At 39.2% G+C, this 72,089-nt stretch overlaps 2 protein-coding genes across 10 annotated transcripts in view; one reads left to right on the top strand and one right to left on the bottom strand.

Moving 5' to 3' along the window:
* Positions 1 to 18,377, bottom strand: part of LOC128613119 (gephyrin) — a 133,311-nt gene extending 114,934 nt beyond the window's left edge. For 5 of the 7 annotated variants that reach the window (XR_008386828.1, XR_008386829.1, XM_053633694.1 and 2 more), the window contains exon 1: positions 17,809 to 18,377. Coding sequence is in view for 5 of the 7 variants with exons in the window: in XM_053633694.1 (XP_053489669.1) it covers positions 17,809 to 17,872 (64 nt within the window). In the remaining 2 variants the exon portion in view is untranslated. The remainder of the gene's footprint in view (positions 1 to 17,808) is intronic. The other 2 variants (XM_053633696.1, XM_053633697.1) reach the window with 1 other exon arrangement.
* Positions 18,378 to 30,628: 12,251 nt separating this feature from the next.
* pals1a (protein associated with LIN7 1, MAGUK p55 family member a) lies at positions 30,629 to 65,408 on the top strand. Of its 3 annotated transcripts, XM_053633634.1 has the most exons (15): positions 30,629 to 30,816; positions 38,601 to 38,785; positions 46,469 to 46,964; positions 55,557 to 55,765; positions 57,028 to 57,105; positions 57,330 to 57,479; positions 57,561 to 57,722; positions 57,861 to 57,938; positions 58,036 to 58,219; positions 60,908 to 60,979; positions 61,103 to 61,174; positions 62,803 to 62,970; positions 63,100 to 63,302; positions 63,398 to 63,508; positions 63,778 to 65,408. In XM_053633634.1, exons 3-15 carry the CDS (start codon positions 46,517 to 46,519, stop codon positions 63,952 to 63,954), a joined length of 2,112 nt encoding a protein of 703 aa, XP_053489609.1. In that variant the 5' UTR covers positions 30,629 to 30,816; positions 38,601 to 38,785; positions 46,469 to 46,516; the 3' UTR covers positions 63,955 to 65,408. The 3 variants fall into 3 exon arrangements, with proteins under 3 accessions (XP_053489609.1, XP_053489608.1, XP_053489610.1); XM_053633633.1 differs by lacking the exon at positions 38,601 to 38,785; XM_053633635.1 differs by lacking the exons at positions 30,629 to 30,816; positions 38,601 to 38,785 and adding an exon at positions 30,830 to 31,036.
* The last annotated feature ends 6,681 nt before the right edge of the window (positions 65,409 to 72,089 follow it).

The raw sequence follows: 72,089 nt of genomic DNA, 5'->3' as shown, positions 1-72,089 counted from the left end.
TGATGTAACTTATTTTTAAGTTTCAAAACTTGATTTAGTCCATTTCAACATTCATGTTTCTTTAAAAGTTGATCATGTATGATGTAACAGCTTTGTGTTTTGTAATCTCATTCTCTGATGATAATGTTACATGACAGTCGATCAATTCTGTATTAAAAAAAAAAGTTTTAAATAACATTTTTGCAATTCATGTATTGTGAAATTGCTGTTAAATGTCCATGAGTTGTTATCTAGCTAACTAGTTTGGGGTGTTTTAGCTACGCTCTGAGATTTCAGATTCCAGATGAGATACCTGCGCTCAGTGTTACGCTAAACGTTTTTAACACTACCATTTTCTGACCATTCTCTTTTTCTCTTCCACACATTTAGGTGCACACAAGTCTACAAGTGTGTGTTTTTATACAGTTATTGGTCTATAACGGTGTTGTAATTTTGCATGTGTTGAATCTCAGAAAATGACGTGGATGGAAACTGTGAAATTTTGGACTCACTGAAGCTATGGTTGGATACCTGTTTGATGGTTCCTTCAAAAAGCAAATTAAATTTCAACAGTTTGTATGCCAAAACAAGGAGGGTGAGACTATTGGGGGTTAATCTGTATAATCTGTAAATCTGATGTGGTTAATGTGTTTAAGAACATAAAAATTAATTAACATTTTTATAATAGTGTTTGTCTGCTCATTTGCATGGCATGTGGTTCATGAGACATTGTGAAATGAGACTAGATATTGTCTGGGATTATTTTATTAATTATTTTTAGCTTAAATCTTTGCATATATTACATATATAAATGCATACATTGTGACTGTCCTCTGTTCAATAGCCCATAATTGGGAAACACTGATGTAATCTTGTTGTACTGCAGTGGTGAACCAGTTCACAGGAGACTACCCATTGTGACCATCAGTACAACCTTTCCCAAAGATTTCCAGATGAGGCTTGATGCGTGAGGCTTGACTTTTAGTATATGTCTGACTCTGTTACTGTCTAAGCGTTATCTGTCTCTGTTCTGACACAGGGAATTTGTGTGGAGGAGGATTCATCATCTGTTGAGGCCCAGGTGAACATGCTACAAAGTGAGTATCAGAAGACATGTATATTCATGTATATTCTACAGTTTTTTGACAAGGTTGACCAAATCCTTCCTTCAATTAAAGCTGCAAGCAGCGATGAACGGGCCCTTGCACCCGGGTGCACGTTGGGGCTGCTCTGCCAGGGGCATGCCATTAAATTTTTTTAGCACTTTTTCCACATTTATATGTTGTTAGGAGTGTATCATGATGTAAAACATGTAATTTCCTGTTGCCAGCAGGTGGCACTATGACTTTAACAGAATATTGGCATGTAGATGTCTTCAGGCCAGAATTAGTATAAAACTTACATTTTGTTAGACGTGTGTCACAATGTAAAATGTATCGTTTCCTGTTGCCAGCAGGTGGCACTATGACTATAACTGAATATTGGCATTTAGATGACTTCAGGTTGGCAGATGGGACGTTCTGTGTTTGAGTTATAACAACTTCCTTTTTCATGGCGAAACATCGAAATTTGTGAGACCGCCACGCCCACGTCATGCAGCGAAAACTCAAAAGCTTTGCAATTTAGCATCGGCAATGGCTTTAGAGGAGATTGGCCAAATATGATGCCGATCTGATGAAAGCTCTAGGAGGATACGTTAAAGTACAAGGACTGGAAATGTCCTCTGGAATGACTGGAAAAAAACGGAGCAAAAATTTAAGAGAAAAATCAAAGTGGCTGACTTCCTGTTGAGTTTAGGGCATGGGTTTAAGAGACCTTTTTGTACGTATTGGCATCTTACACGTTTACCGAATTTCGTACATGTAGGTGAAACGTATCACGAGGTGCACATCGGTGAAATTTTGTAGGTGGCGCTATCGAGCCATTTTGCCACACCTAAGTTAAATGACCAAATAAACCTATCATGTTGCCATACTTTAATAAGTGTGCCAAATATCCTGAGTTTTCGAGCATTCCAAAGGTGTCAAATGTGCATTTAAACCGTAGGGGGCGCTATGGAGCCGATGAGGCACAACTATGAAAAAATGCAACATCCCATGAATTAATGTTGTAAGACAATGTAATGCATATGTAAAGTTTCATGGATTTTCAGCCATCTTAAGTCTCTCAAAACACCATGGGAAACTTTGAAAATCCAACATGGCCGACTTCCTGTTGGGCAGAGTCAGATACACCTAAGTGAACTTGGTCACACTTGATGAAAGCAATGACTATGGTAAATCTCATGCACATCGGAGCAACTTCATCCCGACCAGTGAGTGCATTCGGGGGTGCTACGGAGCTCCTCGACCATGCCCATTCCCTATGTAACTATTAAATTTTCACCGGTTCTGACATATCTGCCAAGTTTCGTGAGTTTTCAATAATAATATTATTATTATTATTATTATTATTATTATTATTAACAACAACAACAATAATAATAAACACCAGGAAAACAATTGGGCCCTGCCCCTCACCGGAGGTGAGCTGAAAATGATGGCTGAAAATGGCATGCGCCCTCCATTTATGCTCCAAGAGAACAAAGTCTAAGTTCAACCCATTCACTTAGCTCTGCTGGTGAATATTCACATTTGAAACAATTTGGTATGGATGTCATTAAAACGATTGATCGTCATCTACTTATGACCTCCCTGTAACTAATCCATTTAGTTATTTTCTAATTCAAAAAATTTTTCTAGATGTTTTCCTAATTTCCCCTCTGCACCTCCAGAACAGCCTTGGGAAAGCTTGTTTTCAAACAATCCACATCAGAGAGGACTGACTTCTAAGTAGACAAACTAATAAGTAGACAGTTGAGTATCAACATTAAGAATGCATGGGAAATGGAGTTAGGAGTACAAATAAATGAAGAGTTTTGGGAACGTCCTATAGCTAGGATACAGTCTACCACTTCTTGTGCTCATCCAAGTTTTACATAGGGTCCCATTTGTCCAAGTTGAGACTTTCTGTAATGCATCAAAAAGTAGAGGACAAGTGTGATAAATGCCATGGCTCTCCCGGTCATCTTGGCCATATGTTTTTCTTTTGCCCTGATCTCTACTGTTTTGGGACTGGTTTCTTTACTATCATGTCCACTATTCTCAGAGTAGATTTAAAACCTTGCCCATTGATTGCTATATTTGGGATTCCTGATGCCTCAGTTCCATTAAGCTCTGTACAAGAAGATATTATATATCTTATATATAGATATATATCCCTTTCACACCCTTAATAGCAAGACATTCTCTACTGATGCATTGGAAGTCTGCTAAATATCCATCCATCTCTCAGTGGTTTAAGGACATGATGTTTTGTTTTTTTAAACTCGAGAAAATAAAATATGAGGGGATGTACTGACATGTTTTTCTACAAAATGGCAACCCTTTATTTCATATCTTATGGAGTTTCAGGCACTTTCCACTTTTTTGGCTGTTGTTGGATTTTACATCATATAAACAACCAGATACAGATATTGGTTAGCCATGATGAGCCTTGGGGGGGTTTAGTTGATTGTACTCTTTAATTTTGTTTATCTTTTTTACACTCTGTATATATGCATGCATTTTGCATGGGGGGGGGGATTGATGGACGGTTTTTCTACTGACAATCTCTCAACTCATATGATTGGTGGCTTCCGCATGCGTTTTAACTCGGGTTGAATTTGTCATTACTGTTATGGCGACCCATTCAGAAATGAATCCCAGGAAGTTAGTTTTGTTCTGAGAACAACAAATATCACAAAAAGTCCACAAATATCATCTCCAGTGTGTCCAGCATAAGGAAAATGCTGCTTTGTATGGTGGTGTGCATGGCACTAGTCCATTTGCACCAAGTTATTTTGATGTGACCAAGTCGTTGCTCCCAGACATCATGCATGATATGTTGAAGGGAGTTTTCCCACTGACAATGAAGCATGTTATTTGCAAAGCTCAAACAAAAGCATATAACTATAACTGAGTTAAATTAAGAGCTTCAAATATTCTGTATTGGTCAGAATTACAATAAGGCGAATAAGCCTGTGTTGTTATCTGAATGACTTCAAGCTTCAGGGATCATAGGCACAGCTACTCAAAAATGGTGTATTTTTAGTTACCATTGTTACCATTTATATTGGGCCATTGTATTCCTCCTGGCAGCAGATACTGGCATGTGTTCTAATAATAAGAATAATTCTAAAGAAACAATAGGGCCTTCGTTTAAACTTAACAAAATTGTGTGTATAAAATATAGAATGTTAACAACTCAATTTTATAACTTTCATACTTGATATTCTGTATAAAACCCAACAATAACAAAATTCAAATGAGCATGAGGATGTTTCAATTACTTCACAGTTTAAATACAAAACTGAAAGCATCAGGCCCAATGAGCAGTTCATTAATCAGTTTTAAATGCAAAACTTTCAAGCAGTTTAACACATCCAGCCATCCTCACACTTTCCGAAGACTTGTTTTTATTTGATACGAATCTTGCCCTGAAGACAACTACATACCAATATTCATTTATCATTATACCACCACCTGCTGGCAACAGGAAGTGACATGTTTTACACTAATGTATTCCTAACAACATATAAAAATATGACAGTTAGAACATGCTAGCAACACTTAGCTAAGTGCTAAAGTGTGCTATTAAACAGGAATTTGTTATAACTAAAGCATACAATGTTCAAGCTGCTTGAAACTTCATATTTGATATGAATCCTGGCCCGAGGACATCTACATGCCGATGTTCAGTTCTAGTCCTAGAACTGCTGGCAACAGGAAGTGACATGTTTTACACTAACTCAGACATACAATGTTCAATCTGCACCAATATTCACATGTTTATATGAATCCTGGCTTGAAGACATCTACATGCCAATATTCAGTTATAGTCATAGCACCACCTGCTGCCAACAGCAAATTACATGTTTTACATCGTGATACACTCCAAACATCATAAGTGCTAAAAAAAAATTTTTTAAAATGGAATGGCGTTCCCCTGGCAGAGCAGCCCCAACGTGCACCTAGGTGCGAGGGCCCATTTATCACTGCTTGCAGCTTTAATGTTATTGATGGGTTTTATACAGAAGAGAGAGTATGCATTGATGTCATTTTCCCACCAGAACACCCCTCCCCAGCCAGAATGAGTGGCAAAACATCCAGCAAAATGTGGATAAAAAATTAATGTTTTAATAGGGGAAGCTGCGAAAACGCTAGTATAACTAACGATTATCAGCTTAAATTAAAGGCAGCTGGACTCGACAGTGACCCTTACAACTTGCCCAAGAACCTGTGGTTTCCCAACATTAACATGTACCGGATTTTAAGCAAAGCCTGAAGGCATATAAAAGCCCTGACGTTTGGTCCTACTTCAAGGAGGGATTTGTTGGGAGAAAGTAAAGTTACAAGAACACCAATAAACATTCTGGTTGTATGTAGACAGCTATGTACAAATATTTTTATTTGATTCTATAATTTTATCTGGTAAACTGTAAGCTAGCTAGTCTGTTTGTTTGTAGCAAACACTGCTTCCATTTACTAACATTATATATTAGTGAAGGTGAAACACAGTCAGAGAATGAATGAGCCCCCGTTATTCATCAATGGAAATAGGCAGCGTTTAAAAAGAAATATGTAGCAAATTATTCATCATTGTACAACATGAATACCCCAGGCCAATAGAACTTACAGTGCTCGACTTAGTGTAAAAAAAAATATATATATAAAAGGAGTGAATGTTTTTTTTCGGCACTCTAAGTAGATGGCTCCAAATTCTTGTTGAATCTGTTAGCACAGTCGATCGAACAACAGCTTTTTCCCCATTTTAGATGCGTTTCTGTTTTCGTACAGTTCACACTGTACACTAATGCTGCCACTCAATCACTTTGTCACTAAGTGGGCGTGGTCACAGCGAGTTCCGGCAACTGTGACGTTACGGGTTACAAAATTTAATTTTGGGAATATTCTGTATATACTCAATTTTGTTACGTTTCATATTTAAAAACTTGCAAAACATACATTGCCTGTGTGTTTTGTATTAGAGAGTAATGAATGGCTCATAAAGCCTGATGCTTTCAGTTTAAGTGGCAAAACACTGACTGCATTTTGTGTACTAGAGTCCACAAATTCTTTTCTTTTCTTTTTTTTTAACACAAGTGTACTTTTTACTCCTTTATTAAGTTTTTTTGTGTGTGTGTGAAATAAAGTTTTGTTGCACTGTGGTTAGTGAAAGGCTACTTAGGCCATGTGCTTCAGCTTCTGAAAGGTGCTGCTTTTTGTCATGTGCTGGAACTTGAGGACAAATCAGTTCTAGCAGAGCATCAGTGTTGAAAAAGGGATCGTCTACATTTAAAACACTGATTTTGTAAAGATGTAAACTAATTCTCCTAAATTTAAATACATTTTGGTGAATAATTGTAAATGGTTCATCTCTGAATTTTGGTTTGACTTTGTATGCTTTTGCTTCATAAAATGTTGCTCCAGCTGTACCTCATTGGGTACCATTTTTTTTCCCTTCCTGTGGGTACATTTCTATCACTAAGGGTGCATAAATGTTCTTTTACAGGTACAGACAAGAAGGTACAAAAAAAAAAAAAAAAAAAAAGGTACCATTGTTTAAAGGTACAGTGTACCTAAAAGGTACGACTGGAGCGACAGAGTATTTGTTCTCCTTTAGGTTCATTCCTGTACCTTGAGTTCTTTGTGTGCATCTATCCTGTACAATAGTCCTGCTGGAAATGTGCGTTTTAAATAAACCTGCAAAACATCATTCCTGGAGGATATAATTTTGCATATAATTTTTCCTTCATAGGTATTTCTACAGGAAAATGAGCTGAAAATCCTGTAGAATACCTGCACAAATGTTTGTTTGTTTTTTTTGTAAGGGGGCAAAAAAGACCAAGGTCTATCGTATGGGACCATTCTGAAAACCTCCAAAACAACCTTGTGAGGTGTACGATTTATAATCAGCAACTGACTTACCACAACAACACATCAATATTGCAACACCTGCTCTAAAAACGCCTTTATTTCGGTCTTACTTTATTCTTGTCACATGATCATTTCCCCTTCACACAGTCCTATATGGTTTAAAACAAAATGTGCAAAAATCTTGAGATTCACATCATATTGAGACACAAATCATATCTGGTCAAAAAACAGAACTAAATGAAAAGATTAAACCACTATTCCAACATCCTCCTTCTCTTAACTCCGAACACCTTTACTTTGACTGCTAGTTTTTATAGACAGCTTTAATGACAAACCCATGTGTGCATAATTAAAAAAGGGAGAGTGAGTGACTAAATGGCCTGATTAGCCAAACCTGTAACTAAAAACATACAATACACGGACTAACATTTAATGGTATTCATTTGTTTGTGAATTGTATTTAAAACATTACACTTTTATGAAAACATTCGCAATTGTTTTGTAAAGGGTGCATTATGTTTGGACCAAGTTCTCGTTGCTTTTACAAGCTGTTCACCAGCAGGTGGCGACATCGTGTGGTGTTTCGAGTGCTTCGAAACAGTTAAGCATTTTTTGAAGCAATTGGTTCAATAAATTGATTGAGTTTCGAGAAACTTCGTTTCTCCCATCACAATCCATCCTAAGACCCCTTGCTGGGCGATGTAGGCCATTTTCTTTATTTGCAGATGACGAAATTTTACACTCAAAGGCGATGTGCAAAGTTTTCAATGCACCTGGGGGGTCTTTTCTGCAAATTTCCTTGATATTCCCGACAGCTAACATTCTCTGTTATTCTTCCCAGTTATTCGTTTTTACTTTCTTGTAGATTCTTCCTTGTTTATTTTACTTTACTTTTAATTTGACTGTTTATGTATTTTTGTTGTTTTATTTTATTGATTTATTTTTCAGCATTTATTTAACTTTTCCCCTCTCCTTGATTGTGTTTCTGTACATATGTGCATATATTTATGTGCATACACTAGGGCTGCAACTAACGATTATTTTCAATAATCGATTAGTTGGCCGATTTTTTTTTTTGATTAATCAGATGGGGGCAAACTTCCAGTACCTTTTTAAATAAATAAATAAATAAAGTGTAAACTTATGAAATATAAAGAACCCAATACACACACCAGAATGTATATTATTAAAGACCAAAGTTTAATACGTTAATAAGTTTTTGTGCATCCATAAAACATAATGCATAAATACTTATATAATAAGCTAAAATAAATAAATAAATAGTATACATTATACAATGTAATAGTATTTATGCATTATTTTTTATGGATGCACAAAAAGCACTGAATTAAACTACAGTCCTAAATGAATAATTAAAACTCACTTTCACTGCAACTTGTGGTTTCTGTTACTCACTGTCTTTAGGAATATTATTTTAATTGTGTTTACTTTTGATCATAGTGTTTTAATTAGACATTACTGTAAGAAATTACAGACTGCCTCTCAGCAGATTCCACCCCAAACTGTGTTAGGATAAGCTTGTTCCCCAAAAAGGCTGAATTATCAATGGGACAATTTATCTGAGTCTCAGCAATATGTGGATAATACCACCTAAAGTGACATTCACACAGTTATATCATGGGAGCGGCAATGGGACGTTGACATGAACATGAACTAGTAAACATGAACTAAATGAACTGATCTATAGTTTAAACTAACTAAATCTATCAAGGAACATAACATTAACAACGTATCTAACTATACTATGTCTACTATAATACTCTGTGAGGTGTACAGGGACGCGAGCGGTATATATCCCCAATATAATCAGCCATATAGAACCGAATAGAACCATTTTTTGCACTCTTGTCAATGCACTTTTTTGTTGTAGGCTACAGAATGTTACATTGTTTCAGTCAGTTAGTTATAGGCCTAACATAGGTTATTCAAGATGGGCTCAAAGATGACCACATAAAAATATTTTTATTTTACTCATTTATTTATTTATTTAAAGTTATATTGTGCCTTGTTGGTAGCCTATGCCTGCTGGAATGAAAAAAAATGTTCAGTGTTAAATAAATATTTTGACATTGTAGTTTTTGTAATTGTTTTTTTTTCTTTGAAAAGCAAGACAAAATAGTGAAAAGCAAATTTTGACTATTCAATTTATGCAATGGTGAAAAAAATGGAAAAAACGTGTTCGGTATTCAGCCTTTGGCTTTCGGCCAAGTTTTTCATTATATTCGGTTTCAGCTTCGGCCAAGAATTTTCATTTCGGTGCATCCATAAAATATACAACAAATTATGTCCTCCAGTTAAGATGTCCTATTTAAAACATACTTCCTGCAGGACTACTGTGCAGGATAGACCTAAAATTTTGCAGGACATCGCGAATGTTTCTATCCTGCAGGATAAGACAGGGGAAATAATATCACAACAAAAGCCTTCTCACAAAAGAAATATTTTATTTGTTGAAATTATGTTGCATAATGATTGATGCAATCTGTAAAGTTTCCAAGCCAAGATTGAATTTCCAAGATTCACACTTAAAAAGAAAAAAAAAAAACTATTTAAACAAAATAGGGTAAGAAAATTTTTTGCAAATAATAAAATTAGCCAGATTTGCTAGCAAGCATGCTAACATTATGCTAACTGCAGTGTATGAATAATAAAATTAGCTATGTTTGCTAGGAAGAGAGCTATAATAAGAATTAAAGATGCTTGCAGATTCCTCCTCAAGATTACGGACCATTTCAAAATTGACATGGTAGAGAAATGTATCCCACAGACAACAGACAACATCTCAACGCATTTGGATCAATGGCAGATTTTAAGTTCATTTTTGTATTTCGGCCTCGCCACCTATACTCTGTTTAGGTCCATGCTTTCTGAGAAGTGCAAGTCTAGTCTCTAGTTTCAGTGTGCCACAGTAGAAACAAAATTTACCAAATTAACCAAGCTTCCTGGTTCTGGTGAAGAAGACTTACTGTTTCTGTTAGCATTAGCTGTGGCCAAATCAGCCACAGAATGTCTGCACTAGCATTTAGTAGAGCATGCACATTTCAGATATTCATAATAAATCTATTTTTCATCTTACATTCGCCCATTTCTCAGATTTGTTACTCAACATTTTCAAGACTCTTCATATGAACTGGTGATTGAATCAGAGTATCAATTTTATAACTAGGGGATGTGTAAAGCATTATTTTAGCATTTGCGATAAATTATTATTCCTTTTAAAAGGTCATATGATATGAGGTACGAGGTTGCCATTGCACATGGTAACATACTGTAGTGTACTCTTTGTGTGTGCCACAGATCAAGCCCATAGGTTAATGTTCCACTGATTTATGGACACAAGAGATATGCGCAACAGATATCAATTCACCAATATGTAAATAGTTCGGCTAATTTTTATTTGATTCCTTATTGCTTATCACCCTAAAGAAAGACATGTATCCCACATATATGTACCACAGTTCAAGTCAATCGAACCTACGGCTCATTAGGAGATTTTTGTAGTTTTAGACAAATTTTCAATGTACTGGAAAATTCATGGCAGACTTTATGGGTCCCAATGGCTTTTTCGTTCCCCATGAGAAATAAAGCATGTATACCAATGTTCACACATTTTGGACTTTTGGGCATGGCCTGTAGCGCCACCTATGGGCTCATGTGTGCTATTAGTGGTGAGAGAGTTACTCATGGACTGTAGTATCAATGTGCCAAATTTCAAAACCTTTTACCATTCAGAGTTAATGGGCATTTTACGGAGAATAACAACAGGTTTCCTCCTGACAGAGGAATCCTATTTAGACTCATTTGATAGTAAGCGAGCTAATTTACACTAACCTCTGTGTCACAAATACATGGAACAGTAGTTTAGTACACCTTATACCACAGCACTGTTGAATTCTCGATTCTGATTGGCTGACAGACGTTCTGAGGTGTGCAATTATTTTTCGGTAAAGCACAGATGAAGTTCCAGTCAGGTCTTGACCACATTACTGTTCCATATCACTTTGCCGAGTTAACTGAACTAATGTAAAAGTTAGCCTACTGTCCAGCACACACCTCTAACAACAAACAAAATTGAGATTTTTCCAGAAATAAGTTAGTAATAATTGATGCGCCATTGAATTATTAGAAAAATAATGTGTACCCGAGGTGGTAATGTGGCCACAAGGTGAAGCGGAGGCTTGATCCATTGATATGCGTTTACCTGAGTGCACGCGAGAGCGAGAGAAACAGAGAGTGCAAGGAAAGGGGGAGAAAAAAAGAAAGAGCCCGAGAGAGCATGTGTGATAAGCCAGTGAACAAGTATCAATATTTATTCGTTGTAGTTTCTGCAGTAATAAAAAACGAAAAACCCTGTGAACAAGTAAGCTTATCGATATTTGTTCTATTTTTATATTATCAGCATGAAACGGAAAAAACTGAACTTTCTCTTCCTCCAATAACTGCATATCAATGTCTCAAGCCTTCGTTACTAGCTCTAAAACGAAGTTTTGGAATTAGCAACAGAGGCTTGAGATGGGACACGTAATAAATTAGTCCCACTCACACGAGCATTTTAAGGACAAAAACCTGACAAATGTCTCAAAATTAAACATCTGAACAATGTCTTGAGGTGTGGTAACTGTGGTATAAGTGCAATAATTGACTCTGGGCCGCTCCGCTTGATGCGTTACACCTCGGGTGTGCATTTGTTTCTAATAATTCAACGACCCGGAGTCAATTAAATAAATGATTTAATAAAAGTGGGACTATACCTCTACAGACACAACGGTTGGGGACAGCTGAATTTGTGCATTCGAATACCTGTGTGACTAAGGTGCCAAAGAGTGACCTCATCTCAATGAATTGAATCTTTTCTCGAAAAACATCCATTTGTGGCCCTTTCTGTAATTTACATCATTTAGCCAGCGCGTGCGAAAAGTGAGTGCCTTTTTGTGCGTCGTGTATGACTTATTGAATCATTTACATAACCTGCAATTTTTCTCTCATTTACAGGAAATAAGAAGTTGTCCTGCAGGATAGATTAAGTACTTGGGAACTTTATTTTATTTCTGCAGGAGGCAGGGGCGTCGTTAGACCCTTGCTGTGCCCCAGTAAAATTTTCCTGATAAATCATTGTCTGATGAAGTGGATTACAGTAGATGTATCTGAAAATAATCTTTCCTATCCATTGAACATTATCATTTACATCATTTGAATTATTGAAAACAAGCCTGATTGAAGAGGATGCACAGGATATTTTCGCTTCAGTTACAATCGTATGCTCTACCCCCATCGATGTGCTCCTTCTCCCTTCACTTTTCCCCATGGAAACTTCAAATTGCTGTCAGACAAGAATTCATAATATGACATAATATGGAAAGGTAACTACCAGGCCAACATTGATCACTGTGTTAATGAGTAGCATGTGAATTTGTATTTATTTGAATGACGACGTCCCGTTTTCCAGAATTTATTTACGTGGAACTAGGGCTGTGACGGTGGCCATGACAACTGTACCACCATGGTTGTAGTTTGCCACCGCGGTGGTGAAGTGCCACCTGTGGTAGTGTCGCATCACACACCACATTAATGTTTCTGCTTGAGTGGGCACTATGACAAGTACAAAGTACAACGTTTTGTATAATAATAATAACAATAACAACAGCAACAACAACTACTGTAATAGTAATTTGTATTCATAGCCTACCATACAGCAGGGGATTTTATATTAATATACAAATTACGTAATCATAAACGCCTTATCTGTCTGTTAGTTTGACGCAGGTTTGTCTGAGTGCAGCAAAATACAGTCAGGCGAATTCTGCAATTTCACTTCGGGTTCTGCTGCTGCGATGGATCTTGTTGGGAAACCAAATGTTACATCGGCGATCTGGGAACATTTTGGATTCGTGCCTAACGAGAGAGGTGAACCAATGAATTTGGATGAAGCCATATGTCGGCTTTGAGGAAATGTGTTCAATGGGCAAACACTACAAACCTCAGGCGCCATCTCCAGACAAGTGACCCAGGTGCATTTTTTTACTTAATATTGAAATTTTTAACATTATTTAGGTTACTGTCCTACTGTTATTTCTTTCAAAAGTTTTATAGGCTTTAAGTAGTATACTACACATAAAGTAAATAAAGCATTCGTCAGGGAAACGTGCAACCGTGTTTCACTCAATCTCTTTATTATCCAGTTGTTCTCCTCTCCCCTTGCTTGCAATCACATGACAGTATCCCATAGCTCCCTCAGGCTCATTGTAACAACAAGACAAAAAGGCTGTATTGAGTTGTTTCACTGACAGAAGTGAAAAAATAAAGCCTCATTTATTTTTTTTTATATTTAGGTTTTAATTTAAGCCTATAAAATTATACTATAATTGTATAGTCATAAAAATTATTATTATTATTATTAATACTTTATATCGCTATATAATAATAATAATAATATTATTAACAATAACAATATTATATAGTGATAAATTCCCCGCCACGCCACCCCAGTACTGATGACACTCTACTGTGCCCAAGTAATGATTAAACTTGCAGGAGGTGTGCAGGATTTTTCCCTTGTCTAGCAAGTGTGCTGGACATTCCTGCATGTTTCTGTTGTACTGAAGCCTCCATTCTAAAACCTATAGGAATATACAGCACAGTTTGTCAATGATTTTATTATTCCTGCAGGACACTAGCAAACATCCTGCAGGATTCCTGTAGGGTTTGTTTTTTTTTGTAAGGGACATTTTCTTATGTTGTAAACTGGTTAATTATTATCTTACTTACCTCACTGGGTTGGGTGGGGGTTAAGTTGGGGTATAGGATTAGTGCGAGTTGAGAGGGTCTAACGGGTTTTTAATTGTACTTGAATTGAATCTTCCATCTGTATGGTAATTTTTAATTTTTTAAATAGAAAAAGAAATATAATATAATATATATAAAAATTATCCTATAATATATACCTATATTTTTTTCCAGGTATATTCATTTTACCATTGTCAGAAAAAGATGAGTTATCAACTGACTAAGCTACCATTTCCTAGCTAACTGACAATCCATCATTTAATTAAAAGTAGCTAATGTAAAGTACCAACTGAAAATATATAAGCAGCAGTCAACATTTACACACAATCCAATCTATTTTTGAGAGGGAGAAAAAACATAAATAAGTAAAAATTCACTGCTATCCATGATTTTCATCTAGCTCTGATACCAGCTACAAGTTACCCATCTGAACAAAGAAAGTGCTCTCTTTTATGCATCAATCATTCTTTCAGTGGAATATGTTTAAACAGGAGAGAATATCCAACTTTAACAAACTACTTCAAGTGTTCACTACAGTCAAACAGTCAGTGCTTTCGAAACCAGTCAAAACTTTCTGGCTAACATGAGACTAGGCTAGTTTGGTGTTGCTAGCCAAGGAGAGACAACTAAGATATCACTGTATGGGTATTAGCTGCTACCAGGGGCGTCAAATTTAGTAGGGACCCTAAGGACAGGTCCTTACCAATATCCAGTGACTACTCAATTGTCCCTAGCAATAGTTTTGATCAAACAATTAAAATATATTTATATATAACCATTGTTGTCCATCAGTGTCTTGTGGGTATTTTTTTTATTTTATTTAACCTTTAACACAAATGGTTATCAGATCTCTTTCTCTACTACAAGTACTGACTCCCTAAGCCACATCGCTAATAGGTTTGGCTTTGGTGTTTCTTGCTAACACGTGAGAGGCTGTAGCTACATCCGGTTGTACAAAGCTCCAAAGCTCTGTCAACTAGGTGCACATCATGCAGGCTACTGGTAAGTGAGGAAGACACCATCCTTATACCAACAGTTCTGTTCTGTGCATGAAAATACGGAACAAATTGCATCTCTTACTGATTCAGGGACAGTGTATTTTTTCCCAATACGTGACAATCCCTACACGATACCAAAAATCTAGTAGTCGGTACCGACTACCAAAAGTACACGATAAAGTACACCACAAAAGTACACGATACTCGATACCAAAGTCGATACCACACCGTGGTACCGGTGGTATGGGCCAGTTTATAACATTGCAATGTATTGCATTGTTAACAAATAACTGGCTATCGCAAACATTATATGGAGCATAACGTTAGCTGGTTTCACGGCCACAATGCCAGCTGCCTCAAACAAACATAATATAGGACCGGCTTTCAGGTGCTTCGCCCAATTTCCGGGGTTTCCTCACTTTGTTTGAAATGAACGATAGCATCGGTTGCACACCGGCTTCAGAGCATCAATTATATGTTTGTTGTCATCCGCCTCGAATGCGAAGTATTTCCATATTCCATACCACATTTCCTCTCAACGAGTCGGGGTGGAGCTGCACTTCTGTAGTTTTTCCCCCGTGTGCTTGTAGTAGTAGTAGTTGTCCTTCACCACTTGTGAACCAACTAAAAACACTTGCACGTATTTGCTGCCCCCATCAGGTCCGGAAGAATTGCAACCTCAGATATATTCATTACCAACGGTACCTATGCTACTGCAGAAAAACAAGTACAGTCACGTTTTAAGAATGTTGCTACCGACTTGGTACTGAAGTATCGGTTATCGTGACATCCCTAACAATCCCATATTTCTGGAATGAGTGGCTAGCCTAAACTTTAGTTTGTTTGTGGGTGTACTATGACTTGTTGTAGAGTAGCTCCTAATGTCCACCTTTCTGTTTTTCGCTGCCATCCTGACTCAGCACATCACCAAATTAGCCTAACTGCCAAACACACACACACACACGAGTTGACATTAGGAGCTACAACAAGTCAAAGTGTAAATCAATTAAAATTATTTCTCAATAGCTAATGTGTAGAGTCAAAAATAATGATAATACTTAAGTAAGCCATAAATGTTTTTCCTCAGTGTTCATGTGGCATGCATCAATGTGTTATTTTATCAGCCCAGGTGACAGAAGCAGTCCGGACAGGTAGTAGCTCAGTCAGAGCAGGAAGAGACGCAGGCAGAGAGACAGGATCACAGGTGAGGCCTAGGCTTGTAACATGATTATAAGAGTAAATGTAGATATTTGTTTTGTATTACACCGAGGTTGCACTGATATACTAAGAGAGCAATTAAGCACTCAATACATATTTACAGATCACTGGTTTCAAAATCCTCAGCTTCCAGGGGGGTGGATCTGTGGACTGCATTTATGTCCACACCAATGTCAAAATCAAACCTACGCCCTTGCCAGTGCTGTGCAAATACATTAGCTGTCCTTATGCTCTGCTCATATCATGTTCACATAACTTGGAACTCAGACATTTACACACCTTGTTTTCCTGGCTCAGTCTGAGAGGATGTTATGTTTCAGTTACAGTCTTCTTTTATTGACGTTCAGTTATGTAGTGACAAACCGCTCCAAGTGGAGAATTATTCAGGGATAAATAAAAAATCTTCAGGGCTACAGCCCTGAATGCCCAGGCCAGTTTATGCCACAGATTTATGCAATCACATCATTCACTCACGTTGGTTTGCCAGTTATAATATCAGTACAATGAGCTAGCTTAGACATCAAAATGAGCAACATACAAAAAAAAAACTGAAAAGAACTCCCAGTGAGGGTTTACATCAGAAAAAAGGTTTTGCTACAGAGCTGCAAGAGCTTTAGGTGAGGATTGAAAAGCATGTGCATGTTCAAGAAAAAAAACTGTCATGTCCAAAACATCACCTCATCAACCACACCCTTATATTTATCACCAAATAACTTATAAAACGTGTTTATCATAAGGAAAACATTGGAAGATATCAAGGTCAACTGAACTCGTAAAGTTGACAAAACACTATTGCAGAAAAATTATGTGTCGATTTAACTTAATATGGAAGCTTGCCATCTGTCCCACTGACTAACCTAGGAATAGGCGGGATTAGAAGTTGTACTGCTGCCAGCCACTAGAGGACCTCAGACATTTTGGCTTTACTTTTGAATCCTGTTCAGACGTCCACCCACATATACACACACACACACAAACAATATATATAACCACCATTGGGCATTCGTTCATGACGCGTTAAAAAAAAGCCTTCTGAAACACAATTTACGCATTATGCCAATATATCGTATTGTACTTCACGCATTAATGCCTATTTTGGCATGCCACAGATTCCTATAAACAGGTACATAACAGTAGTGGACTCCCGTTCAGCGGTTCATGCGCAGTGAAGCCAAAGCATCACGAACACGTGACCTCCCTGCATTTACATTCCGTGTGTGTATGCGAGCGTGCTCTCCTTTACCATCGGGTGCAGTAGCAGCCATATTTATTCACAAGGAGAATATAGCCTGCTTTATCCACGTTTGGAAAACCAGGGCTCATGCGTGTCAAAAAAAAAAAAAAAAAGACTTTACATCTTAATTACTTTGTATAGGCTTACTACGGGTAATTCAAACGCGCGCGCTCAAGTCCTAAACTGCTGTGCTGCCCAGCGCACACACACATTATATATATGAGAGAGAGAGAGAGATGTGTATGGCTCGGCTTGTTCCATGTAGGACAGCGAAATCCCCAAGCCCTATATAACGGCTGCGTACAAGAAATGAATAATTCATCACACTGAACAGCACAAACTGATTATTTTTTAGATCGGGTTTCGCTGCATGCATAACAGATTTAGAAGCGATCACCTCCAGCCTGATATTTTGGCATCAGATGGAAGGAAGGAGACGCAAATCTCTGAGCCAGCAGGTTGCACAGAAGTCGAGACAAGCGACTGACCGGCGAAAAGAACAGAAGCGAAGCCAGCTCACGTTACTGCAATTAAACAGACAACCTTACGGAAAGCTGCCGAAAAACAAGCGTGACCAATGGACGTGAAATGCAAGAATTAAGTGCCATTTTGCGCCTACCTGTCAATATCCCAACTCGAATTTGGTGGTCGTGGTTAGTTAAACTCATTCCGTCTGACGCCATGTTCCCAAGCGTTCTCAGGCGCAGGGAGACGATCACCGAGCGCCTCGAACCGAGGGGACGGGTATGGACTCGCGAACCGAGTCAGGCCTGAAAAGACGAACGATAAGTGACTCGAACGAAGGCGACAAGAGAAAATAATCCGGAAATCGCACAAATACGAGTACCATAAAGCATAAATTCCCTAGCCTGGTACTGGAGTCTCACAGAGTTGAGTGTTTAACTGCACCCAACACACCTGACTGAACTGATCAGCTAGTTAACAGGTGTTCCTGAGTTGAAGTGTGTGTGTTAGAGCAGGGAAACCATTCAAATGTACAGGATAGGGGTACTCCAGAGCCAGGGTTCTTCTGTTCAATAAATATAAAGCACCACAAACATAGGGTGAACTAAGATCAATTGTAAGATTGGACAGGTTGGAGCATTCTATTACTTTGTATTGATTGCAGAGCTTGTAATAACAGTTCTTAATATTACAATCAATTTAACTGTAACTTGTAGATAAAATTGGCCATGCAAACACGCACAAAAAATGAGAGGTACACGTGCAGCAGAATTGTCCATTCTGAGTGGTTTGTAACAATTGCATTGCTGTGCAAAATGTCTAAGCACGGGAAAGTGTTCAGTACAGTGCAGTTTGCACTTTCTGGCTTCACAATAAAATGACCTTGCTTTTTTTGATAGAGGGACAGAAGGAGGTGCTGGTGAGGGAATGAGTGTTGATATAGCATAATTGATAACAGGAGCTAGGTCTCCAGTATGGGTAGATGAGTAGATTTGGTTTGAATATTGCGGAAGTTGAAGTGTGAATGGGTATGCTTCCCGATATTTTTAATAAAATTTATAAAAATAAATAAACTGGAAAAAAGGCTGTTATATCTTCATTGTAATTACATTATTATCGTCTGCTTATCTATCTTTCTGTCTCTCTGTGTAATCTATCTATCTGTGACGGATGTAAATATTCATGAAGTGAATGTTCATACTGTTTTAATTCATTCCACTAAAAATAATTTTCCCTTTATTTTGTAATTTATTTTGTACTCTTTTGTGTATAAAAATGTTCTCTTTTTTTAATGATTTCTGAATTGTTTTGGATACATTCTTATATTTTATGTGTATCAGCTTCACGCTGCGTCCTCAGTGTGCTTTGAGCCATGTAAGCAGCACCTGGTGCTCTTTGAGCATGATGTGTTTAAATGTTTATAAAGTTTGATTAAAGCTTATAATGTGCAAGAGTATTATTGTTAAACTTCCCTGGAATGTATTAGAAAGTGTTTCATGTATGAATGGGTTGGATTTTATAGTTTATTGCCGAGTGAGGCTGTGAGTGACCATGTGCATGCTTAACATGAATCATTTATTCAGGCCCGATAATTAACCATTCTTTTATTCATGTAGGTGAGATTAACACGGAAGATTGAATATAAAGTGCGTCAATGCTGTGCGCTGTTTATTTAATCTAGAATAAAATCTCTAGCAGCAGCAGTCTCAGCAGTTGTCCTGTCTTTTCCTTCGATTACACAACACAACACAGATCGTGACAGTGGTCACAGATCAGACCGGTTACAGTGGTGCCGTGACCCGGATGAAGATCAGCACTTTGGATCTTTGTCCAAGAATCAATGTTGTTTGGTCACTGGGAGTTCCTGCAGTTCACTCAAGGTTTTATTAAAGAGTGATATAAATTGATTTAATTTCATTTAACTGGACAGTTTTACCATTTAATTTATACTATTAATTTTACTTTATTTTTCTTTTGTGTTAAGTCATTTTGTTGCACAAACATTTTAAGAGTATTTTGTTATTCTAAAAAAAAAATTTATCTTATAAATTGGTAGATGAGAATGAGTGAGTGAATGAGACATTATGGCACATGGGTTTAGAAGAGGTGAATCTGGCACAGAAAGGGACATGTTGGAGTCAGGCATTGGGAGAGGGAGATTTGTCTGTGATGATCCATACACACCTGTTGCAGGGAAGGATAGCGCTAACCGAACTTCACCTGAAGTTTGTTCCACGCAGGTAGCGGAGCTGATTCCTAGTCAAATCAAGAGAAATTCATCATCAGACACTCCAGATTTCAGTAATACAGAGTGGTGTAATCTCATAACACACATAGTTCAGGAAATGGGATATACTATGATGTCTGCTCAGAATAGGGTGGGGTGTGGAGAAAGAGAAAACAGTGACACACGAACCAGAAGTTTAGGTGCAGGTCAGTCGTTTTCAGACACACCCTCAATCAATTTGACTGGTGTTAAATTAGTCATCTGAATCAAAAGAGCTCCTATTTTCCGAGGAGATGGACCAGACAAGCTCAGTGTGCACGAATGGGAACAACTAATGGGCACTTACCTACAAAAAGAAGTATACCAATAGCTGGGCACCACCAAGAAATCCTTTCAAAAATGGGTAGAGCTAAAGATATTGTTAGGATTACTCTCCGCAGAAATACTTCTCTAACACCTTCTGGGAACCATAAAGTGATATTTGACATTCTGAAACATCACTTCAGTGAGGTCACATATTCATACATGCCATTGGCCGACTTCTATAGCACCATACCTGTAGTGGGAGAAAATCCAATTGAGTATTGGGTCCATTTAAATAAGGCTGTAGATGTTGCAGAGGAAGCTTTAGAAAGGCTTGGCTGACATATGGAAGATCAATGTTGGGAGGCAGCTATGATGTTTGTCAAATACTGCCCAGATCCAGCCTTATCAGTTGTATTTCGATTTACAGCTCCAGATAAGTGGACTGCGAGCGAGATACAAGAACATCTATTCAGGTCTCAGACTGAACAAAAAGAACAGTTGGCAGTCAGTTCCAAGCGAACTGAAAAGTGAAAAATTCTATGGCTGATGCCCAGTCATCCATGGAGAGTGAAATTGCAACGAGTATGTGTGGCAACCATGCTAACACAACACCTCTCTCTCAAAATGATGACAACTGTATGAGAACCCTTGTTAGTCTCCTTGACCATGCTGTCTCACAAAATAATCAAACTGGTCCTGACCAGAACACCACTTTGCGAGGGCATGTAAGGTATGTCGTTCTCATGAGCATTCCACCTTAGCACATTGTCGATGACAACAACTGTGTCTTGCCTGTTTTCAACCTAGTCATATCAAGAGAAATTGTGCAAATGCCCAATCCAATCATAACCAGCAGTCACTTCAGAGTTCACAAACTTTAAATTAGTCAACCCACATCTGGAGAGGGAATGTGTGGGTAACTCAGAACAAACCCTCGACAGTGCAGACTTTAAACAGCTTTATGAAAACGCATGTACACATGCTCCAGCTAAAGTTAAAGTGATTGCACAGAATATGCAAACTCTTGAAATATTTGACGAGTTGTTTTATGCCCCAGTCAGTGTGAATGGCACAGTTCATATGAAGGGAATACTAGATTCAGGATCAATGGCATGCACTTTTAGTGAGGAAGTGGAAAGAAAAATGCTGAGTGAAAATGTGCTGCCGAAGCCCACTTCGTTGTCTCGGGAAATAATACTAATTGGATGTGGAGATAAAACAACAAGGCTAAAGTATATATGCGAGGTGGAGTTAATAGTGTATGGCGAGAGGAGTCTAATACCCATCCTTGTTGTGCCTCAACAAAGAGATGACTTACTCATTGGCAAAAATGTGATTAAATTCCTCAATGACATTGACGTAGATTTATGTGCTGTGAACTTCGCTGCAAAGGAGAAACCGGTTCAGTTGCTTGAGAAGTACAATGACGTGTTCTCCAAGCATGCTTTGGCGTGCGTGGAGGTTAAACCTTTCGTCCATTGCATCCGTTTAATAGATGAGAGCCTTTTCCAACTTCCATAACGCCGAGTGCTGCCCATTCACCAAGAAAAATTGTGCCAAGTTATATCAGAAATGGAAGAACAAGAAACTATTAGAAAGTCTGTGAGTGAGTATGCTTCGCCCTTGGTTCTAGTATGGAAGAAGGATGGCAGCTTAAGGATTTGCACCGATTTCAGATGGCTGAATGCCAGGACAATCAAAGATACACACCTACTATCACACTAATCCGATTGTCTGGCCGCTCTTGGAGGAAACACTCTCTTCGGTACCATGGACCTGACATCAGGTTTTTATAACATCCCCATGACTGAAGAAGATAAAAATACACAGCTTTCACAACACCTATATGGTTACATGAGTATAATAGGATGCCTCAAGGACTGTGCAATAGTCCAGCTTCTTTTATGCATATGATGCTGAGCATATTTGGGGACCTAACTTTAGTAGTTTGCTGTGTTACCTTGATGACCTACTTGTGTTTGCCCCAGATGAGCGGAGCTTTATAATGATTGGAGGTGGTGTTTCAGTGACTGAGGTTTCACAATCACAATTAAGCCAGAAAAAGTTCCATCTGATGCGGGCGTCTGTTAAATTCTTGGACCACAACATAGATGGAGAAGGAGTGTCTGTTGATCCCTCAAAGGTTGAGGCCATAGCCAAACTATCAAACGCTGACCTCATGGTAGAAGATGGGTGTACCCCTTCTGTATGGAGAAATAGGTCTGTTCTAGGAATGATTTTGTATTATGATTCCGAATTGTTCTTCTGTAGCCAAACTACTCTTTGCTCTGACAGCTGGACAGAAAAGGATAGCAAAGGCCAGAACGGAAGTTAAGGCAGGCATGTACAGGAAATTAAAACCCACTGACTGGACAATGGAGTGTGCGACTGCCCTTTAAAATCTGAAGGAGTGTCTACTGCACAGTGTAATCCTAGCACATCCTGATGTTTCTCGTCCATTAATCTTGTTGAATGATGCTTCTTTGGATGGGCTAGGGACTGTATTATCAAGTGTATTATTATTAGCAAGTGTCACTAGGTGAAGAGAAGGCCCATCCTATTACTTTCATAACCAAAGCACTAAGTAACTCTCAAAAGAAATACCTTGCACACAGGCTTGAGTTTTTAGCTCTAAAGTGGAGTGTGTGTGAGAAATTCATTCACTGGACTGATAATAAACCACTCACTTATATATGGACAAAAGCTAAGCTTCATGCATGTGAACAGCGTTGGGTGGCCAGGTTAGCTGCATACACCTTTGATTTAAAGCACATTGCAGGCAGAAAGAACACTGTCGCTGATGCTTTGAGTCGAGACCCGTTCACAAAAACAGTCAGTCACAGGCTTATCACAGAGCGGTACAGTAATCTACTAACTGAGACTGAAGGTGTTAATGAAGAGGGAATCCAAGACACTTTCCGCCTTAAAGTTAGCACTCTTCTTGAGTCACCTCAGTTGAATTCTGCAGTCACTTGCGACCATACAGCAGTCAGAACTCAACTGAATCTCCATAACAAGTGGCAGACTATAGCTGAGTTGAGGGCAGTGCAGGCAATTCAGGCCATCCAAAATTCAGTAACACCTGACCATGATGCAATTTCAAAAATCTCTTTGGAGGAAATTCAACAGAGTGAAGAGGCAGATCCCGCAATCTCAAAAATAATGCCTTTCCTGAACCTAAGGAAACTACCATCAAGGTTAGAGAAAGCTAAGACTGGTGCAAGGGATAGACTGAAAGTTCAAGATGGAATAACTTATTGCATTTCCAAGAATCCTTTTAACAACCATAAGAGATTTCAACTTGTATTGTCTTCAAGCCTAAAGATGAAAGCCTTTAATGGTGTCAATGATCACGCCGGTCATCAAGGACAGTCGAGAACCCTCCAGCTAACTCTGCAACGCTTTTTCTGGCCTAAAATGGAGCGTGATGTACGGGAGTATGTTAAGTGCCGCCAGAAATGTATATTGGCCAAAACTCCAGCGTTTTGCCCACATGCTCTACTTGAAAGCATCAGAATTTCTGCACCTATGGAGTTAGTTTGTTTGAACTTTTGGAGTGCTGAGGATAGTAAACAGCATTCTGTTGATGTGTTAGTTGTAACAGACCATTTCACAAAGTTAGCTTGCGCTTTCCCATGTGTAAATCAGACAGCCAAACAAGCTGGCAAAAAGCTGTGGGATCACGTCTTCTGTGTTTATGGTTTTCCAACTCGCATTCATACAGACCAAGGGGCTAACCTTGAAAGTGTTCTCATTGCATAACTGCTTAGATTGACTGGCATTGCTAAGTCCCACACAACAGCACAACTGACAAATGGGACTCCCACAGTTTACACTGTACAGGACAGAAATCTTCAGACAAACATATACAAGTAGATCAGGGATGAGGGAAAGTCAAAGGGATTGAACCGAAACTTGATTCTGGATATCAGCTCCTTACCTGTCGAGTATTCCCAGGATGGTGAAAGATGACAATGTTGACAAGGATGTGGAAAAACAATCCTTTGAATCTGTGCTATCTGATCCATTGGAAGAGGAAAAATCTCAGGATAGAATAAGGGCAGAGGTGCTTGAAGAGATTGAGAGTAGGGAGGATGGAAGTGATGGTGTCCTAGAGGCTGATCATTCCATACAAGTCCGTGATACCAGTAGCCAAAGTTGAAGTGAAGATCATGATAGTGGGAGTGAGACTGATTTGGTTGGTCGTGATGTCAGCCTCAGGTGTGAGGTGAACTTGGTTGGCCGTCACATCACCCTCAGACAGGAACATGGCGTGAGAGGCCGTCTCGTTGCCCTCTGGTAGGAAAGTGAATTGAGAAGCCGTCTCGTCCACCTCGAACAGGAATGGGGCCTGGGAGGCCGTCTCGTCCACCTCGGACAGGAACGTGGCTTGGGAGGCCGTCTCGTCCACCTCGGACAGGAACGTGGCTTGGGAGGCCGTCTTGTTGACCTCATACTGGAACTCTGGAGAGGAGCTTGCCACGTTGACCTCCGACTGGGGCTCAGCAGAGAAGACCCCTTCTTGGGTCTTGGGCTGGAGCTCTGGAGCCGAGGTCGCCACATTGACCTCCAGCTGGAGCTCTGCGGTGGAGACCACCTCGTGGGTCTCAGGCTGGAGCTCTGGAGCCGAGGTCGCCTCGTTGACCTCTGGCTGGAGCTCTGCAGGGGAGACCACCTTGTGGGTCTCAGGCTGGAGCTCTGGGGCCGAGGTCGCCACATAACTAATATATAGGTTGGAGCTCTGCAGGTGAGACCACCTCGTGGGTCTTAAGCTGAAGCTCTGCTCTTGCTCTCTTGTGGAACTGTTTGTAGTTATACCAGCTGACTTTGAAACAATCTTGAGAGCAGAAATATGATCCATGTATTTTTTACATGCTGTGTAGTTTAATACATGTTGGACACTGTAGTTGGGCTTCTTTGTGGCAAAACCTTTGGTCTGGTATGCCTGTTTTACTCCCATTGCCTGCCTGTCGGCCTGTGGCTGGACCTGACCTGTGGAGGCCACCCGGTCGGCCTGCTCCCTCTCGTAATACGTTGTGAACGTCCCCGAGGTTTGTGCCATCAGGCTGGTTTTCCCCAAAAATCCCTCTAAATCCAAGTGAGGGTCTACTATAATAACCACCCTCATGAGACCCACAAACTCGGCCACACTTGCTAAGCCGAGGTTGCCTGTGACGATCAGGAGCTCCAACCACCGGCGGGCTGGGCCAGTGAACCGGGACAGCATGAACTGTCCTAGACATTGCTTCTCTAGGGTCCACTAAGCTTGTGAAATATAGTTGGCATTGTAGAAAATATCCTTTCAATGGGCTTTCAAAGCCTTGAAATGGTGCCGGGGTGTCCATGGGAATCCATTGAGGAAAGTGCACAGAATAAAACTCTGGCAAAACATTCAGGCATGATGTTCCTCTCACTCTCCTGCTGCATCCATAGTAGGCAAAGTATTCTGCAACGGCTGGCCAAAGAGATGCAAGGTGCGTGTACAGTTAAGAGCTTTATTGAGGAAACCAGTCAGATAAACCCAGAACGTGAATCAATAGTGTGGTCAGAAACCAGCAGAAGGTCAGGCAAGGGGACAACGGGCAATAACTAGGCAAAACAGAGTCGAATAACGAGGACGTTATTCAATACAGTATTCAATATTTTGAATATTTAAATGTAACTTTGCCAACACAGTATCTCAGCGTGAATATTTAACTACCGATTACTTGGTAATCAGCTGGGGAAAAAGATCATTTTAAAAGCTCATAAAGGATACAAAGAATGTGTGTCTGAAACAGTGAATAATATACGATCATTTACACACCATTTACACAGCCATTTTCAAGATTTTTTTTTACTATTATAGTGCCACCAAGTGGCCAAACGCCTCCATTTTTGACAAGTCCCCTCAGATGGAGACCTTACATAAGTATACCAAGTTTGGTGAAAATTTCTCATTCCATTCAAGAGTTATAGCCTTTTAAGTAAAAGTGGCCACACCCACTTCAAACTTTTTGATGTGCCCTTGCCCTATTTCACTTGAGCAATAAACCTATGAGTAGTTTGCAAAAGTAGGTTTTTAACATTATCTGAAATATTTACTGAAGGGTTTGACAGACACCAATGGTTCTTGAGGTAAATATGTTTAGAATGAGAAGGCCTATCATTTGATATATATATTAGTTATGTTTGTTCAAAACACTGCATTATAATCGTTAACACAGACAAAAATCGTGATAGCGCCACCTATTGGCCAATTATTTTTAAAACTTTGCACAAACTGTGCGAAAACCAAGCGTCAAATAGGTCCAGCGAGTTTCGTTCCAATCGGCCATTGGTAACCTTGCCTAATAGCTACTGAAATTGACTGGCTGATGGCGGCCATGTTTTTTAACATACGTGAATGTGCTTATAGACAGTGATGGCAACTGAGACAAAGACACTGTATGCAAATTTTGAAGTGAGTCGGATCAACGGTTCCATAGTTACAGTCAATTTAATGTTTTTTCAATATTATAGTACCACCATGTGGCAAATCTGCGCCAAATTTACTGGCCGACCAAAGATTGTCCTGAAACATAAGTAAGCCAAATTTGAAGCTATCTCATTTCATTCAAGAGTAATAGCCATTTACATAAAAGTGGCCACACCTACTTTCTGTGTTTTCGCATACCGTAGCTACCTCAAGTCAAAAGTTCAAACTTTTTTTTGATAACTTTTTATTGTGAGACTCCATAGATTTGTTTGGCCCTGGTTTGGTCTCGATTGGACAAAAAACCTAGGACTAGTTCACAAAAGTAGGTTTTACAAAAAATCCAAGATGGTGGAAAATGCTTATGGGTGCAAATGAAATCGGAGATATCTGTTTTGTTCATTTGGTCCCAATGATTCCATAGATATAAGACACTTGAGTCTGTGACAAACGGTTTAAAAGTTATAGCCATTTTTATAAACATGCTCACTATAGAGCCACCATCTGGCCGATCGGGCCGAAGCTTTGTGACGCTGTAGTACTACCTTCCATCAAGGTTTCAGCTCTCTAGGCCCTACCGTTTGACCTTTCCCTTAAGGCTTGAACCCCTAATAAAAATCCTTACAATTACAATAGGGCTTCCACCCTCTGGGCTTGAACCCCTAATAAAAATCCTTATAATTACAATAGGGTTTCAGCCCTTCGGGCTTGACTCCCTAATAAAAATCCTTATAATTACAATAGGGTTTCAGCCCTTCCTGCTTGAACCCCTAAAAATCCTTACAATTACAATAGGGTTTCAGTCCATCAGGCTTGAACCCCTAATAATAAAAATCCTTACAATTACAATAGGGTTTCAGCCCTTTGGGCTTGAACCCCTAATAAGAAAACTAACGAAAACAATAAGGTCTTCACCCCTTCAGGGCCTGACCTCTGAATATAGCTACAAGCAGCAATAGAGCCAATTATCTATCTTTAGAGTCCGATGAACAGTGTATGAGGAGTTTAAAAAAGTAAACTTTCAATCATAAAAAAAATATTTTAAAAATAACTAAAAATAGCTGCTACTTAGAAATTTTGTCCAGTATGTGGTGCTGTTCTGAAACTGCTCAGATAGTATCTGGTCATGATGGTTATCATGCAAGAAAGGAGTCAAGACTTATAAGCCTGACCAGTAGGGGCAGTGTGCTGAAACTCTGCAGGTCACCTCAGGGCCTAATGGTGATGACACATACCAAGTTTTGTCACAATCCCTCAAAGAATTGCAGAGATACAGCATCAAATTAAATTTTGTGTGTTCTACAATTTCATTGAAGCGCCATTTGAAAACGATATGGTTTATCAAAATTCTGTGAATCGCTTTTTGTCATGAGTGCATCTAGATGATTTTCGGGCAAATCGGACCAACAGTCTAGGAGGAGTTCAAAAAAGAATGTTTTCAAAACATTTAAAAATAGCGGACAGGAAGTTTGCTCGACCATGACATAATTAGTATCGTTGTTCTCGGCATGAACCATGGAATATATCAAGACCAGTCGCATGACAAAAGGAGTCAATAGCTATTAGCATTTTTGGAAATAACATAATAATTTTTGAGCATCGTCCCAAAGACACATACCGAGTTTTCTAATGATATGCCAAGTCGTTCGTAAAATACAGCATTGTATGCCTACATTCCAAACGGCCGACATCAAAAATGGCTGACAGGACTTCTTTATATCATTGGACTCGGTATGCACCCCTGAATCTAATGAGATCAATTTTATGATTTTATGACAAACTGTTCAGGAGTTATAAGCCAAAATTTGCTTTTTTCATATCTCGTGACCACTAGGTGGTGCTTTTCCAAAACACTGTAGATAACCTCCTGGCCTAAGGCTGATTATACAGTACATCCGGAAAGTATTCACAGCACTTCACTTTTTCCACATTTTGTTATGTTACAGCCTTGTTCCAAAATGGATTAAATTCATTATTTTCCTCAAAATTCTACAAACAATACCCCATAATGACAACAGAAAAGAAGTTTGTTTGAAATCTTTTCAAATTTATTAAAAATAAAAAACAAATAAGCACATGTACATAAGCAGGTTTTTCATCAAGGATGTCTCTGTACATTGCTGCATTCATCTTTCCCTCGATCCTGACTAGTCTCCCAGTTCCTGCCACTGAAAACATCCCCACAGCATGATGCTGCCACCACCATGTTTCACTGTAGTGATAGTATTGGCCAGGTGATGAATGGTGTCTGGTTTCCTCCAGACATGACGCCAAAGAGTTCAATCTTTGTTTCATCAGACCAGAGAATTTTGTTTCTCATGGTCTGAGAGTCCTTCAGGTGTCTTTTGGCAAACTCCAGGCGGGAGGTCATGTGCCTTTTACTGAGGTTTGGCTTCCGTCTGGCCACTCTACCATACAGGCCTGATTGGTGGAGTGCTGCAGAGATGGTTGTTCTTCTGGAAGATTCTCCTCTCTCCACAGAGACATGCTGGAGCTCTGTTAGAATGACCATCGGGTTTTTGGTCACCTCCCCGACTAAGGCCCTTCTCCACCGATCGCTCAGTTTGGCTGGGTGGCCAGCTCTAGGAAGAGTCCTGGTGGTTCCAAACTTCTTCCATTTACGGATTATGGAGGCCACTGTGCTCATTGGGACCTTAAATGCTGCAGAAATGTTTCTGTACCCTTCCCCATATCTGTGCCTCGATACAATCCTGTCTCTGAGGTCTACAGACAATTCCTTGGACTTCATGGCTTGGTTTGTGCTCTGACATGCATTGTTAACTGTGGGACCTTATATAGACAGGTGTGTGCCTTTCCAAATCATGTCCAATCAACTGAATTTACCACAGGTGGACTCCAGTCAAGTTGTAAAAACATCTCAAGGATAATCAGTGGAAACAGGATGCACCTGAGCTCAATTTTGAGTGTCATGGCAAAGGCTGTGAATACTTATGTACATGCGCTTTTTTTGTTTTTACTTTTTAATAAATTTGCAAAGATTTCAAACAAACTTCTTTCCCGTTGTCATTATGGGGTATTGTTTGTAGAATTTTGAGGAAAATAATGAATTTAATCCATTTTGGAATAAGGCTGTAACATAACAAAATGTGGAAAAAGTGAAGCGCTGTGAATACGTTCCAGATGCACCGTAGATCGAGCAATTTTTATTTGATTCCTGGCCTGTAGTATCAATGTGCCAAATTTCTAAACTTTTTACCATTCAGATCTTGAGTTATTGGGCACTTTAGGGAGATAAGTAGAATAATAATAATAATAATAATAATAATAATAAGAGAACAATAATAATAGGTTTCCACCTGATGGAGGAATCCTAATTAATGTAATGATCGCCTGAAACTTAATTTTACCTGTTAAGATGACCTATTGAATATCTGTATATAGGCTATATGCAGTGCCGGGGTTGGGGGGAAAAGACTGGCCTTCACCAGACCGGCCCACAGGGAAAATTCCCAAACTTCCCAATGGTCAGTCCGCGCCTGCTAGAACAAGAGCTGTCCTAGACAGCAGCTGGAAGACTTGTTGTCTTATGTTTTTGTTCATTTTTTTCTTGCAGTCCTTTAATACTTAGAGTCCATCTGTTCTTGTACTTTGAATACTGTTCTTGTTCTTTGCTTTTTTTTCTTTTAGCACATTAGCTTTTGCCGATTCTTCTGCGTTTCTAGCTGAAGCGTTCATTTTGAACTTGAACATTTGAGAAGTAGCAGAACTCTTGCCTCAAGATTGTAAAATACTGCAATTACGTCAAGGTACCCCCCTCCCCTGAGCATACATTTCTTCCAAAGTTCTACAATATTCAAAATGTAAAGTCTCTCTCACACACACACACACACACACACACACACACACACACACACACACACACACACATATATATATATATATATATATATATATATATATATATATATACAACATTTATTATTAACGGAAGCGTGGTAAACGTAATGCGGACATGTCTGTGGGAGTAGCAAGGGCAGAACATGGTTTGGGACGGAACCGGAGGTGGCACTGTAGAGCCACTTCAGTGTGAACTCCTTCAAACTCGCGTTACCACAATATGTCGTGATCGCATCGGATAATCTTACATTGTGAAGAATTGGAACACTGGAATATTCCGTACCTAAAGCTGAAGAGTCACAATTCTTAATCAAGAGGTAAACAGCGAACAATCTCTCTTCTTTCACTTTTACTTGACAGAAAGGGTTTGTTTGGTTTTTCAGTTCTTGGGCAACAGGTTGCTAAGAGCAAGCGCCTGAGCAGGGGAGGAGATGTGAGCTGCTAGCCTGTTAGCTCCTGTTAGAGTTCCGTGGTGTTTGTACGTGAAACTAAGCTGTGCTCAACCCGTAGGTCACTGGTTATGAAAGGCAACAGTAGGTACGGGGTTTTACTTTTGAACTGCAGTAAGTTAGTAATTTATCCAGATATTCTGAATACCGCTTTATTGGATATTGGGCAGTGTGGTACAACAAATCGTTGTGCTAACATAACACTGCTAGTTAGCAGCTAGTAAAGTAACCTGTTGCGTGCAACATGATAACTAGCGAGCTCGCTAAATATGTAAGTAGAAGTTTGTGACTGATTAAAATATGAACACAGAAGTACCAATTAAATTGATCAGACAGAATCTGATAGTCAAGTGTCTTTGTCTGGTTACTATTCACTTGACTGGCAGTCAGTTTAAAGTCCGTTTCTAACGCAGGGATTGTGATTTCTTCATTCAGATCTTCGTAGTGGATTAAACTATTTTACTAGTGTTAGACCACCGTCTCTTTGGGGTTTAAGGATTAGTTAACTGCAGCGTGATAAATGACTTATTTATTGTTAAAGGCTGTCTTAAACTAGACTCTATGTCAGGATATTATGAACTCAGTTCATAATACAGTGATTACACCACCAGACTAAGTATCTTGGATTTAAGACACACATACAATTAATAGTGCTTTCCTAGACTGGATTCACTCCTTGTTATCAGTCTGATTTGATGTGGTTTGATCAACGTCATTACAATCATCTGTGTTCTTGGCTAATATTTCTTCTCTACAAGTTTTATTTCTTGATGATGTTGTGTAACCAGTAATTAGGTATGCACCGGTCATGCTTTTTTTTCTTCTTCTCCATTTTCAATTGAATACCAATATCAGAGCTTGGGGTATCAGCCAATACTCAATACTAATCTATAAGTGTCTCCTTCCATTAATGTCGGTGTGAAATAAAAAAGGCCATCAGATATCAAGCAGTGAATCTCGGAGTTGGTGGAAGAACTTAAAACTAAAACAAGCTTTGAGATCACTTCGACGTTAGCCTGGTTTCACACTGTCATGTCCCAGTGGTTTCATGGAAGTACTATTTAAGTCTTTCGTGTACTTCCTATTGGTAGTGATCTGATTGTTTATGACATTGAGAGGGGAAAAAAGGAACAATAACTAAGCTTGAGTATATATTTTTGTTTGACAGAAAATCCTTTAATATTGACAAAAATTGGGAAATATTTTTGTATAAATTAGACCTTCAGTGGAAATATGGACATTATCTTTGCCCTTTAAAATGATTTATATATATATATATATATATATATATATATATATATATATATATATATATATAAATAAATTTACATGATTACAGGTAAATTTATTATAATTTATTGATGTTTCTTAACTGTTCCTCATGAATCTGGCTGGAATGTGGACAGTAACACTTTTGATTATGTGCTGATTTAAATTCGCTTTCCACAGTTCTTGAAAGATATTCCCCGGACCTACACATGGTACATGTGCCAGATACTTTATATCAGAAGGTGTCAGTTTGTAATGATAAGTATCCTGCACTTCATTTCAGCCTTCAACTTACAGGTTCATATCTTGTGACCTTTAAGGATTTTTTAAAAATTATTATTTTTGCTCCAGAAAATTAATTTGGCTCTTTTATGTGTTGCTATTAGTTGACTATCTTCACAACTTTAGATTATCTTGCTAATATTTCCTGTAACTGGTTGTAAAAATAATAATAATAATAAAATAATAATTGAATTAGTTTTCAGTTTAGTAAAACGAGCCTAGGTTTTATGCCGTCACTGTGAAAGTGTGACTTGCAGTTGTCACTGGTATGTGAGCTACCTGTGTGTTGATGTTAAATTATATTACCTTAAATGTCATTGCTTAGCATACCAGTCTGATGAGCCTACAAAGTGTTTTGAAAGTGATGTGATGAAAGTCAATATTTAAGGCAACTGTGAACAAAGGTAAATGTTTCTGCATTGAATTGGTTGCTATGGATGAGGTAATTTAATTTTAAGTTGTTTTGTGAGGACTTTCCAGTGTTTCCCGCAGATATAAAATGTATTTTTGTGGGGGTCAGGGGTCTTAATATGTTTAATATACAACTTAAAATGATTTCTTCTTTAGTTGTAATGTTGACTGTAATCTTAGGTTAGTATTAAACAGTAATTAATACTGATTTTATAATTATTCAAGTTTGTTAGATCACAGTGTTATAGCTTCATTAAAATGAGTGAAACTCTCAAGGCTCAAGACTTGAGATTCTTTGTCAATGAATCTCATTACGTATTAGTTGGCCTGCCCACGGTACGGGGTACATTTACTCACTACGTTACTTCTGTACCAAAATTATGCATCAGAGAGTAAATACTAAAGTCCTGTCCCAAATGAAGTACTATACACGTACACTATGCATTATGTACTCTGCCATCTAGTGTATGAATTTTAGAAAGGTAATATCATCCCAAATGGAACAATAGCAATTTTTTTTACTAACTGTAAGTATAAGCCATTTCCCAGTCGATAGCACATGACGTCATATGCACGTAATGTGACGTCGCTAGCTTTAGCAGATACCCAGAGTCAAGGACAATGATTTCCTTCAGTTTACTGTTCGTCAACGTTACCTTTTATTCCCAACATGACCTTAGACACCATCAGACGGAAGCGTAATCAAGTGACTGCTGAAGAAAGTGTGCGACCTCCAAGTCTTCTAAGGCAGGCGGGCATTTTATATTAAACACCACGGAGAAGATCAAACTTTATAAAGCGGAGTTTGTGTGCAGCGGAAGTAGGACAATGATGCACGAGCACAAACTTATGTTTATATCCAAAATAATATCAACAGGCATATTTGTGAGTAACAAAACCACAAGGTGCAGTGAAAGTGGGTTTTTATTAGTAATTTAGGACCGTAGTTTAATTCTTTGCTTTTTGTGCATCCATAAAAACTAATGCATAAATACTATTATATAATATAAACTTCATGCTTTATTTTTATGCAGTATTTATGCATTATTTTTATGGATACACAAAAAGCACTGAATTAAAACTACAGTCCTAAATGAATAATATATATCCTGCTGTGTGTATTGGGTTCTTTTCAGTCTTATATATTTGGACAAACAGTTGTGTAAAGTTTTAGTCTGAAGTTTATATTTGTAACACTCATTTTGTGGATTTTATTTTAAATAAATGAAAAAAATGGTACTGAAAGTTCCCCCCATCCGATTAATGAAAAAAGAGAATAATCGGCCAACTAATCGATTATGAAAATAATCGGTAGTTGCAGCCCTAGTCCCTATGATATTACATTGCTACGGTATCCAGTGACTAGTTACTTTTTACTGTGTATTACTGCAGAATCACTTTAAAATTTACCATCCAGCTGAGTTTTCATAACTGTCACTGTACAGCTGATATTATTATACCCTGCTGTACTCTCCTTAAAACTGAAATAGGGGAAATGCTTGTTTTACTTGCCTTTTTTAGGTTAATGGTTCTGGGTGATTAAATCATTTATTGTTAAATTTTAAAATGGAAAATCAAGAACAGAGAAAATGACTACAGCACCAGCCTACAAGGCCCTGCACAGACAGTAACTCGAGCTCAGGATTGAACCAGGACCTAGGAGTTGTGAGGTGGTAACACTACCCACTGCACCAGACTTGCTGCTCAAGTCCAAAACACCGGAAACTGGATGGGAGATTTTTAATGTAAACAACATTTAATGTTTTGATGTAAACAACAACCACCACAAGAACCCATACCGGTGGATTTAGAATATAATCCTTTTACAAATCAGTTGTCTAATTTCCACATAAATGACCTTTTCACTGTTCTTTTCTCAAGGTGGTTGAATGCCTCTGGAGTGGTAGTAATTAGAAAGTAAATTAATATATTTAAAAATAGATATATTTTTATTGATTTTAACACAGGCACTCTCCGGTTCTCTCCTGAGATTAATTAATTTGATTGGACAAGTGGTGTTCGAAGAGTGCTGATATTTAATATGACTGCAGTGTTACATTTCACTGTTTTATCATCTCCCTTGTCTGTGTTCACTAGATAAACTTCCAGTTCTAGTTCATTACATTAAACCATTTCTACACTTAATATACAGGCTTTCAGTCAGTCTGTATGTTGGCTTTCATAAATGGCAACACCCAGTGCTCTATGCGACTGTGGCTATTAATTTGTTGTAGGGGCATGCGGTATTGACAGAAAAATGATGTCTTGATATTTTCTGGGGTTTTGTCAATAACGATAAGTAGACGATATTCTGCATCCTTCAAAAATGTGTTTTTATGAAAGTCTTATATTTTAATAGTTTGCTCTTGTTAATAGGATATTAATTGCTACTTACTAATGATATTAATGGAAATAATATATTTAAAGAAAAGAGGTCTTATTAATTTACTTAAAACCGAAGCATTCAAGTAAAAACATTACAAAAACCACCGGTGTTTATGTCTTGCCATCTGTTGATTTTCTTGTTGTAAGGCTCTTTTTTGCAGAATGATTCAGCTGAAGTTTACTGAGAGTGTTTTTGTACTCGTACCTGGGCTGGTTTGGACGTGTTGTGGACCGCTGACTCCAAAAGATTTTCATGCTCTTCATGTTCTGTGCGGTGGTTAGTTTACAGGTGGTGAAACAAGTTAGTTGATGAGCTGTCTTTAATGGCATCTGATTTCCAAAATAGTTTGCAGATTGCCGTCTTTTGAGCAACATCCATCTTTTCAAAGCGGAACCACCTGCATGTGAGTGAGGTTGACCCATGTCTAGCGATTATATTTAATGACGTAGACTGTGAGGCTCGTGGTGTCTGTATTTTATCTCCTAATTTCTAACTTCAGTCATGCATTTTTAAGCAGTTATGCTAGCTTAACTTGCACACTGCATTGTAATAGGCTACATCACGCAGTGAAAGCATGCACTCTCGATGCCCACGTGCAGTCGTCTATCCTAGTAGTCTGTTCATGCAGTGACCGCGTGGACTCTCAAGACATTTATTTTTTTGATTGGTTTTTGCAAAGTGGGTGACATGCTTGATAATGTCCGCTCACACATCGTTAAAATAACTATTAAGATATTATCGTAGACGATACATATCGCACACCCCTAATTTGTTGTTTATAGACCTGTTGTATAAAAGCAGTTTCACACTCGCAATCGAGCTGTGCTGATATTCAGTACAGAAGCACTCTTGTGCAATATTAAATATGAATATACACCGATCAGCCATTACTTTAAAACCACCTGCCTAACATTGTGCCAGCAAAACATCTGTTACTCATTGAGGCATGGACTCCACGAGGCATGGACTCCACAAGATGTGTGAAGGTGTGCTATGGTATCTGGCACCAAGACATTAACAGCAGATCTTTTCTGTAGTCCTGTAAGCAACGAGGTGGGGCCTCCATGGATCTGACTTGTTTTTGTCCCTTGTTTGTGTGGATTGAAATCTTGGGAATTTGGAGGCCAAGTCAACACCTTGAACTCTTCGTCACGTTCCTCAAAAAACATTATTCAATAGATTGTATAGTACTATATGTAGGCAGCATTTCCTCTCTGATTAAATCCAGGCTAAAAAGATCACCACAGCTAACAGCAGAATAACACAAAAGTTTGCAAAGTTTAGAAAAGCTCTGTGCTTTAGAGTCATGGGAATGAACACTTATACATGTTTCATTTTGATCCACTTTAAGGCATAGCTTTTGTTTCATTATATGCTGCTAAGAGTCTGAATGGGGTTTTATTAGGTTTTAGTTACTGTACTTAAGGCACATATTTGGAAATTCCTACTGAATTTTGTGTATTGTTACACCCTTAGTGAGACACCCAAGTTGTGCTATACCAATATACTGTGCAAAAACTGTGACATGTCTTTACTATTTAGTTAGTTAGTTAGTTAGTTATGCATTTTCGCCATTTTTGCCCTAATTTGGTCCGGTCAATTCTCAAACACTATCTAACTCTCCCCTATCACACATCAGCTACCAACCGGGGAGGATGAAGGCTAACACGAGACCTCCGAGACATGTGAAGCCAGCTAACCACATCTTTTTGAGTTGCTGTGTCACAGGGAAGATCATTGGAGGAAATTGCTGTTTGCTCCCTTCAGCATACATTAGCTCACAAATGTGTGCTAATTCTGAGCCCCTTTTAAAACAGTGTAGCTAACTTTTTTGACAGCCAAAATAGCAGATAAAATGAATTAAAACTGTGTTTTGAACTACTTCGATGCTAACAGAGATCCTCATGATTTGCTTGAAGAGTAGATTTTCTCAAAATGTTTGGCTTAAATGCTTGAGGAATTTTTTTATTTTCAGTGTCTAATTAATCTTTGTCAATGTAGCGCTGGATCCGAAATCTATGCAGACTTGCACACTGGGTGCAAGGCAAGAATACACCTTGGATTGGATGCCAGTTCACTGCAGGGCATCTCACACACGCACACAGATATACACTCATACCATGAGACTTTAAGACTAGCCACTCCATCTATCAACATGTTTTTGTGACCTGGGAAGAACCTGTAGTACCCTGATACGAACACGGAGATCTCCAGTAACCTATGATCTATGAGAGTCCAGCTCTACTTGCTATGCCTCCATGGCATTTTGCATGTGAAATGGTTAACAAATTTTGCATTATGTGTCTGTGCTAAGAGATAGGCCTTGTGCAATTTTTTTTTGCCAGCTTTTAAGCGATTCTAATCCCTCTCAGTGTCTGGTGTTTCCGAGATCACTGAGGAGTGGAAAAGAAAACTCGTAGTAGTTTTCAGACTGTGGGAAATGCAGCTTGGATTTATTTGGGAATCCAAACGTTAGCATGAATTTGTAGGAAATTACCAACATCTCACAAAGGATATAGCAAGTCAGCAGACTATAAATATTTTTCCCCTCGCAAAACTGACTGCACACCAAACAAGATTAGCTTTTGTTTAAGATCTTTGTGCCATTATTGAGCAACGTGGCAAGTTTCATTATATAAAAATGGAGAAAACACTGGAATTAATTAAGGTCTGGCATTATGTATGATCTTTTGAATATTAATGTTTTGGAGACATAAGGAGCATTGCAAAGCAGGTTAGGTTTCTCACCTATTGGTCTTTTCAATTATTTACCACCTCTTTCAGCTCGCTCTTACAAATCGAAACACTGCCAAATGTCAACTCTGCACTTTTCTGTCAGAAATTACCATGAAACATTAAGTTTGCTCATGGTTTATATATTAGCAATGTTTACAGCCTGTATTAGATGGTGGGGGAAAAAAAACTTCTTTCAGAGCCACTCTGCTTTGAGCCCCTACTCAAGAAATGTATTCAAACCTGCAGTTCAATGTTACTGCTGTTCTTTTACTCTTGACTTAACCAAGGTTTGTTATTATCAATAATTATGTGTGTTAAATGGTCCTGATTATATATTTTGATAAATAATAAATGTACAGTTTTGTAATTAAAGCAAGACAAATTGTACAAATTGGTCTGTACATTGGCCATGTAATTTTATGTTTTATGTTGCTGAAAAAGCCTAGAAAATATGTGTACATTTCAGTTTGCTTTATGGACTTGATTGTCTGTGAATAGGCCATAACCTCACACAGCAGCGCATTAAGGCATTGTTCTGGCCAGGGTTTACCCCCTGTCTTTCACACAGACTTTCTCACTCCTGTCCTTCCTGGTACTCCGTGGTACTTGCTGAGATGATGAAGGCATTGGAATCTGGAGTTTTTGGTGCGTAAGCCAGAAGAGCTGGAATGTTAAGCAGGCGCTTTGGAGAAGATAACAATCCTGGTCTGTTTCTCTTCTAAAACAGCAGCCATACAAGTGCAAGCTTGATAGGTATGTCTTGCTTTTCTAGCATAAACTCATTTTCTGTGACAAAGGTTGAAAAGCGAATTTTGTCATTTCTGAAATGAGCCTATGGCAAGAGGATATGTTCGAGCATTGTCTGTGACGTTTTGAATGTTTTGCCTGTCTCTTCACCCCGCCACACCTCAGGACCAGTCGTTTCATGTTTGTAAGTGTTAGTGTTCCACCCTGAGCAAGCTGTATGCTAATATCACTAGGCCAAGGACAGCCATGGGTGACTCACATGAATGCTCTGCATTATTCCTCTTTTGTGGCATTGAATTGTTTGCTTTAGCTTGAGATACTCAAGTCTGGGAGATAGCAGGAGTCATGGGAACAGAGGGTGGTCCCTGCAACTGAGATAAACAAAAGTTGCTTTTTAACTAGCAGTGATTATAGCATGTTGAGATGTAGGACAATATAATAGGAACAATTTTGACAATACGACAGAAATGTAACATCATGCTATTTAGGTTCCTAACAGAGTTGATTTAGTTGTAGTTGATTTTTAGTTAGTTTAGTTGGTTGTCAGTTCTGACACACCTGTCGGTTTTGCCCCCTGCACCTGTTGGGGCTTAAAACACCTGCACACAGTCATGAACCTGCTGATCAAGCTACTTGCTCAGACATGTCATGCTGTAGCTTCCTGCTTCATCCCAGGGGTACATTTACATTTTAATAACATTTGGAGTACCGTTTTAACAGATCTCTGTAGAATTTTTTTACAGTTTGCATGGTTCATGAAGGAAAAGTAAGTCTTAAATCTACATGTCATCATTGTCTTGTGTTATTGCCAGCCAGGAGGTGTTTGGATCTGGGCAGTTTGGAGTACACTACTTAAGCTCTCAAGTGGCAGATGGTCTGTGGCTCTTAGTTCGTTATTGTCTTGAGACATGCACTAAGTGCTGTGCCATGAAGAGAGGGCGTGGATCCTCCAGACATGATTAAGCTTGTTGTTTGGAAGATATCAGGTATATCAGGACACATATGTCAGTCAGCAGAATATAGTCTTGGCCCTCATCTGCTTCTCCAATCAAACCTAAAGTGCTATGCCAGGGTTGTACTCTGTTTGGAAAGCTTTATGATTTGATTTTGATCTCATTGTAAGTGTTGGTCGAATGAGCAGTTAATGATGATGTTAATGCTGTTATTATGTTTTCTAAAGCCTTTGTCGTTGCAGTAACAGTAACCGTCCAAGCTAAACAGACTTGTGGCATCTTGGCTCTTATCAGAATCAGGAGGAGGAATTTGACTAATCAAAAACATCATTACAATGACATCACCCGGAGTTCCGATGTGGAAACTGTTGTTCATTCATTGGGGTGTTGAGGTGTCTCTCTTGGTGGATAGGTAAAGCAGCAATCCTCTTTAGTTTTGTAGGAAAACTTAATTGGATTTTCCTGAGTCACAGTTTTATCTTATCAAAAGCTCAGAGTTCAATGAGCCTAGTGAGTTTTTTTTTATAACCTTATATAATTTGTTACAGTGTAAATTAGTCTATAATTTTCTCTCTCTCTTTCGCACATTCACAGAGGGCATGCAATGCTTACAATAGGCCCCTTATGCTTGTCTGATCTACTGAAGAATGTCGTTCCCAGGCTGCTTAGCATTCTTCCCTTTTGAGGATGAGTTTGTTCTTTTATCAGCATTCTTCTCACTCAGTGATGTTTGCGTTTACATGCTTGAAACCTACATTTAATGGTTTTGCACACAGTTGTTGCCGGATGAATCCATCCACAGCTGACATGTATAAGTTGCTATGCAAGTTTGAACTGTTCCGTATTCTTGCATAAGGGCTCATTGTGTGTGTCTGTGTCTCTGTGAGTGTTTACTTGTGTCTCTGTGAGTGTTTACTTGTGTCTCTGTGAGTGTTTACTTGTGTCTCTGTGAGTGTTTACTCGTGTCTCTGTGTCTGTCCTCTGTATCTGTGTGTGTGTGTGTGTGAGAGAGAGAGATGAGGGCGTGGGGGTGTGTGAGAGTAGGGTGTGGGGGGTGGTCTGTGTGTATGTGTCTCCGAGCATGTGTCTGTGTCTCTGTGTCTGTCCTCTGTATGTATGTATGTATGTATGTGTGTGTGTGTTTGTGTGAGAGAGCGAGAGAGTAGGGTGTGGGGGTGTCTGTGTGTATGTGTGTCTCCAAGCATGTGTCTGTCCTCTGCATGTGTGTGTCTGTTTGTGTCTGTGTGTGTGTGTGTGTGTGTGAGAGAGAGAGAGAGAGAGAGTAGGGTGTGGGGGTGTATGTGTACCTCCGAGCATGTGTGTCTGTCTCTGTTTGTAGGGGTTTTTCCTCCTCTTGTTCTCAAACCTTGGGACCCCTCAGCTGGTAATAAAACGATTGCTATGGTGATGTATTGGACAGTGGCATGCCTAAGTAATCTCTTCCCAGAAGAGAGGGGCAGAAGAGGATGAGAGTTGATCTACTTGACAAGGCTGTGAAGAGGGGGGAGTGAATGAAGAATGGTGCAGGAGATTATGAAGGTTTTGGTTGAAGAAGTCAGAAGCAAAGCTCTTGCTACGTATGAAAGCTGAGCTGAGTTAACAAAAGGGAGTTGAATAAATTCATAACTGCTGAGCTTGTTTCTGAATAAGTAAACTTTAAGGTAGTAGGTTAATAACATGTAACATATCTTTGGTATGTTCTAGCGCTTCCGTTCTGCAGAACGTGTCTAGTAAAAGCAGGAATGTACTGGGTTGTGGAGGAGGGGCGGTGAGAAGGACAAAGGTTATCCATTATTCTCACTGGGGTGTCACATGACTATAGCTGCTCCTGTGTGATCGCTTCTGCTGGTTTGTGTGTGACATAACTGTAGGTGTGTCACTCCCAGTCTGTGTTAAATGCTGCAGTTCATCTATAAAAACTTTGCTTTCAAGTGAAGAATTAACTAATAATTCTTATTAATTAAGTCTAAGAGGATAGTAAAGTAGGCTTAACCTGTAAGGGGTTTAGATCAAGTATTACTCAAAGACTGTGGATGGAACTAGGGTTAAGTGTGTCACCTGTAATGTGAAGGGAAAACAGAGATTAAGGGCAGTTCTGGTCTGTCACACACACAACAGGCTCTGCAGTGGAACTAAAATCCTCGATTTTGAATTTTATTGAATGAACTGGCACATTTGTACAACAATAGTTGATATCATGAGTAAAAATAACTGCTGTTTATGAATGAGTGTAACTTTATTTATGAGCATAAATATGTGTGTCTTGAGCATAGTGGCTACAACAAAATCTTAAAGGTAACCATCACCACTGGGCACGAGCAATATTAACAGCTGGCTGAATATTGATCATGCTAAAATGTCTTTCTAATAGTGATTCAAAAGCCACTTTATAAGTGGATGAACATCGGTCTTGGAAAAAATACAGTCTATACACAATACACTATTGGCATGTTAAGAATGACGCTCTCAGTGCATATATACGTTCAGTCAGGTACTGTTTAATAATTGGTGGGGGTGTGACACCATGCATTGCGAGACAAAAATGTGGCGATGTGCATTGTGGAAAAGTCCAATTCACATCATGGGTAGCAGCAGTCTATTAATATGCATCTAATGCAGTTGCAATGTGTTAACACCAGAGGCCCCATTCTGCGCATCCCATAGAGTTGAAATATATAGAGAGCGTGCTGGTCACATGATCATTCTTCCATGGGGCCATGGACTTCAGACATTTTAGCCAACTAAATAAAAAATAACATGGTATTTATATGATCCCTCTTTAGCAGATTCTGCAAGGGGTATGCAAACTTTTGGGCACAACTGTATGTGTATGCATGCGCGCATGTATGAATGAGATGACAGATCAGAATTTCAGCTGTCATTTCCTGGTATTTATATCTAGATGTGTTAAACAAATTTGAACATATCACCTTTATTTATTTATTTATTTTGCAAGTGTTTCTTGTTGCCTAGGTGTGCCCTGTTAGATTGATTGTTTAAACAATTAATAGGTCTGAATGGTTTTAGCCCTGGGTTTCACCTGTGAATACTGCATTTGATGTTAAGAATGATCAACCAGCACTTACCTAATATATAGTAGCTGAAATATATGCAAGTACGTGGTTTCGGACGCAGCCCATGGCTTCAAGCAGTCTATATTTGCACGTATAGCATGACAAATAATTAATTGCACTTGAAGCTTTCGTAAAATTAAAAATAAAAACACCCAAAACTGTATACGGTACCATAACGAAGACAAGCTGTATGTCGATACATGAAATTCTGGAGGGAACGGCTTGGTGTGGGGACGTAATGACATGTGCAGTTAATCAATCTATTTTCTATAACAGGTATAACGGGAACATGAAAGGAATATTCTAAAAGCAACTCGTGTAAACACCTTAATCACAATATATTCTTTTTCAGAATAAGGTCAATAATTAGATTATTGCTGTCCATGTAAACGTAGACTATGAGAGCAGAAATATAGAGGCCAAACCACTCGAGTAAAAATTGGAAAGTCCGATTTTGTAATTCACACAAACACAGAGATGAGGCAGAAACCAAGGTTTTGGAAGCAAGGTTAATATCTAACAAAGTGATAGATATGCTAAAGTGTGGAGAACGAACGGATCTTCTTATGATTCAAAACACACAAGATCATTGGTCAAGCATGGTGGAGGTAGTGTCATGGCTTGGGCTTGCATGGCTGCTTCTGGAACGGGCTCACTAACTTTATCATTTATGTAACTCATTATGGTAGCAGCAGAATGAATTCAGAAATCTACAGAAATATTCTGTCAGCCAACATTATATCTGAATTCTGAGGAACTTTATCATGCAGCAAGACAATGATCCAAAACACACTGCTAACACAACAAAGGACTTCATCAGGAGGAAATAGTGGAAGATCACCAGATCTGATCACTTTTTAAGTGAGAAAAGTCCCAGGTATGTTTCATTGCTACACCCAAACAGAATCCCAAAACTTCTGTGGCTTATTTATATGACTTTGAGCCGACTTTTCTTGTGCTTTCGGGTCAGTAGTGGTGTACGTCTTGGAGTTCTGGCATGGAAACCTTCTGTGTTTAATATGCGCTTTACTGTGATCACTGAAACCTCAGTGCCTGTTGTCATCAAGTCTTGCTGCAGGTCTTTTGGTGTCACTCGAGGGTTTTTCACAACCTGCCTTCTCAGAAATCTGGTTGAAGTCGTTGATGGATTCCTTTTTCTGCCCCGTCCAGGTATTTCATACACTTTCTGCCCCTAGCCAGTTCAGGTATTTCATGTGTTCCAGCTCAAGCACACCTGGTACAACTAATGAAGCCCTTGATTAGCTTGAGACAACACCTGTTTTGCATATTTGTGCTGTTGAGGGATTCAGTTCAGGGGGTTGAATAATTTTTATAATTTTGAGAGTGGAGATGTCATTAGTTGCATTTTCAGTTGAATTTGGGGAAACCACTTGAAGCATTCGTTGTGTTGAACTATTTCAATTGCTTTTGTTTGATTTGTTCATTGCAAACAGTAGAAAGTCTGTAAATTTTGACCAAAACCTGATTTGCAATGGGGGTTGAATAATTTTGACTGCAACTCTGTGTGTGTGCTCGTGCTGAATTAAAGGGCCAGTACACTGTCAAAAGATTTCAATGAAGATGAGTTGACAAAGTATATTTTGCACAGAAAAATATATTTGTAGAGTAGTATATTTCATATCCAGTTAATGTTAATATATAAAAAAGTTGATATTATATATTACCAGTTTGATGTCAGTGATGGAGTAGAAATGCTTGTGTTTGTGGTGAGTGAATGTGAGACTAAAAGGAGGCTTTTTAGAATTCAGTTAATGTTATCTATCTTTGTTCTCTATCTTTATTTATTAAAAATAAAAATATGGACTCATGTAGTGATTACTCAGTAATGTGCAAGGAGGCCAGGTTGAGAATGAGGTGTAAGGGCAAGTACCATAGTGGTGCAAATAACAAGAGACAATAGTGCAAACAGCATTAATATTGTACAATACAGGTTGTTTTTTTACTTTTTTAAATTTTTTTTAAATATGCTTCAGAGTTTGGGTATACAGTTCAGTGTCTGAATTCAGGATGAAGTCATACTGGTTGTGTACACTTCAGCGCATGAATTCACAGTACGCTGCTAGTGTGACAGTGAAGACTCCTATAGCGTTTCCCAGATGGTAGCGGAGTAAACAGATCATGGTTGGGGTGAATGGTAGGGCTGCAACTAACAATTATTTTTGATAATCGATTAATCTGTTGATTATTTCCTCGATTAATTGATTAGTTGGATTAAAAGGTCAATTTTTATATATTGCATCAAACAACATATTTGATCACAATGAATATTTTAGTCAGTTATTGTGCTTCCTTTTCTTTCGCGTGCTGTTTGATGCACATGCGTGGACTCGCGCTCATTCACTGAAGTTTAATGGAGACTCACTTGCTGTCAGGACGAGCCTTTATGTAAAATGGAAATACTGGTGTGAATTTCTAACATTTACAGATAAGGATTTAAATGTAAAAATGTCATTTCTGTGCTGAAGAAAACATGTCTGGAACACATTAAACAGCACACGTATCTGTCGCAGCATCCGACATGAAAAACCAGTATTTTCCCAGATAATGTACCAATGGCTGAAGCCTCAATGAGTTCCCTTGTGGGGAATTTGAAGATTCGGACATATACTACTGATATATATTTTTGATAACATCAGAATGTACTAGCTTAGATTGCATTCTCTTGTACCTCCTTCACTTCAAGTCCTGTTTTGTTTTCTCTCTGTACAAATGAAAATGAATGGACAATTTATGAACAAGCTGCTAGGAATCACATGATCATTAATGTCTAAATACAACCCTAATTCCACAAAAGTTGTGACAAACAAAAAACAAAGTAATTTGCAAATTCAATTCACCATGTACTTTATTGAAAACACATTAATAACATATTATTAGATATTTTACTTTGTGAATTTAAGGTTTGAAAAAAAAAATATATACGCTCATTTCAAATCTGATGACTGCAACACACTCCAAAAAAGTTGGAACAGTCGATTGCTTACCACTGTGTAACATCACCTTTTCTTTTAATAACACTTATTCAGAGTTTAAACCGAAGACTCCAGTGGAATTTTCCCCCATTCATCCATTATGCATTTCTTCAGTTGCACAACTGTACGGGGCCTTTGTTGCCTTATTTTGTGCTTCATAATGCACCAAACATTCTCAAGACAGGTCAGGACTGCAGACAGGCCATGCTACCATGGCCTTGCTCTTTACGTACTGAGATTTGACCGGATTCCTTGAATCTTTTATTTAAATTATGCACTGTAGAAGGTGAAATAAGAGCCAATGTCAGTTCTCTAATCCAGTGTCTCCACGAACAGCTTGGACAGCAAGTTGTGAATGGAGCATGATGATATGGCTATGTGACGCAATCATCCGGGTCCGTAGAAAATAAAATCAACTAGAAACTCACTCCTCCTGTGGTAATTTTATTTTGTCCTGATGTGAGGGTTTTATCACTGAGGAGACGTGTAAAAATATTAATAATAATGCTTCATTCAGATGGTGAAATTCAAAGCTCCCCACTAATTTCTTTTTGTCTACAGGGTAAGGAGTTACTGTGGTGTGCAGTTTCATCAGTAAGCTTAATTCTTGTTACTGATTTATATATTTTTATCAGTAGGTTTAATTCTCCTTTCCTGTCCTCTCCTCAGGTGGAGCAAACACTCTGACCAGGCTGTCATGGCCTCAGGTTTCCAATCATGCAGAACTTGTCCCTCATAAGCCTTGCATCTCTCGCACACACCTTTCCACGTGAACCTCACGCCTGCATTATGACCACCTCCCACATGAATGGCCATGTAAGTGAGTCAGAAGACAGGGCAGCAGGCACCAGCGAAGCCCTGGACTCTTCTGGCCACTGGCACAGGGAGATGGCTGTGGACTGCCCAGGTGAACTGGGAGCTCGCACGTTGCCTGTACGGCGCAGCGCCCAGCTGGAACGCATTCGCCAACAGCAGGAGGACCGCAGGAGAAGAGAAGAGGAAGGTCGTAACCGTCAAGAGCTCGATGTCAACTCCTCCATGCGCCTCAAGAAGCTGGCACAGAACCCCAAGGTGGGCATTGACAACCCCACCTTTGAGCCCTTGGAGGGTCCTGGCATGTCACTAGTGCAGCTGCAGGGCTTCGGCGGGGCACCACGACTACTGGGTGAGTAATGACCATTGCAGTGGTAGCTCAGTGACTAAGTTTCTGTTTGAGGCACTGGAAGGTTTTGAGTTTAAATTTCAGAACTGCCACTGTTGGGTCCTTTATAAAGACTCTTGCCCCTTGACTGCTCCGAGGATGTTATACAGGGTGTCTGAAAAGTTAGGAACTGATGAAAGCAAAACTACATGTACTTAATTTTGTATTTATTATTTACAACGTACAGTATCAAGGCTTGAAATTGCAACCATATTGGTCGCATATGCTCCTGAAATTTAATCTGTGCGACTTCAAAATATATTTTGGAGCATTTGTGTGAGTGGAAATAATTGTTGTGGTGCGACCTGTTTTCATTTCTCTACAAAACGTTCGCTAATTACTGCACAGTATGTTCTTGCTGTGAGCTGATACAGTGACTGGTCCACCGTTCTATCCAACGTTACATAACCAATTAAACGTCATCTTTACATTCTTAACTTTACTGTGGATTTGGTTACTATTGGCTGTCAATCACTCCCAGGGCTTGATTTTTGGCACGAGATTGAGGTGACTGAACCTAATTTAAACCATTCCCACAAAGCTCAGCTTTATAATGCGGGAAATTCCCGCACGAATGTGTTCGCTTCATCTTGGATCAAATGATCAAATTAATCTACAGACGCAAACAAATAAAATCAACATGTCAAGCAGTGTATCTTTCATTTAGAATTGAATTCTTCTGTTTTGCGCTGTGTATTACGAGCCCTGATGAGTGCAGCATCGGCCTGCTTCATATTGTCAATGTCGTGGTTTGCGTCGCCCAGACCTTATTCACACCATTGTGTCTATGTGATGTGCTCTACCATTTAAAGTCGAAATTTATAATGTGCTGTTTGTGAAGAAAGTCTCGGCTTCCAAATTATGTATTTTTTTAATCACGAAATTCAAACATTAAATGTTGTTTTGATGCTCTTTATGGTGTGCGAGTGTGGTAGAGTGCGTGCTGACTCGAAACAGCAGCAAGAAGCATGAGTAAATGGATAATATCCTTGTATTATACATGTTTTGTAGAAAAATAAACATGAATGAACATCAGACTGTATGTTGAAGAGTACTGCTTGCTGAAATTAATCATCTCATGTCATGACCCAAGCCATGTTTTAACTGTGAGAAGAAGAAAAAAGTCACAAGAAATAGAAAAAATGACAGAAATTGAATGGAACCAAAACACATGAAAGATACAAATGAAAGACATTAATATATAGTTTAAACAGAGTTCTTGATGTCAAGAGGAGGAGAGCATGGCAAATTTTGTATAATGTTTTGATAAAAGCAAAGAACTGAATTCAGATGAATGTATCAACAGTTATTCTCCCCCACCCAAGTCTATAAATCTTATCTATGTGATCCATGTAAGTGAGGAACATTTTGTATATATATATATATATATATATATATATATATATATATATGTTTAAATATAAACAGTTTCCTCTTGGGGACTACTCAACCATTAAAAGGGTATCTGCAAAGCTGTGGTTTTGGCCACCTCATCCTCTGTCATTTTAGCACAGCTCAGTTTGTGTCTGTATACACTCACTGTGATTAGTTATCTAATCAGCCAATCGTGTGGCAGCAGCACAATGCATAAAAAAAATCATGTTGAAACTGGTCAAGAGCTACAGGTAACGTTCACACCAAACTTTCGAATGGGGGAAAATGTGTTTTCTGTGACTTTAGGGTTGACATGCTGGTTTGAGTATTTCAGATACTGCTGATCTCCTGGGATTTTCACACAAACAGTCTGTAAAGTCTACACAGAATGGTGTGAAAAACAAAAAAAACATCCTGTGAGCGGAGGGTTCTTGGCTGACATTAGTGGAACCCAATGTAGTCTTGTTCTGTTGTGGCCCATCCAACTCAAGGTTCAATGTTTTGTGCATGCTGAGATGCTTTTCTGCTCACCACGGATGTGAAGTGTGACTGCTTGAGTTACTACTGTATATCCTTCGTGGCAGCTCAAACCCATATGGCCTTTTTCCTCTGACCTCTCTTATCAGTATTGATAAGACACCCATAGAACTGTTGCTCATTCACTTATTTGTTTTCTGCCCAATTCTGTGTAAAATCTAGAAACTGTTATGTGAAAATCCCAGCAGATCAGCAGTTTATGAAATACTCAAACCGGCCCTTGAGGTACCAACATCCATGCCACCATCAAAGTCACAGGGGTCACACTTTTTCTCCATTCTGAGTTTGATGTGAACATTAACTGAAGCTCTTGACCTCTAGCTGCATGATGTTTTGTATTGTGCTACTGCCAAATGATAGGCTGACTAGATAACTGCATCAATGTGCAGGTGTACAGGTGTTGCTAAAAATGTAGACAGAGTGTACAGTCAGATCCATAAATATTTGGACATCAACAGTGATTATTTTAGCTGTTTTCTACAGTATGGTTAAAATTAAATTATGAATGTGCTGAAAGTGCAGACATTCACCTTTAATTTGATGGTATCTGTGAAGAAATTAAAGCGCTTTTTTTCTGTTGTCTCCCACATATGAAAGAGACCAAATATAATTGGTCAGCTAGCTGCGCGGCTGCTCTGTGGCCAGGTGCGTGTTCTTAGGCACGTGCAAAGAAAGGGACATCTCAGTTGAGACTAATTCTGAGCTGATCTATATCTGTTAAAGGCAGAATGTACAAACGTAGCACATCTTCCTTGCAAAAATGCTCCAGATCTATCAAATTGCAACAGGATCTCCTGTGCACAGCCCTCAAGTCATTCTACAGATTTGTGATAGGATTTAGATCCAGGCACTGACTAGGCCATTCCAAAACATAGATTTCCTTTTTTTGGCACCCAGTTCTTTGTTGGCTTCGATTTGTGCTTTGGGTCATTGTCATGCTGGACGGTGAAATTGCTCTTCATCTTCAACTATCAGGGGCCTGCAGGATTTGTGCAAAAATAGATGTGGCAGGTGTTTTGATTAGACCCCAAGTCTCAGCTGAAGAGACACAGCCTCATTGCGTGATGCTTCCACCACCATGCTTCACTGTGGCTATGGTGTTTTTTGGGTAGTAAGATTGTTCTCCCCAAACACATCTTTTAGAATAGGCCTTTATCACACTTCCGTGTTCGCAAAGCGGAAGCTGCACATACTAACGGAAAAAGCTTCCACTCTAGTCTGTAGCAGTGGCGGTGAGCACAGTGAAGAATTGTTGTTGCTCTAATAGTGCTCTAATAGTTCCACTAAACAACCCTGTCTCAGTTTTCATTCTTTTCCAACTGACGAAGAAACAAAGAAAAGGTGGATTCATGGTAGTCTGCTGGATGAAGGCAAATGTTTTGCAGTTTTAAAGGGAAGTACGTTCGTGTGAAGCCAGAATTTCACAGAGTCTGACTACTCGTCAACAACCGTTCATAAAAACGCCTGAAGCATGGAGTTCTACCACAGAGATTCAAATGGAACAACTGGGGAAATGTTGCCCAAAAATGACCAAATGTACTGGAACAAAAATTGACAAAATTGCAGTGGATCTGAGATCAGTGATGAACAGCCTGCAGTCTGTTACGGACCTGCGCCACCAGGTCTTTTGGATGCTGCAGTGGAGAGAATGAGAGTTGGAGGCTAAGGTCCAAGCTCTCTCCGTCACTCACATACACATAGATCGATTTTGTCTCTCCGATGACTATTTCCGATTTTACACACGCTTTTCTTCAGAGAGGGTTTTCAGGATCTTCTGGGAATCTCTTGAACCATCTGCATCAAACCTTGTATACTGGTCAAAGGCACAGAGACAGGGTCTTGAGGCAGTTTCAGGATCAAACCCAAAAAGGAAGCTTCAGCTCACTGATGAGGTTTTTTCTCTGTTGCTGTTGCGTGTCTGCAGGTCTAAGAGAGAAGGTCTTGGCAGATCTCTTCAATGTGAGTACAACAACAATCATCAGAGTTATCATAGCCTGGGCAAATTTTCTGTATCTTATTTTGGGATCCTTGCGTATATGGATGACAAAAGAGCAAGTCAGGGCAACCATGCCAGCAAAATTTCAGAAGTACTGCCCAGATGTCTGTGTAATTTTAGACTGTACTGAGATCAGGTGTTAAAACCCCACAGCACTGACACTGCAGTTCGAGATGTTTTCCCATTATAAAAACTACCCCACCTTTAAAGGCTTGATTGGAGTTGCTCAGTGTGGGGTCATAACCTTTGTTTCTCAGCTATTTACTGGATCCATCTCTGACAGAGCGATAACAAAGCAGTTGGGACTTTTGGATCTGCTGGCGCCTGGAGACTGTTGTATCTCAGATAAGTGCTTTACCATAGAGAAACTGCTTGAAAATGTGGGAGCCAGACTTATATTTCCTCCACTCAAAGAAGCAGCCTAACTCACAAAAGAAGAGATTAAACGCACACAAGCAATAGCACATCTACGGATTGTCATTCGACAAATTAAAGAAAATCACATCTGGGACTCTACCATTCGTCTCACCCTCACAGGCACAGTGAACCAGATCTGGGCAAACTGCTGTTTAATGGCTAATTACCAAGGCCCCTTGATGTAAACGAAGATGTTTTGTAATCATTTTGTACAAAAACACACAACGTACCCTCAATCAAACATGTAATTTCATTACTTAATTTTGCTTTCAAGAATGAACTGAGTTTATGGTTTAAATTGTACAAAAAAATTTGAAACAAGTTGCAAACAACAGAATACATGTAAAAAGTGTAAATATTTCTTTATTGCATTTATTGTTGTAACGAGTTCTTTAAAAACTGATTTAATACAAATATTGACTGCATTGTTCCAATACTCACTATTAAAAAGTTAAATGTTAAATTGTCTCCTTCATTTATACATTTACAATGATACTATCTTTTCTTAATATATATAATATTAAAAGATACTTCGTTAGTAGAAAGAGATGTTATAGACCAAAAATAAACATTTAGCAGAATCTTTAAGAATTGAGGAAATGCCCCCCCCCCCCCTTTAAAGTTCATCACCACCACTAGTTTAACAACTCTGAGAGGTAACATACACATTCATGTATGTATTAAAGAAAAACAAGTCAATAAAACTGTCGATTTGCTGGATGGTGACATCAGTTTTGGTGTTTGTTATAAAGTCACACCAACTCAGACCTGTTACTGCGAGCTGTCCCTGAACCTCCCAGGAGTATTTGTGGCGTTCCTTCAGTTTTGCTTGACCATTGAAATTTTGACATGTTACCTGATTCATCAACATCAGGGCATTTCACCTCTGCAAGTCCGAAGGGAGGGTTCTCAGTCGGATCGTAAACTCTGCCATCAGAGCGTGTGGTGCATCAGGATGTACAACAAACCCACACTGTGAAACATTCACATTCGTCAGGTCAGAGTATTGAAGTAGGACTTCAGGCTCTAGTTCCAGTCCACGCTTCATTGCAGAAGTCTGCCAAACCCCTTTAATTATTTGGGCAGCTAGTGCCTGGTTGGAGGTTTCACCACTCACATGACACACCTCACGGAATCTACTTGATGTAAATTGTGGTAGACGCATTACGTGATAGACAAATTAAAATCTTACTTCAAATATGCACCCGTCCAGAGGAAGTGTAGGGAAAGTTGGGGCTTCTGCATGTTTGACAACATCTCTTGATGACACAGCAGGGCACTGATAGAACAGCAAAAAACCTTTGGGTACCATCCCAAAGTTTGACTCCATCAGATTAATTTCTGACAAGCCATCGGTCATGGATCATCCAGGTAACGACACAGTATTAAGAATCAAGGGTATGTAAACTTTTGAATGGGGTAATTTTTTATAAATTCAGTTATCTTGTCTTGTGGACCATATGTAAACATCTGTTATGTGAAATAGTGTATTCAGGACAGTACTAAATGAAAAACATGGGATTTTTATGATCCCTCTTATTTTTAAGATAAGTTAAGATAATACTTTATTAATCCCCAGATGGAGAAATTAGGGTGTCACAGCAGCAGTCAAAAAAAGACAAAAAGAAAAGAAAGAAGAGTTAAAAGAGATAGTAAGGAGAACAATACAGGTATTTATAAAGAGTATATACAGGATGTGTAAATATGTATAGACATAAGCACAAACTCTCTATACATTATACATATATATCTATATATATCTGTATGCACACACCCATACATATGAACAGTATATACAGCAAGCAACAATGTACAGTCCAACTATGCAAGTAGCCCATGTACATATCGCATATGTACAATACTATATACATATTGCAGCTGTATGGTATGATCAGCGTGGACGTGTAACAAAAACTTTGTGGCAGTGATGTGATGTGTGAGCAGTGCAAAAAGTACAGTGTGGTACCCATATGAAAACAGTGTAGCAATGTATTTGTAGTGTAGTCAAAAGTAAGGTAAGGTCAAGGGAGGGTGTGGCTAAGTGTTGTACAGCCTGATGGCTGTCGGCACAAAGGAAACATCTGAAGCGTTCCGTCTTGCACCTGGGGGGGATGAGCCTGTGACTGAAGGTGCTCTCCATCTGCCGCAGCTCAGCATACAGTGGATGAAGAGGGTTTCCCAAAATGGACCTGATTTTGTTTCTTATTCTCTTCTCCACCACTGTCTCCAGATTGTCCAATTTGTGACCAACAACAGAGCTGGACTTCTTCACTAACTTGTTGAGTTTGTCAGCCTCCCCAGCCTTAATTCCACCTCCTCAGCATGTCACAGCAAAGAACAGCACACTGTTTACTACAGACTGATAGAACATCTGTAGTAGCTTGCTGCTCACGTCAAACGACCTGAGCCTCCTTAGAAAGAACTGTCTGCTCTGTCCCTTCCGATAGAGAGCTTCGGTGTTTTCCAACCAGTCCAGCTTGCTGTTGATGTGCACTCCCAGGAACTTGTACGAGTCCACCATCTCTATTTTCTCCCCCTGGATGGTAATAGGTGTTGGGGGCTTTCTGTTTCGGCGGAAGTCCACTATCAGTTCTTTGGTCTTGCCGATGTTGAGCTGAAGGTGGTTATCCTCAGACCATCTGACAAAGTTCTCCACTACGCCTCTGTACTCCTCCTTCTTATCTTCACTGATGCAGCTCACGATGGAGGAGGGAGTTGGTTTTATATATTTTTCAACATTAGGAATTTCATCACATGGTTTAGCCAGTTAGTTAGCCTGTTAGCCATCTTTAACTAACGTTAAATTGAAACTTACCTTCATAGTTGAAGATTTAGTTTTCATAATAGAATTTATAACCCTTCTCAAGTTTGGATATCTTGGCTTGAGAATGATTTTTGACAATCTTACAAATGTTTCTGCTGTGAGAAAGATCTCGAAGCGATGTAGTAAATGTTCGTGCATCCATTGCTACTGCAGAGCAGAAATCAGTTTACATTAATGAGCCCCGGAAGTGACGATATGTGGACTGTGATAAAGGTCTATTATGCCCAAAAAAGTTCTACATTGGTCTTATAAGCCCACAACACCCATTTATCCACATGATTTAGGGCAATTTAGTTGGGCTTTTATGTTTTGTTTTTGTTTTTCCTCATGAGAAAGGGCTTCTGTCCCCCATACCCCATAGCCCAGCTCTTTGAAGATCATGGCTTCAGTTGGATGTAACCAAGATGATGTCAAGGAAATCCTTGACATCAGCTCCTCTTTATTTGGAGTTAATTAGAATCACTTAATTGGAAAGGATGAATGTATAATGCCTTCAAAAAGCAGCAACATGTAGAACACCCCTCAGAAGGCGGCGTGAGGTACATGCACTCCTTCGTTGTACACATGACTAGATTTCTTCCTGCATCCATATACAGCCTTCGAAGGTGGCTTTTTAAAAAAAGATTAGGTTTAGGACTCCCCAACACTAACACACTAGCCTTGCCCCACCGTGTGAGTGTGTGACTTTGTGAGTGTGTGATGGCGAATTCCTGAGAATGGGAGCAGGGGCCCCTGTAAGTACTAGCTTAATTAAAAAAAACAAAAAAACTCCTTATTCTGTCTCGGCATGCACTGGCTCTATTGTTTGGCCACTCTCACAGGCTTTGATTCTGTTTCTTCTGTATTATATCTACATTCCTCAGCTGTTACGACTTATACATTTGCATATGGATTGTACTACTCTGGAAAATGAAGACTATTTTATTATTCCCTAAAAGTTACAGTAGGTCACAAGATTTAGAGATGCAGCATCAGCCACCCACCCAGCGCACAAATAAACTCCCCTTTCACCTCCTCCTGTGTAAAGTCCCTAGACACGCTCTTAAGGTCTTCATTCAGAAGAGAGGATTTGCAACGGTAAACGAGATCATACTATAAAGGTGGCATACTTCATATTGATTTGTATTTAAATTGTGCTATAACAATTTAAGCTATGCTTTAAGGGTGCTTTGGATTTAGCCTGTGCTTTACACATTTATCCGTTGAAGACTTTTTTTAATGAACACCATGTGGAGAGCCAACGTCGAGTCTCTATTCATTTATTTATGGTTGAATAATTGAGAGGCATTTATTGAATGTAGTGAACTCGCGTCCAGCTGAGCAGTCTTTTAAATCATTTTATTTTTGTGTTTGCATGCGTGCCTGTCTGTGTACGTGTCTATGCATGTTTGTGTGCGTCTGTGGACAGAATTGGAGGAGTTGCTGATGTCTCTGAAGCAGGTACAGCACTGTCTCGGTGATGCGCAGAGTCAGGAGGACGTGGAGCTGGTGTTGCAGCTCGTTCAGAAGCCTGACTTTCAGAAGGCCTTCAACATCCACAATGCTGTGGCACTACACATGAACCAGCCAAGTCCTCCCTTCCCCCTCACAGACCGTGCACAAAGCCTTGTACATGAGGTCAGATAGTATTAATTGCCATATTATTATTATGGTTGCTATTATAATTGTATTTCATTTGATTATTTTACTATACAATTAGTTGTATTTTTTCCATAAAAGAAATGGTGGCACTGGTACAAATAAAAATTGACGTAATACTAAAATAATATAACTAAACTGATGTACTTAAGCTGTATTTCAGACCCATCTCCACTGTTTAGTGGTCTTAGTACTAGGTACTTAGTACTACTCTTAGTACTAGGTTCAATGCTATTTATTTTAACCGTATCTGTTAAGTTTAATGTAAATCCATATGTTCATTGCCTTGCAGTTAGTTTTGTGTAAAGTTTTAATGAATGTCAGATTAGCTGGTGGTTGTTGGTGTTTCTCTCCCTGTGCCTCTAGACAGTGCAGTTTTATGTTGAGCCATCATTAGGAGCCAAAGTTAAAAACTTAATTGCCTAATTTATACTGATGGTGCAGTGGCATTTAAACAAGGAAACACAAGAGGGAGTATGTTAACATATGGCCTTGCATGTTCTATTGCTTTTATACAACAGTTTACAATTTTTAGGAAAAAAGTAAAGAAACTAGGTTTGTTAAAAATGTTTATTTTTAATACTAGGCATTTCTTCCTCCCCTCGTTTCATTGCTGCTGACTTGTTGCTATGCAAACAAAGTAACAACGATATTGTAGAACAACTAGCAGCTAGTCTGTAAGTTTGCCGGTTCTTACGCATAACAGCTAATATACAGACCCTTCTGAAAATATTGGAACAGCAGGGGCAATTTTTTTTTTTTTTTTTTTTGCTATACACAGGGTTTGAGATCAAAAGATGAATATGAGACAGTAGATCAGAATTTCTGCTTTCATTTCCTGATATTTCCATCAAAATGTGTTAAGAACATAGCACCTTTGGTGTCAGACCACTCAGTTTTTTCCAGCTAAATAATGGATTCTAGCCACATCAATTTGAGAAATGTCACAATCGAGAAATGGCTGTGGGTTAAGAAACACTGCACTCTGTGCCTGTGCAGAATGTTTTGGCAAGTAATGAGCTGGCTAATACATGAGATGTCTGCAATTTTGCTCACCCTTTGGTGGTAATGGTATTTGAAGATGGAGGTATACTAGAGATGCTGCAAAGTTCCTCATAAACATTTCTGAACTCCCAAGCTTATTTTATTCCTTGTTTCCACCTTAACTGGGAGAAATTAAGTTCTGTTTTAGCTGTGGTGTTTACAAATTGTGGTAACAGAGACTGCTATATTTCTGTTAGGTCCAGGCCATGCTGCACAACAGCTCACAGAAAGAGGGTCTTGACCTAAGTACTTTGCTCAAAAGTCCTCACATGCTGGTCAGTATCATTCACACCCTACATGCGCCTCTGCTGCTGCTTTTTCTGTGGTGATATTAACTCTGTCTCAGCTATGATTGTCTGTGTCCTTAAGTCTAAACCCCCAATCCCTGTTCTTAACAAGTGCTCATGTATGTAATTACTTTGTCATGGCTCATGGCTTTGGAAGTCATCTTTCTGACACCAGGCATGTGAGCGTTTTCAGTTTTTTTCTTTCTCTGCAGGCACTTATGCTGGCCCACGACAGTGTGGCTGAGCAGGAGATGCAGCTAGAGCCTGTGGGTCCTCTTGATAGCCCATGTGAGACCCTTACACAGTGGGGTGGTGAGACTGTCAGGATTGTACGTATCGAGAAGGCCAAGGACATCCCGCTGGTGAGAACACTATTCTGGTGTGCTTAAAATGTTCTCTTTCTGTCTTGATCTCGGTATTGATACAATACCATGTGTCCGTAGGGAGCCACGGTGAGGAATGACATGGATAGTGTGATTATTAGTCGCATTGTGAAAGGAGGGGCAGCAGAGCACAGTGGACTGCTCCATGAAGGTGATGAGATATTGGAGATCAACGGGGTCGAGATCCGTGGCAAAGATGTCAATGAAGTGTTTGATATCCTGGTGAGGGGAGAAAGATCATGGCATTGAAGTTGGAACATATAAATGGAGTAATAAAAAATAAATAGGTTTATCAAAAGATGTTTATAAGAAATATATATAGGCCTTTGATTTATAAGAATTTAAATTCTGTGTCCTCAGGCAGAGATGCACGGCACATTGACCTTTATTCTGATTCCCAGCCCAAATACTAAACCTCCTCCCATTAAAGAGACTGTGGTGGGTTTAACACACTAGATCTTGATATACATAAATGCTAATTGAAAGCTTTTTATATCGTTTTTCTCTCACTCCTTCTTTGTATTTCCTACCCCAGGTGCATGTGAAAGCACATTTTGACTATGACCCTTCTGATGACCCGTACGTACCATGCCGGGAGTTGGGTCTCTGCTTTCAGAAGGGGGACATTTTACACATCATCAGCCAGGATGACCCCAACTGGTGGCAGGCTTACAGAGATGGAGATGAAGAAAATCAGCCTCTAGCCGGGCTGGTGCCAGGTAACAGTAAATTTATTGACTGGACTAGTATACATTACATAATGTTTCTAATGGCATCACAATATGTGTATGTCTAGCTAAGAGTGTACATATGTGTATAGCACTTTTAATAGTATACATTGTAACAAAGCATCTTTACATAAAAACATATGTAGATCCATAATTAGCATCCCATTGGCAACAGTGTGATATAAAGGTATCATCCCTCCACAGTCTTGCACCGATTATATTATATTTCCAGACCAGCCCACTATTATGCATTTTGCGTAGGAACTGCTCAATCATATCAGGATCCATTAGTGTTAGAAAGTCAAGAGTTGATGTTTAGGTGCTCTTCATTATGGGTATTGTAGTCAGAGACGGTGGAAGACTTTTTTAAGACCGCTAGCCCACATACTTTGGTTTTTGTCTGTGGAAGTAAAACCAACTGTAATAAATGCCACCCATTCAGCGCTACTCTCTTCATTTTGAAGGGAAAAGACATGAAAATATGGAAACTGTGTTGTTGCGATTGACAGTTCTCAACTGCACAGTTGGCAATAATCCACCGATAAACCATAACATTAAAATCACTGACAGGTGAAGTGAATAGCATTGATTATCTTGATACAGTGGCAAGGGATGGGATATATTACGCAGCAGGTGAACAGTCACTTCTCAAAGTTGATGTGTTGGAAGCAGGAAAAATGGGCAAGCGTAAGGATCTGAGCGACTTTGACAAGGGCCAAATTGTGATGGCTAGACAACTGGGTCAGAGCATCTCCAAAACAGCAGGTTTTGTGGGGTGTTCCTGGTATGCAGTGGTTAGTACCTACCAAAAGTGGTCCAAGGAACAACAACCATTGAACCGACGACAGGGTCATGGATGCCCAATGATCACTGATGCATGTGGGGAGTGAAGCCTAGCCCATCTGATCCGATCCCTCAGAAGGACTACTGTACCACAGATTGTCAGAAAAGTTAATGCTGGCTATGATAGAAAGGTGTCAAAACACACAGTGCATCACAGCTTGCTGCCTTGCCGACCCCTGTCCACCACTGAAAACCCCTTCAATGATCATGTGAGCATCAGAACTGGACCATGGGTTAATGGAAGAAGGTGACCTGGTCTGATGAATCACATTTTCTTTTACATCATATGGATGGCCAGGTGCGTGTTCGTCACTTACCTGGAGAAGAGATGGCACCAGGATGCACTATGAGAAGAAGGCAAGTCAGAGGAGGCAGTGTGATGTCTAAGCAATGTTCTTCTGGGAGGTTTTGAGTCCTGGCATTCATGTGGATGTTACTTTAACATGTACCATCTACCAAAACATTGTTGCAGACCAAGTACAGCCCTTCATGGCAACGGTATTCCCTGGTGGCAGAGGCCTATTTTAAGCAAAATAATGCGCTCTGCTATGCTGCAAAAATAATTCAGGAAGAGTTTGAGGAACCATGACAGAAAGTTCAGAGTGTTTACTTGGTCACCAAATTCCCCAGATCTCAATCTGATTGAGCATCTGTGGGATGTGCTGGACAAACAAGTCTGATCCATGGAGACCCCACCTCTCAACTTACTGGACTTATGTTGTGTCTTGGTGCCAGACACCACAGCACAGCTTCAGAGGTCTTGCGGAGTCTATGCCTCGACTGGTCAGAGCAGTTTTGGTGGCACACGGGGTCCTGCACAATATTAGGCAGGTGGTTTTAATGTTATGGTTATTCTGTGTATAATATGCTTGATCTGTGTATGCCTCCCCTACTCTCCTTTAACAAAAAGGTTTGGAAGTGCTTGTTTTTCAGGTCTTTTTTTTTTTAGGCTGACGAAGGATTAGAAGGATTAAGTCATTTATCTTGATTTTAAAAAAAATATTGAAAATCACAATTAGAGAATAATCTGCATCACACAAGCTAAGTATTCATTATAGCACAGGGCTGTCAATCATTTGTGATCATATAGCCAGCTTCTTTTATTCTAATTGTTTCACTATCATTTCAATATTACTGTTAAAAGCAGAAGAACTTCCTTGTTTACCAATAATAGACCATCACCTATAAATACATATACAATGAACATAAAAGAAAAACATACTTTTAAAAATCTTTGCAAATGTATTAAAATCAAAGATTGAAATCTCTTATTTAGGTTTTCAGACCCTTGTCAAAGGCACTCCAAATTGCGTTCAGGTGCATCCTGTTTGCTTTATCTTGAGATGTGTCTAGAACTTACCTGAAATCCAACTATATCAAGTTCAGTTGATTGGACATGATTTAGAAAGGCACACCTGTGTATAAGGTCCCACAATTCACAGTGCATGTCAGACCAAAAACTAAACCATGAAGTCTAAGGAACTGTTTGTATACCACTGTGATCTATTTTGTCGAGATGTAGATCAGGACAAGAATATAAAATCATTTTTAAAGGTTTGGCTGTTCCCAGGACAATCATGGACTTCATCATTGTGAAATAGATGTTTGTGACAACCTAGATTTAAAAAAAAATAAAATTACAAAAATTTGTAACAATGTGTTTACAATTTGTTTTCACTTTGTCATTGAGTTATTGTTTGTAGATTGATGGCCAAAAAATACATTTAATCCATTTAAAATGAAATCTATTACACAAAGTGCACAAAAACTGAGAGTCTTCACTCTCCAAACCCATTGAAACATGTCAAAATTTGTATTTTTTACAACATTATATAGGTAAGACTTTTCAGCAGCAAAGGGAAGCTATGAAACAAACAATAGAAGAAGATAAGGAGCCTGAAAAATCAGGTAAGCATTCAGTTATGTGCTTGTCATACCTAAAGTACTAATATAGAGTTTTTATTCTCATTTGTCCAAATATTGGAATCATTTGCTGAATCATATATTTCAACTTGCACAATCCAACATTAGGGAAGCTGTGGTGTGCAAAAAAGAACAAGAAGAAGCGGAAGAAACTGCTGTATAATGCAAACAAGACAGATGGTGAGTCAGTTTTTGTTTTTACTCTCATTACTGTGAATCCTTAAATATTATAATTGCAAGATGTGCCTTTTTATAGCATATGTATATGTATACATGCCTTTATATTAGAGGTTGACGGATATTTGATTTTACCAAAAACTAAGTTGGGCATTACCTGTCTAACCGATGAATCACCCAATAGTTTTTAATATTGATACTGAATGGAAACATAACACTCAGAGTAAAATATTGCTGAAGTTCATTACAAAAATAAACAATACAGGCTGTACCTTGAAAATGTACTGTACTTTTAAAAAAACAAACAAAAACACACACGTGTGTGTGTGTGTGTGTGTGTGTATATATATATCTCACAAAAGTGAGTACACCCCTCACATTTTTGTAAATATTTGATTATATTTTTTAATGTGACAACACTGAAGAAATTACACTTTGCTACAATGTAAAGTAGTGAGTGTACAGCTTGTGTAACAGTGTAAATTTGCTGTCTCCTCAAAATAACTCAACACACAGCCATTAATGTCTAAACCGCCGGCAACAAAAGTGAGTACACCCCTAAGTGAAAATGTCCGAATCGGGCCCAAAGTGTCAATATTTTGTGTGGCCACCATTATTTTCCAGCACTGCCTTAACCCTCTTTGGCATGGAGTTCACCAGAGCTTCACAGGTTGCCACTGGAGTCCTCTTCCACTCCTCCATGATGACATCACGGAGCTGGTGGGTGTTAGAGACCTTGTGCTCCTCCACCTTCCATTTGAGGATGCCCCACAGATCCTCAATAGGGTTTAGGTCTGGAGACATGCTTGGCCAGTCCATCACCTTCACCCTCAGCTTCTTTAGCAAGGCAGTGGTCATCTTGGAGGTGTGCTTGGGGTTGTTATCATGCTGGAATGCACGCTGGGATCATGCTCTGAGTACTCTGTACTTCTCTGTACGTGCTGTACTTTCTATCTTGCATGGAGAGCTTGCGGTTGATCTACAGCATGGGGTGCTTCTCCCTTTCAACCACCTCTAATTCACTCATTAGAGGTGAGAATACGTCGGAAAACTCAGTGCATCCTAAATCGTACACTGGCGTACTATTCTACAACATTTTGTAGTATAAATAGTGTGACTAGTGTGTTCTCACTGAAAAACCCCAAAAAACAAAGAGCACTTTAAGTTCCCAGATTATGCACTCATTCAACCGGAAAAACTAATTGTGGAATGATTGACACTTGCACTCAACGGTCAAGCTTTCTTTACGTAGCGGATGGGGAGGGGCTATATCAGGCTCAGATGCTGAATGAAAAAAAGAAGCTGTTTACATTGCCAGGAGCCATAGCCACAACCACAACTGACTAAGGTGATTTTAAATTGTGCAAGCAAAATTCGCCTGCGGTGACAATTACGCTTCCGTCTGATCTCGAGGTTGAGCTTGCTAATCGTAAGGTTTCAGTGACGGAAAGCAGAGCAGTCAAGGTAAATATACTTTGCTGACCTCCTTGGCTCCCACAAAGAAAGATGCAATCATTTGTTTTTTAAAATAGCTTTATTATAAGACTTCCACAAAAGAGGAGTCTATGTAAACAGTTCTGTCATTTACTGTAAACAGTTCGCTCATGGTTAATGATCATCCTGTCTTTCAGACTATGACAATGAGGAGATTCTTACCTATGAGGAGATGGCACTGTACCACCAGCCAGCCAATCGCAAGCGCCCCATTGCTCTGATTGGTCCTCCAAACTGTGGGCAGAATGAGCTGAGACAGAGACTGCTGTCTAGTGAGCCTGATCGGTTTGGAGGTGCTGTTCCTCGTAAGTATTGGGTGTTTGCTAACTTTGTGTGTTTTCTGAATTACATGTATAGCATTCATTTTATGAGTACATGCATTTGGCTTTATTATTATCCCTATTACTCTAAGCAAGAGACTGCTTTCCCATCAGACACCACACGGAACCGGAGGGATGGTGAAGTGAACGGGCGTGACTACCACTTTGTGTCACGCCAGGCCTTTGAGATGGATTCTGCAGCAGGGAAGTTCATTGAATCGGGAGAGTTTGAGAAAAACCTGTATGGCACCAGCACAGATTCTGTGCGGCAGCTAATCAATAGTGGCAAAATTTGCCTTCTTTGTCTGCACACTCAGGTGAGAGAGAGAGAGATAAAGGTGGGATGAGGGATATCAGAGTGCTGCAATGTCTCCTAAGCTCATTAGTGACTGTTGACTGTTTTATTCCTTAGTCTTTGAAGGTATTGCGCAGCTCTGACCTCAAGCCCTATATTATCTTCATTGCACCACCCTCCCAGGAACGACTGCGTGCCCTCTTAGCAAAAGATAACAAGAACCCGAAGGTAACCAAAGGGTTTTTTAATTTCAGAAAGAAACTTTTTGCTGTTGCGATCTCCATGCTAAATGTTGTAATACATAATAGGATATTGCATTACATTGTAATAACCCTTTGTAGTAAATTCAGATGAGTTTTACTGGCATGGCCATAAGAAGATAGAGCATGGCAAAGCATTTTATGAAGCAAATTTTCACATAAATTCAAATATTCACATTTAGATGAAAATGTGTAGTCTTATTTGAGTACTTTTGTTTTCTCTTCCTCTGTATGAAGCCTGAGGAGCTGAGGGACATAATCGAGAAAGCAAGGGAGATGGAGCAGAACTTTGGCCACTTGTTTGATGCTGCAATTGTGAACACTGACCAGGACAAGGCTTATCAGGAGCTGTTGCGCCTCATCAACAAACTGGACACAGAGCCTCAGTGGGTTCCTTCATCTTGGCTGCGCTGAGATCACTTTTCACAGACAAGCACACACAACCCAAGAAAACCATGCTGTGCATGGGCTTTGTGGAGTTTAGTGGATTGTATGACTGGATAATTGATTGTCTGCTGTGTTGGTGTTCTGTGTTCTACATTTAACCACAATGTGAACTCAAACTCGAACATAACTGTTTCAGTTCTGTTGACTCACAGGCTTTAAAATAACACCCCACGTTCTAAGCAATGTAAGAAATTTACCAGCATATGATAGTCGCAGTAGAGTCTTAGTGCTTCTATACAGCATAATTATACATAATCCTGATTATTTATCATTTGAAAATTATGATTTCTAAAAAGTGTCAAGGTGTGTAATTTTATCATCAGAACCTTTCTGTACAGTGGACTGGGGACAGCAATTAAATATTCTTGCAGACCAGGACTCTCAACTGGGCATAAATCTCTGCATACATTTTTCACCTAGAAAATTATCAGGAACTACTAGAAACTACTTAGTGCCACACAGTAACTTAGAATTTAGGAAGTTCCCCTTGGACTTGTGACTAAATATTTCAGTCTGTCACTGACAAGTTTCTTCTTCTGATCTGTATGCTGCTTCCCTTGTCATTTGCCCATCTAAAGAGCCTGTTGTCCTTTTATTTAGAGAGCTTCCAAATGGCTTTTTTGACATTCTGATGTATAACTAGCATTATACATTAGTTTATATTAGTTTACCAATTGGACAATTGTTGCAAAATTGCAAGGAAAGACGTGCTGGAGATGTCATTCCTGTGCTTAAATTTGAATGGCTAGTGTCTGCAATTTTGTGAAGGACAGATATGGGTCATTTACTTTTTCAAATTACAGTGCTGATCTACATGAAGCAGAGGCTTTGTTTTGCATTAATAAGTCTTTCTTGTGATGCACAGCTGACACTAGTGGATATAAGACTCATCCCGTCTGAAGAACAAAAAGTTTCAAGCCTCCAAGCCATGAAAAAGACTAAATTCAAAAGTTATAACAAGATCCACTGCCTTCCCCATTCCAACTTACTCATCTTTTCATTCTGATAGCAATCAAGACAAGAGTTTGTGTAATAACAAACAAACAGCTCATTTGTTCTAGTTTCTATTTTTGTGTGTGTCTGTCTGTGTTGTGTGTTTTCTGTTACAGTATTCACATGCACTGATTTCAGAAGTGTGACCAGTATGGTAAAGAGTATTTCAGAGCAATAAAATAAGGTTCACCTACTGAGCATAATACCAGCCTAGGCTTACAGTTTGTTACACTTACTTTAAAGTTATGTCTTTTCTCTGGTTTAAACAGATTATCAATTCTGTGTTGTGTACACATTTTCATTGCCTGCTGGGTTTCTATGTTTGTACCTGTGATGAGTTGGGGCTCTTAAATCTATGCACTTGCTCCTAAAAGTTGGCTTATAAAACAAGAATTCAGTCACAAAACTCAAGTGCTATGTGGAGAAAAGACTGTATCTGTGTTTGTCACCTGTGCACCTGTCTTCCTGTGTAGAGTTCACAATGTTATTGTAGAGGTTCTTCAGCAGAATATTGATTGTTTATATTTAGATCTGTTTAAAGGAAAGGCTGTCGCTGAAATGTAGAGGATAAGCAAGTATTATCTTGTGGTTAAACACACTGGAAACTTTATTGAATTGTTTTATATTTCAAAATCAGCCTATATATTTATACTTACAAAATAAATCATCCACACAATGTAATCCTTTTGTTTACTGGCTCTGGTCAGACCCATTCACCTGCAGACAGCCCATATTCAAAATGATCAACCTAGTTGAGATATCTACATGCTAATTTACTGGAAGTAGAACATATGAATGTAAAATATCAATCTTTTTGTCTGAGAAACAGATTTTTGATGCATTATACATGTGAATAATTAAAATTCTGATTGATAGAATGTGGTGTTTTATACAAGGTTTTTACAGTATTCACAACTCATTTGAACAAACAGTTCTGTTAGATCCTGGATATGCTATCGTGTGTGTGTGTACCAGGCGGAGACCTTCAAAAAGTCACAAAGTGACCAGTGTTGCTAGGTTTTGCTATACAATCCTTACACACCATTACTCAGGTTCCTTATTCACTACTTGCATTTCTACATGCTAGACCACATGTAGAACTATCCTCTGCAGCTTTGTAGATTCTGAACTATGCAGCTCTGCACAGTCTGAGCTACAGTCCTTTTGTCCTCCAAAGCTGTGATTACTTTTTTCTCTTCTGTTTTTATTCTGCCTTCTTCTGTGGAAGATATTCTGTAGAAAAGCAATCACACTGGGGTGAAACATGAAATGCAATAAACAGTCAGTGTTGCATTTCCTTGGTAACAAGAGCCAAAAATCAGTGCCTGTTTTGCAGCAGGCCAATAGATCCTTATGACCATGTTGCTGTGAAAAGGTGAAATAGTTGTCACTCTGATCAAAAAAGTTCTGTACGTCTTGGACAGAGGCTCAATCTGAAAAAGTAGACTGCACTGTTCAGTGCAAGGGGTTCTATTCAACGTATTTTCAGAAAGGATGGCAGATCCTGCTCTATTCAATATCTGTAGTCTGTTCCTGAAAGTCCTCCCCCTTTGCTTGCTAACGTTGTCCTGGTGTCCAGCCACAAGACTGGTTTATGTGAATCTGCGCAATGCATACTTCCATACTTCCATACTTCCTTGTGCCACAGTGTGTTGCAGACCTTCACCAGCAATATTTGAGCAGACTGCTTCACCCAGTCCTGGCACCTATGCTGATTGTTTACTGCAGCCCACACTGACAGTGGCTCTCTTGGGCCTGTTGGAACTAGTGGCTGAAGAACTTACGTTCATGAAGCCAGTTTGAATCAAATTTTGCTGTGTGACATGGTGCATTATCATGCTGGAAGTAGCCATTAGAAGATGGGTAAGTTGTGGCCATGAAGGGATGCACATGGTCAGCAACAATACTCAAATAGACTGTGGCATTCAAGCAATGATTGATTGCTATTAGTGAGCCCAAAGTGTGCCAAGGAAACAATCCACACAGCATTACGCCATCAGTCTGAGCTGTAGACTCAAGGGAGGTTGGGTCCATGGAGTCATGCTGTTGGCACCAAATTCTGACTCTACCATTTCTGCCTCGTTAGAAATCGAGATTCATCAGACCAGGCTACGTTTTACCAGTCTTCAGCTGTGCAGTTTTGGTGAGCTTGTGCCCACTACAGCCTCAGCTTTCTGCTCTTGGCTGAAAGAATTGGAACCTGATGTGGTATTTTGCTGTTTTAGCCCTTTCACCTCAAAATTCAACGTGTTGTTCATTCTGAGTCGAGCCAGTCTGGACATTCTCAGTTAACCTTTCTAAGCAACAAGGTGTTACCATCAACAGAACTGCCGCACCATGGATATTTTCCCTTTATTGCACCATTCTGAGTAAACTCTAGAGCCTGTTGTGCATGAAAGTCCGATGGAATCAGCAGTTATAGCAGTACTCAAACCACCCCCTCTGGCACTAACAATCATGCCACAGTCAAAATCACCCATTTTGATGGTTGATGTGAACATTACCTGAAGCTGCTGGCCTGTTACTGCATGATTTTTTGCATTGCACTGCTGCCACATGATTGGCTGATTAGATAATTAGTGAATGTAGGTCTACAGGTGTTCCTAATAAAGTGTTCAGTGAGCGTAAGTAACAATATGTCTCAATTCTATAATTTATTATAAATAGATAAAATAGGTCTATATAAAGTGATGTTGTAATAAGTACAAAATATTAATTGTATATTCTTCTGAATGACCTCCCATACTACTGTATGTGCTCCTTTAATTTCATCACTTTTTTCATTGTTTAGAAATATAAAAGCAAACCAGCAAATCTGGAGGTTGATAAAGTAAATAAAGGTGCAATAATGAAGAAAAAATAAATGCTATAACTAAATTCATAAACAATACAAAACTACAATATTTACCAATGTCTGTCATTTTGTAAGCATGCCTGTCTGCATTTTTTTACTGTAATAAATTAAATGATGCCTTATAAATATAATTAGAAATTATAATGAGCTGAGATGTTCATCATGTTGTATACTATATTTAGGGTCATTCCATCTCAAGTGGTCTAATAATTGCGAAATTGGTTGCTTGACCATTTATGATTTTGCTAATTCTTTTGAATGATTACCTCTAAACCACCAGTTTATATATTATATTATATATATATATATATATATATATATATATATATATATATATATATATATATATATATATATATATATATATATATAAACAGTATCTCACAAAAGTGACTACACCCCTCACATTTATGTAAATATTTGATTATATCTTTTCATGTGACAACACTGAAGAAATGACACTTTGCTACAATGTAAAGTAGTGAGTGTACAGCTTGTGTAACAGTGTAAATTTGCTGTCCCCTCAAAATAACTCAACACACAGCCATTAATGTCTAAACCGCTGGCAACAAAAGTGAGTACACCCCTAAGTGAAAATGCCCAAAGTGTCAATATTTTGTGTGGCCACGATTATTTTCCAGCACTGCCTTAACCCTCTTTGGCATGGAGTTCACCAGAGTTTCACAGGTTACCACTGGAGTCCTCTTCCACTCCTCCATGATGACATCACGGAGCTGGTGGGTGTTAGAGACCTTGTGCTCCTCCACCTTCCATTTGAGGATGCCTCACAGATCCTCAATAGGGTTTAGTCCATCACCTTCACCCTCAGCTTCTTTCGCAAGACAGTGGTCGTCTTGGAGGTGTGTTTGGGGTCGTTATCATGCTGGAATACTGCCCTGCGGCCCAGTATCCGAAGGGAGGGGATCATGCTCTGCTTCAGTATGTCATAGTACATGTTGGCATTCATGGTTCCTTCAGTGAACTGTAGCTCCCCAGTGCCGGCAGCACTCATGCAGCCCCAGACCATGACACTCCCACCACCATGCTTGACTGTAGGCAAGACACACTTGTCTTTGTACTCCTCACCTGGTTGCTGCCACACACGCTTGACACCATCTGAACCAAATAAGTTTATCTTGGTCTCATCAGACTACAGGACATGGTTCCAGAAATCCATATCCTTAGTCTGTTTGTCTTCAGCAAACTGTTTGCGGGTTTTCTTGAGCATCATCTTTAGAAGAGGCTTCCTTCTGGGATGACAGCCATGCAGACCAATTTCATGCAGTGTGTGGCGTATGGTCTGAGCACTGACAGGCTGACCCCCCCACCCCTTCAACCTCTGCAGCAATGCTGGCAGCACTCATACATCTATTTCCCAAAGACAACCTCTGGATATGACGCTGATCACATGCACTCAACTTCTTTGGTTGACCATGGCGAGGCCTGTTCTGAGTGGAACCTGTCCTGTTAAACCGCTGTATGGTCTTGGCCACCGTGCTGCAGATCAGTGTCAGGGTCTTGGCAATCTTCTTATAGCCCAGGCCATCTTTATGTAGAGTAACAATTCTTTTTTTCAAATCCTCAGAGAGCCATGTTGAACTTCCAGTGATCAGTATGAGGGAGTGTGAGAGTGATGACACCAAATTTAACACACCTGCTCCCCAATCACACCTGAGACCTTGTAACACTAACAAGTCACATGACACCGGGGAGGGAAAATAGCTAATTGGGCCTAATTTGGACATTTTCACTTAGGGGTGTACTCACTTTTGTTGCCAGCGGTTTAGACATTAATGGCTGTGTGTTGAGTTATTTTGAGGGGACAGCAAATTTACACTGTTACACAAGCTGTACACTCACTACTTTACATTGTAGCAAAGTGTCATTTCTTCAGTGTTGTCACATGAAAAGATATAATCATATATTTACAAAAATTTGAGGGGTGTACTCACTTTTGTGAGATACTGTGTGTGTGTGTGTGTGTGTGTGTATGTATATATATATATATGTGTGTATGTATGTATTATATATATATATATATATATATATATATATATATATATATATATATATATATATATATATATTCAAAGCCTTCTTTGCTTATAGTTACCAAGATGCCAATATTAGTGGAGGGCACTGTATGCTAGAGTTTTATTTGTATATGTACATGTGCATTATCCTTGGTATTTATATACTTGTGCAATATCTGTGGAATGACAATTAAATATTGATTGTGTGTTTCTGTGAGACTCAGTTGGTAGAGTAGGAGGTACTGGGTATTGAGAAGGTGAGAAGGATTGTCCATGATAGCTTTCAGCTTCGCCATCATCCTCTTCTCAGTCACTTCCTTCACACTGTCCAGTTCCAGTCCTACCATAGCTGGCCTTCCTCACCAGCTTGCTCAGGGTTTGTATCTCTGTGACATTGTCATCAGGACCTGTAACCAGCCCCTGCACTTCAAGAACATATTCTAAGTAATGTTCGTGTTGGGTGTGCTGTTTAGGGCCCATGCCATGAGAACAGTGAGAGGTATTTATCTGCTAGGGGTCTGAGACCTTGATTCAGACTTGTGCAAGGTAGGACCCTTCTGAGCCTTCCAACATGAAACAGGGTAGTGGAGATATACAAGTGCCATATGCTGATTTCATGATGCTGACACCTGTCTTCTATCCAATTTCTTATTGTGCTTTGGCAGCACACCCAATTAAAATGGGTGTGCTAATTAAATTTTTATTTATTTATTTATTTATTTTAAGGTCTACTAGTTGACTACTAGTTGAATGGTTAAAGTAATGACTGTTTCAGGAAATTTTTATTTGTGCAGCAAAGAACACAGCAAACTGTTCTGTAGTTAGCCACACATGCTTCAACTTACATTTCCAGCTTTACTGCCTTTTTTTTTTTTTTTGCTACACTGTTAATAATAAAAGTACATAACGGTGCAATAAACGTGCAAAATAGTAAATCTGTGTAGCATATTACACCAGTACCAGTTCTTAAAATGTATTCATGTGGATGGGCTTAATAACTTAGATGGGCTTAATAACTTAGATGAGCTTATTAACTGAGAGTGTTGGCTGGCACGGAAATCTTATAAGTTAATGATGACTATAAGCCTATAAAGCCTCAGCAGTATTTGAAAACACGTTTGGATTAGCCTATTGCTGACATGTGGTGCTGAACTGACACTCAACTAGCTTGTCTTCATCTTTTCTGAAATATTTAACTGCACATTTAACTGCTGCCTTTACCATGTACTTTGCTGTTTTTTCCACTGCTAGTTGACAGCTCCCCACAGTGGCAACTAGTGATTGTATTAGCTAATAAGCTGACAATCTATGCAACCACTAACTAGTGTGAGCAATTTCTGTATTAAATCCTCACATTACTCAATTCATAATATATAATAATATAATTTTTAATTATTCCATAAATAAGTTAAGTTATTATTAATTGGAGGCAGATATTTAAATCATAAAGTAAAACATGCATTTAATGTATTTTAGAGCAGTGGGCTGTTATTAATCCATTATATTTTAGCCCTAAAACAGGGCTCAGGGCAGGCTCAAGAGCCGCACATGGACTCCAGGGCAGGGGTGTCAGAAGATTGGGCATTTGGCTGGTTGCGGGGTTGACTGGCTCTCTCCATACGCCTCTCCCTCATTCGGTTATCCAACTGAAACCAGTAAATCAAACAAGTCAACTTCATCCCCGAGAGCTAGCTCGTCATTTACCCACTTCAGGAACCGCACCTGGAGTGCCGCATCATTCCATCCCAATTTGGCCACCAGGATCCGGAAAACAACCGAATATTCTGCCACACTGCGAGTCCTCTGGTAGATTGAAAGAAGGTGTTTAGCCACCTCACTTTCCTGGGCAGCATGATCGAAGGTCTTGCAGAGCTCCTGGCTGAAGAAGGAGAGGGTGGTCCACAGTTTTGGCTGCCTGTCCCAGGCAGTGGTGACCAAACCAAGGCATCTCCCCCGAGCAGTCCCATTATGTAGGCAATTTTGCCATTTTCCGAGAAGTAGGTTAAAGGTCACTGGGCAAACACTAGGGAACATTGGAACACGAAGGATTTGTATTTCCCCAGCTCACGGTGTAGGGTGCAGGGTCAGGGACATGTGCTTCATTCTGCAGGGGGCTAGGGGCAGTCTGTCCAGAGGCTGTGGAGGTTAATGGGGCTGGCTGGACCAGCTGGGGACTCAGAGGTACCTGAGTGCAGGGGGGAAACACTGAGGAGGTGCTGATG

The sequence above is a fragment of the Ictalurus furcatus genome, chromosome 9 (assembly GCF_023375685.1).
Source record: "Ictalurus furcatus strain D&B chromosome 9, Billie_1.0, whole genome shotgun sequence".
Classification (NCBI taxonomy): domain Eukaryota; kingdom Metazoa; phylum Chordata; class Actinopteri; order Siluriformes; family Ictaluridae; genus Ictalurus; species Ictalurus furcatus.
This window is presented reverse-complemented; position numbering and strand designations above follow the sequence as displayed.

What these genes read in the sequence shown, in the direction of transcription:
- pals1a (XM_053633633.1), top strand. Translation starts at nt 46,517, where the DNA reads ATGCAGAACTTGTCCCTCATAAGCCTTGCATCTCTCGCACACACCTTT. An exon ending in CACAAAGCCTTGTACATGAG is followed by an intron (nt 55,766 to 57,027) that starts GTCAGATAGTAT and finishes TATTTCTGTTAG; the next exon opens with GTCCAGGCCATGCTGCACAA. An exon ending in ATGAAGTGTTTGATATCCTG is followed by an intron (nt 57,723 to 57,860) that starts GTGAGGGGAGAA and finishes CTGTGTCCTCAG; the next exon opens with GCAGAGATGCACGGCACATT.